The sequence below is a fragment of the Rhodamnia argentea genome, chromosome 8, assembly GCF_020921035.1.
Source record: "Rhodamnia argentea isolate NSW1041297 chromosome 8, ASM2092103v1, whole genome shotgun sequence".
Lineage (NCBI taxonomy): Eukaryota > Viridiplantae > Streptophyta > Magnoliopsida > Myrtales > Myrtaceae > Rhodamnia > Rhodamnia argentea.
In genome coordinates, this window is record NC_063157.1 from 12,537,638 (window position 1) to 12,609,274 (window position 71,637).

A 71,637-nucleotide genomic window follows, 5' to 3' on the forward strand; every position below is an offset into this window, starting at 1 on the left:
GCCCTAGAAGTAATTTTGGAGCCACTTGAAGAGTAAAAGAAAAATTTTAGCGCTCTTCAGAAATAGAAAAATCAACTTTTGTCCAAAAGTTGATTTATAGAGCATAAATGCTGCTATGCGCGCCCACATAAAAAACCAGTGATCTCCCACGACAATCAAATCTTTCTTGCTATCTTTGTTACACTCTTGACCAAGTAATATCTACGTTGTATTCTCAAATTGTTTAGTGCCTCCAAACCCCTATATACGAAAAAAGAAATCAAGTGATGTTAGTGTTTTTCCCTTACCTCCATTCTAATTTCAACATCGTTAATCTTTGACAGGACAAAAGAGAGTGCATTTGCAGATGGTCCGCTTAGGCAAGAAAAAATGGTCACATGTGGTCACACAATTCAAAAGTACATGACCTCCTCGTCTTGGCATCAAAAGTCCAACTAATTAGCTGACTCCGTCAACCTTGGCTCTAGGTTGATCCTGCCAAAATTGACGTCGAGTAGACTTCACGGTAAGAAATTATCAATCAGACAAAGAGAATAATCAAAATAAAAAGAGTGGAAGATGAACCTATCCGACGCATGTCCTATGGTTTGTTGAAACTATGATCTCCATGCCCGAGCAACAAGGAAAATTGTTGGCTGAACACCCAGGTTTTGGTCTTGAAAGATGTATTATCCACCAATTTGGATGAGGAAGAACGTCAAGTGGTGGGGTATGCACTAATAGCCCAAAAGCAGCAATTGAGTGGTGGGGGTCCTTTGAGATTAGAAAGTAGATGCAATTTGATTTTGTGTAACCGGGCCTCCCAGCACTAATTCATGCACACACCTTTATGAACCAATTTCACATTTTGAGATCTTCATGATTCAAAAGAAAAAAAGAATCAATGTGTTCTGTAGCATCTAGGTTCCAAAGTTCAAGTGCTCCAAACTGTTAGGATCATCGTACAATCAAAGTGAAAAAAATGAGCAAGAAAGAAAAAAATTGAGACGGGAGATTTTATCATGGTTTACCTTTAAACTAGGGTTATGTCCAGTAGAGTATTCCACTATAATTAACACATTGCATCTCTCATTACATCATTCAATTACAAATGAAAAAAAGTAAATATACCAATAGTTATTCATGAATTCAAGCCCAAACTACTAATAAAAAAATTATATGCTTAAATTGTAAAAGCCTTCAGGCGTCCAGGGGGTGCTGTCCCATTAGCCCTCTCAACGTGAAGCGGAACCCGGGTGCTTTCCTATCATAGAGAAGTATGAACCACACCCCAACATTAACAAACTACCCTATTTTCGATGCATTAGCATGAAAAAAAAAATTGTCTTTAAAAGCTATCTCAACTAACTTTAAGGTAGTGCAGTTTAAGCGCGTATACCACTAAATACACATATTAAGTAATTTTTTTATACAAATGTACACCATACAATCGTGCCGGACAGACGCTCTATTGAATTACATATCTTAGATATCCTTATGCCACTTGCACTGCATGTTATCAACAACTGCACCATCTTCTTAGTTGTTTCGGGAGTCAGAATGAAATCATGAGTGCCAGAAAACGACGATCAACCTCAACTTTTACCTTCATATACACACTTTGCATATTCTACTTTTGAAACCCTACCCTTTGTACCCTAAGTTTCTCTCCTATACATTGCGCATCTTAAAGTTTGGGATTTGAGAAGCAGATATTGTAATAGTATAATAGTACAACATCAACCGCGAATAATATGAAAGGCAAAAAACATTTAGCAATAATGGTAAGACCAAATCTGATCTTATGCCTAACATTTTACACCGTCATGCCAGCAAGACCCTTAGGCTGCGTTTGGTCGTAGGGATTTCTGGTCGGGATAGGATTGGATAGGATAGGATAAGAAATCTAAGAATTTGGCCATATCCTATCCATCATTTGGTGAACAACGGATTTAAAGTTAGATATTCTCATATCCTATCTTATCTTGTATTTGGTAGAAAGCGTATATCAATATAAATGACATATATGCCCTATGTGATGCTATGAAATATTCCGATCTTATTACTATAAAAATAATGTTCTCATACACACACAAAAAAACTTGAAAATGTACACATTTTATTAGATTTTCAAACCTCTTTGCAAAAAAAAATAAATAAAATGAAAATAGAAACAAATGAGACAAGAAAGTTAGCTTTTATATGACGGATAAGAGAAATCCTATCCGACCTTATCTTACCCCCTACCCTAGGATTTTTTTATCCGGGTTATATCTCCCTATATCCGACATTATATTATCCGGGACACCTACCAAACACGGGATAGGATAAAACATATCCTATCCCGAGTTTTATACGGACGACCAAACGCACCCTTAAAGTTTTGTAAACTTAACACTGCACATCGTTTCTCTTACCTTTTATAGCAGGATGCAAAATGTAGGTTTTGCCGACAATAGGATATGCAAAATAATTTTTGTTCAAATTTAAAGATTGCGGAGAAAGTTTATGACAATTTTGTCAATTGACATCAGAATTTTCATATTTTCATAATGATATTCCTCATTACACTTGGGGAAACCGTAAGTCCATTAGATAACAATGAGAGATCAATATAATTAGCCCAAATACGAACCACTAGCATGTACTTAGTTGGGCATATTTCACTCAAAAAATTTAATCCAACGAATTATGAGCTCCTATGATGCGATAGCTACTTCAATTAATTAACCCTAATATGGTGCGCGGAATTTGGTGGACATCCATATCTCAAGTTGGTATGTCAATATGTCTATTTGAATTGACACTTATCCACTTTTGTATCTCATAGTAAAAGGCAACATATGACCCTTCCGAGATTTGAATGGCCACATGAAGATACCAAATCCAGGTGAGCCCTAGCAGTTGACCTTAAGTCGTTTTGAATCATACCTTTTTTTTTTCCTTTTGTGGGGCCAAATGGTTATGGATAAAATCTGTTGGCTGTATATGAGTTTTGTTTACAAAATAATTGAGACTTATTTTGGTTTGGTTTACTTATGTTTTCATCCATCTATTTAAGTCCAAAAATGATTTTGTCTCACTTCTACATCTCCAGTTTAGTCTTAAAGAGAGAAAAGAAAAATTAGCCAAGAAAATGGATAAGAAGGTTAATACCCACTTGGTGAAATTCTCTTCAGCGTTCGCACAGTGAAATTCCTTAATTACCCAAATGTTGCAACAATAACTTCATCGTTTCTCTCACTTTCTTTCTCGAAATCTTGAGTAAATGGTGGATTTTACTTAGTGAAATTGTACCGAAATGTTTCCATATTTGTTTTAGATCTAGCATGTAATAAGTTGGTCTGTCACATGTTTGAGGTTAAACTAAACTCAAAATACCAATGTTAGCAGAAAAAGAAAGAAAAAAGAATTGGCAAAATAATGGGAAATGCAAATCATTTTAGGCAATCTTAGTGTTCTTGAAAATTAAGAGAGTATACTTATCACATGTTTGTATTAAATCGACTCAGTTAATGCTTAAGCGCATTTGTTAACTCGAACGTTATAGGAAAATGGAACATGACGGATCGGGATTGTGCACATCAATAACGGCCCGCCCTTGACCACATGAATTTATTCGGAACCGGGAGACTTGTACAACCAGTGGCAATCTTTTTAAAATCTGTAACGGATTATCCTATACTGTGCAAGTGACAAGCCTTTACGACCACAAGATTTTAAAATGTATGGGGGAACATTTAGGCAAACGGTTCCAAAATTATTCATTTCAATTACACTTTTAATGTATTGGACAACAAAAAACAATTAAACTTATAATGTACGAAAATAATTCATGCACCGTCAAAATTAGGACTAACTTACTCTTTTTTTTATTGGGATGATAGTGTTTTTCCTTTTTTAAAGTAGGATTCTGTTTTAATTAAATAATATCTTATATCCTATTGGTTTAATCAATGAGTGTCTCAAAATACTTGCTAAATGTCTATTTGTTTTAGATCGAAAAGGTATTTGACACCATGAAGAAAAATATATTGAACTTTCAACATTATTCAATACATTCCACTTTACATATTCACATTTGCACTTTCTCGATGGTTCATACGTTTATGGTTGGATTAAACTCAAAACACAAATGCTAAAAGTAAAGAATTGGCAAAAGAATGGGCAATACAAAACATTTTAGTCACGCCGTTCATGTTTTCGAAAAAATAATTCTACTTATCACATGTTTGCACTAAACCGACCCAGTTAATGCTTAAGCGCATTTGTTAACTCGAGCCTCGTTAGTTAGCTAAATCCATGTTCGGCAGGTTTTTTTTTTTTGGTCAGATGCTGATGATAATTTATTTTTTCTTTCCTTTTTCTTTAATAAATCATAAAGGTTTGAAGTAATTTTTGGTGAATTATAATGCGGGCCGGGTCCAGTTACAAGACTCGATTTTATTGACTCTCAACATTGAGCCTTGACGTGGGACGCCCAATTTGGGCTGGGCCCGGCCCATAATTTCGAGCTATGTTGTCCTTTACCATCAGGTCCTCTTCCACTTTCCCAACCCTGTTTATTCTCTCTTTTCTCCACTTGAACAAGCGAAGGATTATAATTCAAAAATGTTCAAAAAGACAGGCGACGAATCCTCTGACGGTACTTTGAAGGCTTTTCTGTTTCTATAGTCAATTTGATGTGAATCGCGCCACAGGCGGTCAAATGATTTTTGAAAACCAACGTGTCGATATGACTTGTTGCTGTGACAAGCGCAATTGTCTGAATTTCGAGTTCCTCGTTATTCTTTGTACCGTGTTGCCAATTGTCTGTAAGTCAGTGGGCTAACCCACTAAGCACCTAAATAACATCTAATCTCCACTCCAAAGCTATCCACCGAAGGATCAATCATCACTAGTCAATATTTAGAGCAATCTATGATCAATTCGATTGCAAACAAAGTCAATTAAGCATGCATTTAGGCTAATTAGCCTTACAAACCACGAGATCAATTAGTTGACTAAAAGGTCAACTTCTCTGTTTTACCCCAGATTCCGAGCTTCTAGGTTTTGATCCAATTGAAAGCCATGACGAGTTCCAAATCAAGTAATTCCATTTGCCAACTAAATCTTAGGATGTCCACTTAAAATTTCATTTAGATCACTTTTCCTAATTGTGGCCCAATTAATATAGAAAAATCAATTAAACCCGACTACTCCTGATCATGCCCTATTCCGACCAGACTCTTTCAAAATTAGAAGAACGAATTGCACGAAAATAAAAGTTAGATCGCACAATTTCTGAAATTTAGAGAACTGAAGTTGCACTTTAACCCTTCAAAAATTTCATTCTTCCTCTGAACTCTGCTCCTCCTTTCATCTACATAGCATTCTGTTAAGATGTATATGGGCTCAATACCATGACCATCACAATAAGATACAAAATTATGGTTTTCAAATTCTCCCCATGACCTACCTTTTATGCAAGAAATTAAAAGCTCTTTTTCTTTTTGAATCCCTTTTGCAAGCTTTGTGAAAGCATGAAATACATCATTCTTATTAGCTATATAGAATAGTCATTTACAACAGGTCAATATTTCTTGCCATCAACACTCTGTATCCTTGAGATAATTATCTAATTAGTTCAAAACATTTGCACAAAAATTTCAATATAATCCTTCCGGCCAATTGCCACTGGATATAGCTGAGGCGGCATTCGGTCATCTTTCAAAGCAAGCTAATGTGGACAATTTGTGGAACGTCAGCAATTTTTTGCGACAATTGGCCGAAAAGACTATATTGGAATTTTACGCATAGGTTTAGAATTACATTGTCAAAAGTTTAGGACTAAAATAGCATCCGCTCAACAAGTTATGAGTAAGTTGTTAATTCCCCTGTATTTAGGCCCGTCAAACGAGTGGGTTGAATCGGGTCGAAAACGGACCGTCTCAAATTAATCATTTAATCCGTTTTTACCCAATTCTAGACAATCTAACTTGGTTGGGCTTTTTTCTCTTTCCCTCTTCCCCTGCCCCTCCCCCCCCCCCACGTAGGGTTTCCGCCACCACTGCTGTAAAGTCCGAGGGAGAGAGAGGAACCTTTTTTTCTCTCCCTTCCCCTTCTCTCTCTCCCTCTTCCCCTCTCCCATCGTTTCTATCTTTCTGCTGTTGATCTTTCCCTTTTCTCTCCCACTATGTTTTGAAAGTTTGCGTGTGAATAACTTTTTGCGGCTAATCTTGGATGAACGTGGAGATCAATTCGGCCATTCGTCCGGTCGATAGCCACCAACGAGAATGTTCATGACGTGGCAACATAAACTCTCCAAGATTATGCAGCTCTGCTCTTCCGGTTTATATTTAGATCTAGATCCAGGAATTTTACTCTCCCGAACTAGATCAAAATATAGGTCTGGAAGTTCCTTATAGTTATACTTGATCTGTGCTTTTTCACATACTAAAATTGGTGTTAATGCTCGGTGATGGTAATGAAGACATCGAACCTAAACGCATGCCGCAAGCTATTGCATTTGATGTAAGAGTTCTTGATGTCTGCTAGTGATTGGCCGTTGAAATTTTATGGTGACAAATCTATTCTTGGAAGATGAAAGTGTATTTCTAGTTGTAGAACATGCTTTGTAATTTGCTTTCTGTTATTTGATTTTTCTGCGATTATTTGGGAGCTTGAACGTATTATATGAGTCTCTCAAATATTATCTTGATTAATGAATAGAATCTTTCTTCGACTAAAAAGAAATCCGTTTTCACCCATTTACATTCAAGGCAAATGTAATGACCAATACCTAATTTGCAATCCATTTTTAGCAAATTTTTATGCCTTAAATTATTGCCTTTGAAAGATAGATAGCTATGTGGACCGACTCCTCGAGTTAGTGATGGAGTTCAAGGGTCGGGTTATGGATGGGGGCGCGATGGTGGTGGCAAAAGTATGGCTGGGCCATCCATAAATCATGGGACGAGTTCCGGCTTTAGTTTTGGATTAAATATAGACAGGTTACAGGCCATTTATAAATCATGAAACAGGTTCTGACTTTGAGTTGGGTCTTCATCAATCGCATTCGAATTCGAGACATTAATTTCAATAGTTTGTTCGGTGGGCGTACGTCTTTGACACTAAATCCAAACGAATTGCACGCTGAGATAGTGAAGACAGACTATCTGCATCTATTCCTCGGTCACATGAGATTGTACAGAATTAGCATGGAAGCAAAGGGCCATAGACAAACATGGAGTAAAAGGGTATGCCAAAAGCAAATCTCACGCACACCAGCTTGCATTTCGAAAGCCCAGACCCCTGAACTTCCTGCGCTTCGATCCTATCATCATCCCATCGGTAAAACAAGAGATTTTTTTCAAAGAGACCGGGAAATGCCACTACAGAACAGCAGTCACAATCATTCGGGCATGAACGGGAACTTTTGACAACTTTCAATTGAATAATTTTCAGCTCAAACCATGCTATTGAAAACTGTTACTGCCAAAAACCACAAGAAATAGTCTCAGGCACAATCACAAGTCGCAGGGCTAAACAGAGTCCGAGAACTCCAGAAATGTAAAATTACGCATCTCGGATGAGAACCACCGTCAAATGGAGAGTGAATTAGAATTGATTCGCAATGTCGAAACAGAAGGGCGCGTAAAAGGAAAAGATTTTGACCTAGAAGCGAGGACTAGAGTCGGCGAGGGTGGTGTCGCGAGAGAGTGGCAGAGAGCACCAGAGTGGCCGAGACACCAAGCGTAGCCCTACTTAATAAATGGGTTGGAAATAGGTTCATAACATTATTCCTTTAACCCATTTGTATTGGACTTTTCAAATTTAAGGTGACCCATCTATGATCCATTTCAACGAATTTTGGGTTAATAAATGGTTTGAGACACATTTCGACGGGTCTAGCCTATACCCTTGTATGACCAAAAAAGTTTACATGCAGCATCTGCAAAAAACACTTAGTCTCTGTTTGTTTCGGGGAGAATGAGCCATTTCTGGAAAATATTTACCAAAAAGTCATTTTTTGGTATTTGACTAATAACCTAAAAATGAATAGAAAAATATATTACTCCGTTTGGTATAAAAAAATTACCAAAAAATTATACATTTTAACATGTTTAAAATTTTTATTTTATTTTTTACTTTTCTCTCTTTTTCATTTTCCCTTCTTCCTATGCCAATTGCTAGCCACGCCAATGACCGACGACCAACCACATGTGAGGGACGAGCTCACCCAAGGCCGCCGAGCTTGAGCCTCACTAGATCCGGTGAAGTGGAGCCTCACTTGAGGCTCTCGAGGCTCGAACTTGTAGGCCATGAGTGAGGCCTATGGCTGGCTGCTAGTGGCCAATCAAGGAAAAAGGAAGAAATAAAAAAAGAAATAATAATTGAAAAAGAAAAGGAAAATGAAGGATTGCACGAAGAAGAAGGAGGAAAAATGATTTCCTCTTTTTCCCTCACTTTTTCAAGGTGTTTTTCATTTAAAATGTCTTTTTTTACTAGTTTATTTGCCGTGAACCAAACGCTAAAAAATTCCTAATTTTGTTTTTAAATTTATTTTCCGTGAAATAAATGGAGCCTTGTGTTAGCGGTATAGCGGTCCGCCCTAGGAACCAATCAAGGTTGACACTCTAACATTAGTTGTGGATTAGGTTGTGTCAAAAAATGACATTCGCTATACTTAGGTAGTCATAATGTGTTGTTAGAGACCGCTTATGACTTGTGGGTCAAAAAGAGTTTTGAGCACCTTGCTAATGTTTAGTGAACCAAAGGGGCGCATACAATAGCGAACCGAGTTTATATTTTCTTCGTGCCTTGATCTACTTAAGAAGTAGATTTTAATTTATTCTCATATTATAAATATCTACGCGTTCGTGTATGTTATGAGATAACGATTGAACGCACAATTGGAGATAGACGGTTTAGCGGGCCCGAATCATCCGGCCTCACTTCTTTTATTACGCGTAAATATTGAGGTTATAGATAGACGTAGAAAACCCTAGAGATGTCTATGAGAATAAAAAGAAAATGCAGAGAGAGTCGTTCTCTGGTTTTTAAGATCTTTAAAAGAGTCTCGAAGATCAAAAAGGCAATCAAAGAGGAGGAGCTCCAAGATCAGCACGCTAGCACTTGGATCGTTGGAGACTTCAATTCGTGTGTGTGGATACCGGTAGAGGCGCAACACTTGGGACGCTAATCCAGACACAACCAATCGTCAATTTAACTTCAATCTGCAAAAGGTACGCCTTGAACTTCGATTGATTTCAATATACGCATGGATACCGTTTAGGGTTTCGGTTTAGATTTATATTCTGCTGCGTTGTGACAATCCCGAAACCCCAACAATGGTATCAAAGCAACTTGTGATATATTGAAGTTGAATCGCAAACCCTAATTGTTGATACATATGATGTATGCATGAAGTGATTTTTGATTCGGGTTAGATGAATTGAAAATACGAATTGATATGATCAATTTGAGTAATTTTACATTGAAACAAATTTGAATTTATGCACCGATGTGGATTAATGTGATTGATCCAAAGGCGTTTCTTTAAGAAAGCGGAATTACGAATTCTGTTTAGGGAATTGAGAAGAAATGAAATAGGGATGGCCTTAGGGACGGTTTAATTGAAATTGCCCGCCCTAGCGAGGATAGTTCAAGGGGCTGGTCGGTTTCCTGTGAAAACTGAATTGAGAATTCTGTCTAGGTTTCGAGGGCGCTCGCCCCGAGCCCCCGCAAGGGGCGCTACCCCTTCGAACCCCGCTTGCTAACCGATCGGTGAGACCACCGCAAGGGACTCTGACCCTTGACTCCGCGAGGGGCGCCACCCTCGACCCCCGCAAGGGGGTGCTGCCCCCTTGACCTCTGCATGGAATTGTTTGTTCAATTGTAATTAAACTCATTGATTGATGTATCTTGTTGTGATTAATGATGTTTTGTTTATGTCCATAAGATGCATATATTCATCACTAAATAAATACAAAAGTCCTAAATAAAATTAAGTAATAAAATGATGCATTTCCAATTATACACATGTCAAGACTTGAATCGTCAAAAGATGGGCCTGCTAAAGTAGGGTGTCTTTAATTATTTGAGTAAGATATGATGGATAATGGTTATCCATATGTCAAGATTGGTTTACTTAACGAGGCTATCAAAATAGTTTTGAGCCTTGAGGCATAGAGTTTTGGGATAATACATGAGATGTTAACCCCAAGAACCAAGAGTTGTATTCGATACAATTGACAAAGAGTTGTCTACCAATATAACCGAGTCTTGAGCGGTAAGCCAAAGTTTACTCAAATCTTGGTGAAATATGGATCTTGGTCCACTATACTTATAGGGACACATATTATAAAAGCATAGTGAGGGTTTATTATTAATAATATTAATGAACAATTCACTTTGCATATTTGTTGTAGATAATGGCAAATAACTCTGCATCAAGCTTTTCATCGCGATCCGTCCTTGAGAAGGACAAATTGACTGGTTCAAACTTCTTGGATTGGTATAGAAGCTTGAGAATTGTTCTCAAGCGGGAGAAAAAGGATTATGTTCTGGAGAAACCACTTCCTCAGAAGGCAACTCCTTCCAATGCTTCCCATCTTGAAAGGAATGCTTACCAGAAACATAAAGATGATGCATTGGATGCATCATGTCTAATGTTAGCTACCATGAACTCGGACATTCAGAAGCAATTTGAGAACGTGGATGCCTATGATATGATCATGAACCTGAAAAATTTGTTTCGGGAGCGGGCATGCACCGAAAGGTACCAGACGATAAAGGCTTTAATTGAGTGTAAGCTAGCAAATGGGAGCTCGGTTAGCCCACATGTCATAAAGATGATAGGTTATATTGAAAACCTAGAGCGGCTAGGCTCTCCCATTAGTCAAGAGTTGGCTACCGACATTATTCTTCAATCATTGTCTCATGATTATGACACGTTTGTTATGAACTATAACATGCATAATCTTAATAAGTCTTTGATCGAATCGCATGGGATGCTCAAAACAGCTGAGCAAAACATCAAGAAGGACCCTACCCCTAATGTTCTCATGATTCAAAAGGGGAAAGGCTTTAAGAAGCTAGCTAAGGTCAAGAGTAAGGGCAAGGGCATTAAGCCCAAGCCTAAATCCAAGATCAAATCGAGCCCAACTGCTAATGCCGTTTGCTTCCATTGTGGTGACAATGGACATTGGAAGAGGAACCGTAAGAAATATTTAGAGGATATGAAGAAGAAGAAGAAGAAGGGAAGTGAGACTTCCGCTTCGGGTATTTATGTTATAGAAGTAAATGTTACTACTAGTTCTACTTCATGGGTATTAGATACCGGTTGTGGTACTCACATTTGTTTGAATGTGTAGAAACTAAAACGAAGTAGAACACTCGCAAAAGGTGAAGTGGAACTACGCGTTGGAAATGGAGCAAGAGTTGCTGCATTAGCCGTAGGAACATATGATATAACTTTACCTTCTGGCATGATTTTAGAACTGAATAATTGCTACTATGTACCTGCTATACACAGAAATATTATTTCTGTTTCTTGTTTGGACAAGGAAGGTTTCTGTTTTGATAAAAGAACAATAGTTATTCATTTTATCTTAATGGATTGTTTTATGGTAGCGTCCATATTGTGGATGGGATATATGTTCTAAATCTTGATGTGCCAATCTATAATATATATATATACAAAAAGGTTTAAATCTAATGATTTGAATCCAACCTACCTATGACATTGTCGATTATGCCACATAAACGAGAAACGAATTCACAAGCTCCATAGTGATGGCCTATTAAATTCATTTGATACATGTGAATCTTGTTTAGTTAGAAAAACGACAAAAGCTCCTTTTACTAATCAAAGTGAAAGGGCAAAAGAATTATTGGCCCTTATACATACCGATGTGTGTGGACCACTAAGTTCTACAGCCGGAGGAGGTTATCGTTACTTTATTACATTTATCGATGATTTCAGTAGATATAGATATATTTATTTGATGAAACATAAATCCGAGTCCTTTGAAAAGTTCAAGGAATTTCAGAATGAAGTACAAAATCAACTTGGCAAGAATACCAAGGCTCTTCAATCTGATCGAGGAGGAGAATATCTAAGCCAAGAATTCAATGACCATCTCAAGGAGTGTGGAATTGTTTCACAACTCACTCTCCCTAGAACACCACAGTGGAATGGTGTCTCTGAGAGGAAAAATTGAACTTTGTTAAACATGGTTCGATCAATGATGAGTCATTCGGAACTTCCATTATCTTTCCGGGGATATGCACTCGAGACAATTGCTTTCACATTAAATAGAAGTCCATCAAAAGCAGTAGAGAAAACACCATTTGAGATGTCGACAGGAAAAGTTCCTAGTATGTCTTTTCTAAAGATTTGGGGTTACGAAGCTTATGTAAAACGTTTACTCTCCGATAAACTTGGGCCCAAATTTGATAAATGCTTCTTTGTAAGATATCCTAAGGAAACGAAAGGATATTACTTTTACATCCCATCGGAGAACAAAGTGTTTGTTGCTCGCAATGGTATCTTTTTAGAGAAAGAGTTTCTTACTAAAGGAACCGGTGGGAGTAAGGTAAACCTCAAAGAAGTTATTGTGCCGCAAGATAATGTTCCAGTTCGTGAGGAACCTCAATTAGATCTACAAAGAGTTGTAGAGACTACTTCGGTGACACCTATAGTTCGTAGGTCTAAAAGAACACATCGTGAGCCTATGAGATATGGTTTTCATGTGACAGAACATCGTCATATATTGTTAATAGAAAATGACGAACCTATGACCTATACAGAAGCTATGATGGGCCTTGACTCCGATAAATGGCTTCAAGCCATGAAATCCGAAATGGACTCAATGCATCAAAATAAAGTCTGGACTTTGGTTGATCCATCCGAAGGTGTTAAACCTATAGGGTGCAAGTGGGTTTTCAAGAAGAAAACTGATATGGATGGAAAGGTTCACATCCATAAAGCACGACTGGTAGCTAAAGGTTTCGAACAAATTCATGGTATTGACTATGATGAAACCTATTCACCAGTAGCTATGTTTAAGTCTATTCGGATTGTCCTAGCGTTTGTTACATATTATGACTATGAGATATGGCAAATGGATGTAAAGACATCTTTCCTTAATGGAAACCTAGATGAGGATGTGTATATGACACAACCCGAAGGCTTTACATCACTAGATAACGCTGGAAGATTTGTAAGCTTCAACGTTCTATTTATGGATTGAAGCAGGCATCACGGAGCTGGAATATTCGTTTTGATGAAACTGTCAAAGAGTTTGGCTTCATTAGAAACAAAGAAGAAGCTTGTGTATACAAGAAGTCTAGTGGGAGCGCAATTATATTTCTAGTGTTGTATGTGGATGACATACTACTCATTGGAAATGATATTCCTATGCTTCGATCGGTTAAGACATGGCTAGGAAAATGTTTCCCCATAAAAGACATGGGAGAGGCAAACTATATATTGGGGATCGGGATCTATAGACATAGATCAAAGAAACTTATTGGACTGAGTCAAAGTACATATGTTGACAAAGTCATCAATAGGTTTAATATGCAAGATTCCAAGAAAGGTTTTCTCCCGATGACACATGGCAAAAGTCTTAGCAAGACTCATTGTCCTTCAACACAAGATGAGCGAGACCGCATGAGTAGGATTCCTTATGCATCTGTTGTAGGATCCATCATGTATGTTATATTGTGTACTCGTCCCGATGTTGCTTGTACATTGAGCATGACAAGTAGATACCAGTCGGATCTAGGAGAACCTCACTGGATAGCTGTTAAAAATATCCTTAAGTACTTGAGAAGAACTAAGGATTTATTCTTAGTTTATGGAGGTGAGGAACATATCACTGTAAGTGGTTACACCGACGCTAGTTTCCAAACCGACAAAGATGACTTTCAATCGCAATCGGGATTTGTCTTTTGCGTGAATCGTGGAGCGGTGTGCTGGAAGAGTTCCAAACGTAACATTGTTGCAGATTCTACGACAGAAGTTGAGTATATTGCTGCTCTAGAAGCATCAAAGGAAACTGTTTGGATTCGAAAGTTCATAGAAGAACCGGGAATCAGTCCCACTAGTTCGAATCTAGTAGACCTTTATTGTGACAACAATGGGGCCATAGCTTTGGCTAAAGAGCCTAGGTCTCACCGGAAGACCAAACACATACTCGGAAAGTATCACCTCATTCGAGAATTCATTGATAGAGGCGATGTTAAGATGTGCAAAGTTGCAACGGAGTTGAATGTAGTTGATCCGTTGATGAAGGCTCTTCCACAACCTAAGCATGAGCATCATTGTAACGCTTTAGGCCTTAGACATATTAGTGATTGGTCTTGATGTGAGTGGGAGTATATGTAATATACATTTTCATTGTTCATTAATAAAATATATGTTATATTTGATTTCGATTTAATTTGAGTATATGATTAAATGCGAAATCTTAGTCCCTTGACTATTGAATATCATTAATAGATAATCAAATGTGTGATTTGATCATGAAACTCTATTAATAGAATGGATATTAATATTCTAAATGTCTCTAATCAATTGTCATTGAGCATTGGGACACCAATGGTGTTTGAGACTAGCATGTGAGTCAACCGATGACCAAGTTTCATGGGTCATGAATATAGAGATATAAAGTTGATCACATGAAATACATGTTGGAGAACCCCGTATTGGACAGACCCGCCATGAGAATACTATAAGATTGTTATATAATGTCATCGGTATTTCTCATCACAGCTATAAAGTATAATCCTTTGACCCGAGTCCGCCGTTGTTTCTCGGACGTGGAATTGCATGCTTTAACATTACTAAACGTCGGTTGTAATAGGTGATTATAAAAGTAATGGCTAGGCATGTCATGAATCGTGCTGGGGGATATGAGTAGACAAGATGGGATTTATCCCTCTCATATAACGAGAGTATGATATCTTGGCCTCCCGTAGAGTTGAGATCGTGAAATGCATGGTCATGCTCAAGTGAGTTGAAGAGTCAATTACTTGGTTTGACAGTCTAGCTGCAGTATCGGGAAAATGAGTTTGAGCTATATAAGGATGACACTTGTCCCGCCTTATGCTTAACTCGGACATCAAGTGACAAAGGGACTTAATTTGTAAAGATTGGCTCTAGTGCAAGTGGGAGATTGTTAGCGGTATAGCGGTCTACCCTATGAACCAATCAAGGTTGATACTCTAACATTAGTTGTGGATTAGGTTGTGTCAAAAAATGACATTCGCTATACTTAGGTAGTCATAATGTGTTACTAGAGACCGCTTATGACTTGTGGGTCAAAAAGAGTTTTGAGCACACTGCTAATGTTTAGTGAACCAAAGGGGCGCATACAATAGCGAACCGAGTTTATATTTTCTTTGTGCCTTGATCTACTTAAGAAGTAGATTTTAATTTATTCTCATATTATAAATATCTACGCGATTGTGTATGTTATGAGATAACGATTGAACGCACAATTGGAGATAGACGGTTTAGCGGGCCCAAATCGCCCGGCCCCACTTCTTTTATTACGCGTAAATATTGAGATTATAGATAGACGTAGAAAACCCTAGAGATGTCTATGAGAATAAAAAGAAAACGCAGAGAGAGTCGTTCTACGATATTTGAGACCTTTGAGAGAGTCTCGAAGATCAAAAAGGCAATCAAAGAGAAGGAGCTTCAAGATCCGTAAGCTAGCACTTGGATCGTTGGAAACTTCGGTTCATGTGTGTGGATACCGGTAGAGGCGCAACACTTGGGGCGCTAATCCGGACACAACCGATCGTCAATTTAACTTTGATATGCAAAAGGTACGCCTTGAACTTCGATTGATTTCAATATACGCATGGATCTTGTTACCTTTCGCTTGCTTGCTCAATGAACATGCATCGCAGCAACTTCCCTTGCCGAACTTGATTTTGTCAAGACCACGTTCAAAGGTCATTCTGACCAAGAAAAGAGAGGCTCGATGTGTCATGATCTTCATTTTTAAAACTTTTGTCCCACATGAGCTGATAATCCACACTCACGTCAGAATTTTGTTTTATAAGACGTCATACTCTTGTCTGAGTTTGACGAACACTTGAGCTCTCATTAATTGGAATCAAGAAAAGGTCTCATCCTTCGGTATCATGATTAGATCAACCAGGCCGGATCACGAGTTGATAGGGAGAGGTGAAAGATTTCAAAGACATACTCCGGGTCCGGGCATGAAATTTTGGACTTGCATGTTCCTAGTCAACTTGTGCACGGGCAGGCAACGGAGGTAAGATCGACACTATCAGAAATAAAATTTCCCGCCTCCTTAATAATGAATGACCACGGTAGAAGCCAAACGAGGGGGCTAAGAATCTGCATATCGATCCGAGATGACTTGTAAATATTCTTCAGCCAAATCATGTGCCTTATGAAGTTAGAAAAACTTAATTACACAAATTAAAAGTTCAAAAGCCTTGTTAGAGAAAAAAATACGCAACTTCGTAGACAAAAAATGTCACGCCCCGATTCCCAAGCATGTCACAACCCTATCAAACACCTCGGGTCATTTAAAGAGCGACGTCCCAAGCACGTCGTCGACCCATTCATTTTATCTTTTAATTAAGCGCATGCGGAAACGATTCACATCCCTAGACAAACATGACAGCGGGGATAGTCAAAAAGGAAACCAACAATCATCGGACAGCAAAAGCTCATTTTATTTATTTACCGTTAACCTTGGGAAGTACGTATGCATACAAGCCCTACCTCAAGGCCACTTCCTACAACCATCAAAAAGATACCGGGTCGGGGTTAGGGTTAACACTACTCCAAACTACTCCAAAAAGGGATCGACTCCAACGTCCTCCTCGGGACCGGTAGTCTGCCGGGGTCTCGGGGTCCTCGTGCTGGATCGGACTCGGATCCTCCACTTCCCCATTTGGGGTGTCAATGTCCATCGAGTCCCGGATCTGGATCTTCGAGGTCGTGGTCAGAGGTCCGTCAAAATCGCGAATGGGCCCGAAGAGGACCTCACCGTAACCAACTAACCAAACCTTAAAGCGCCGAGGTACCGTGTACCCCCGCCCCTCCCCGACCCAAAGCGTCGTCATGTGGTGCTCCTAAACGGGTTTGACCCTAGGATTGGATGTGACATGACATCGTGGGTCCGATCAAGTGGCACCACATGACGTAACAATTAGCTCGAAGAGGACCTCGCCGTTACAAACGAACCAAACCTTGAAGCGGTGAGGTACCACGAACCTCATCCCTCCTCGACCCAAAGCGTCGTCATGTGGTGCTCCCAAACACGGTTTGACCCTAGGATCGGATGCGACGTAACATCGTAGGTATGATCAAGTGGCACCCCGAACCGAATTGGTCTGGTCTCCATAGCTAAGGTCCCGTAAATAGTTAACAATAACGGGTAAGATATAAAATCTCCGTGAGTCAATGCCCTAAGCTTAAATAGGGTATTGATTCCCTCATGGTGGCCTAAACATGCGGGTTAAAGTCGATAACGGATCAATAGCGTGCGACTTCTGCAACACTCTAGTTACTACGTGATCGGACACTTGACTCAACCAGTCAACCATCAAGCATAAGCACATTTACCTCCTCTTGGCACACACTCTATACGGTGTCCATCGTGGCATTACATATACAACACACAAGTCAAGAAACACAACCAGAACACCAATCACAGTATCGCATGCATAATACATCACACGTGTTTCGGTTATCAACGATTACTCGATCACGGTACAACCCGAAGATTGGCGGTCTTCCGGCATAACCGGGCATTATCCCGCCTCATCGGAACCAATAAGCCATGTGATTCCGAACTCCCCTCGACATAGACATATCGGGCATTCCTGTAATGAGCATTGGCTCGACACAAGTCACGATCACCATCCGTCAAGCCCGGCGACACGGACCGTCGGGTGTCCGATAAGCCGTGTGATTCCGAACTGTCGCCGACACGAATATATCGGGCATCGTCCCTTGGACACCCCGAGATGATGGTATCCATCATGTGACCACACGAGCACACTAGACAATCATGCCAGTTCATATCTTCACAATTAGCCAAATGCAAACATGGTCGTGATCACAATTCAACTTATTACAATTTTTCACACATAAAAATGCAATAAAAAATTCACACGTGATCACAGGAACATACGTTTTTTGTCAAACTTGGTATTCCTTAATTTTGCACCATACTGGATTTTTTGGATACAAAAACATGACAGTTTGACATCACCGCATAGTACGTCATTAATCATGTGTCCAAAAATTAATTTTTCAGTATAGCAAATTTCATCTCAAAATAGGTGATTGTTTTCATGTCAATATTTACATTCAAGGACACAAAATAATCACCAAATCATCACCAAATAATAATAATAATATTTAATCCAACCTTGGTTAATTAACCCAATCGTGATTAATTAGAGTAACTACGGCTAATTAACACAACCATGATTAATTAAAGTAACTACGGTTAATTAACCTAATCAATGTTAATTTAAACCAACCACGATTAACATATTCTAACCACAGTTAACAATAACTAAACTAATCTCTAAACGCAATTAACAACCTAATCAAGGATTAGGAGGTTAACTCACAAACTAACGATTACGGCGATGATGGTGGGCAACACGAGCGGCGCGGCTATGACACGGGCGGTATATGGGCGGCTCGGTTCGGTGGCGCGTGGCTACGGCGACAACGACACGGCTCGATTGCATGGCGTAAGGCATGGCTTGGTTGGGCAACACGGGCTGCGGTTAGGCTCGGGTGGTGCGACGGTGGCTACGGCGGCGGCAGTGACGGTGGACGATGGTAACATTAGTGGGGTGGCTCGGCTCAAGGTGGCACAGCGACAACAACCCTTGGTAGCCGGCGATTTGTGGCAGCACGATGAGGAACGACGGTGAATGGTGGAGCTTGGAGGGGGCGGTAAAAAATAGAGGTGGGAGAAGGAGAGGGTCGCCCGGAGAGAGAGAGAGAGAGAGAGAGAGAGGAAGAAGAAGAAGAAGAAGTGGTGGGACCCAAATTCATAAATTCTCATATTGACTTTTCGTCTTATTGTCATAAATGCTAGAGGCAAAAGGGTAAGTTTACAAGTGAGGGTAAGTTAGTCATTTTACAACAATAATTGAGGGCAAAGTGGTAATTTAACACCAAGGGTAAAATTGTAATTTTACAAATGGGTAGAATTGTAATTTTAAGGAAAGGGCAAATTTGTAAATTTAAATTTAGGGGCAACATGGTAAATTTACTACTCAAATTTGGCTAGGGTTAGGCTCGGGCACGAATGTCTCGATGCTTCGATTCGACCGCTCGATTATTCCGGCTTGATTTTCCTTGTCCTTTTCAATTCGATAAATCAACGTCCAACGATTGTCCCTTAATTATCGAAAATCCAATATTAGTTACCAGACCGGAATTCGTGATTAACATCCATCGAATTCTGTCGTCTTACAAACGTCGAAAATTTCGGAACGTCACAACTCTCCCCTCTTTAAGGGAATTTCATCCCCGAAATTACACCATTACGTATCCTCAAACGGATAAGTGTACTAACGTTTCATAACATCCTCACTTTCCCACATCGCTCCCCTTGTTCCATGGCGTTGCCAAATCACCTTAACCAAGGGAATCATCTTATCGCGAAGCACTTGCTCTTTCCCGTCCTCAATCCTCATTAGTCGTTCCACGTACGATACTCGCTCATCCAATTCAATCTCCTTGAAGTTCAACACGTGAGCCGGATCATGCTCATACTTCCTCAGCATCAATACATGGAAGACGTTATGCACTTGAGCAAGTCTCGGCGGCAACGCGAGACAATAAGCCAAATTTCTTATTCGTTCTAGAATCTCAAACGGTCCAACATACCTCGGACTTAGCTTTCCTTTCTTACTAAATCGAGATGTCCCTCGCATAAGTGACACTTTAAGAAAAACGTGATCACCCACTTGGAACTCCAAAGGCCTGCGCCTCTTATCAACATAACTTTTTTGATGGCTCGGGGCTGTCTTAAGTCTTTTTCTAATGACCTTGACAGCATCCAATGATTGTTGCACCAATTCAAGGCCCGTGATCTTCCTTTCGCCAACTTCGTTCCAACAAACCGGAGTTTTACAAGCCCTACCATAGAATTGTGCCATTTTAATACTTTGCTGATAACTATTGTTGTAGGAAACTCAACCAAAAAAAGTTGTTCCTCCCAACTTCCTTTGAAATCCAACACACATGCCCGCAACATATCCTTGAGCGTTTGAACAGTCCTTTCCAACTAGCCATTAGTCTATGGATGATAGGCCATGCTAAACTGCAGCTTCATCCCCAACGCAATCTGCAAGCTTTTTCAAAAGGTAGCGGTGAACTTGGGATCATGATCCGATGTGATCGTCACCGACACTCCATGAAGACGCACTATCTATCGCACGTATAATTCAGTATACCTAGCCAATGTGAAGTCCTTTCGTACGGCGATGAAATGCGTAGATTTCGTCGATCTATCAATCACGACCCAAATTGAATAATTGTCTCGCCGACTCCTTGGCAACCCGATCGGAAAATCCATTGTGATATGCTCCCATTTCCACTCTAGAATCTCGAGTGGTTGCAGTAATCCACCAGGCTTACGATACTGCGATTTCACTTATTGGCATGTTAAGCACTTCGCCACGTGCTTAGCTATATCAGCTTTTATGCCATTCCACCAGTAGTATTGCCTTAAGTTCTAGTATATCTTGGTGCTGCTAGGATGAATATTATAGTTGTTGCGATGGGCTTCAAATAAGATTACCACCTTAAGATTTTTATCGGATGGTAGCATAATCGTCCTCAAAATCTTAGTATCCCGTCATCGGTTACTTGGAAGTCGGCTTTCCTTTTTGCCAAATCCTCTTGCGGAATCTTCTGAATCACAGGATCCGTTGATTATAAAGCTTTAACCCTTGCCTACACTTCCAGTTTAATCCTCAACGTAGCCATGAGAGTCGACAGACGGCTTCCCTCAAACTTAAAACTTGAATCTCGCACTTCCTCAAGAAGAAGCCATTCTCGGACCATTAGTTGCGCAATCGCTGACTTCCGACTCGGTGCATCCGCGACCTTGTTTGCCTTACCCGGATGATACAAAATCTCGCAATCATAATCCTTGAGAAGTTCCATTCAACGACGCTACCTCATGTTCAACTCCTTCCGAGAGAACAGATACTTGAGACTTTGATGGTCAGTATAGACTTGAAATATTTCTCCAACTAGATAATGCCTCCGGATCTTGAGAGCAAAGACGATTGCTGCTAGCTCTAGATCATGCGTTGAATAATTCAATTCATGAGGCCTCAATCGATGGGACGCATATGCAACCATCCTTCCATGTTGCATTACGATACAACTTAAGCCTTTATATGACGTATCACTATAGATCTCACAACCTCCGGAACCAAACGATGTTGTCAAAACTAGAGCCGTAGTTAGCTTGTGTTTAACCTCTTGAAAACTAAGCTCGCACTTATCCGTCCACTCGAACTTCTCGTCTTTCTTCAGCAATGTCGTCAAAGGCATAGCTATCGCAGAGAATCTTTCTACGAAACGCCCGTAATAACTTGCCAATCCCAAGAAACTCTAGACTTCTATCACTATTGTTGGTCTTGGCCAATCCATGACCGCTTCAATCTTGGCCGAATCACAGAAATCCCTTCACCAAAAATCACATGACCTAGGAAAGCTATACAAGCTAGCTAAAACTCGCATTTATTGAACTTGACATACAGCTTATGCTCCCTACGGGTTCACAAAATCGTCCTCAGATGCTGCTCATGTTCCTCAAAACTCTTCGAATTTACCAAGATGTCATCAATGAATACAATGACAAATCGATCCAAATACTCCTTGAATACCTAGTTCATCAAATCCATGAAAGCAGCAGGGGCGTTTGTTAGACCAAACGGCATTACGGTGAACTCGTAGTGACCACGATGCATTCAAAATGCCGGCTTCGGTATATCCTCCTTCTTAATCCTCAGCTGATGATATCCCGTCCATACGTTGATCTTGGAAAATACCGAAGCTCCTTGAAATTGGTTAAGCAAATCGTTGATCCTTGACAACGGGTACTTATTCTTGATTGTCACTTGATTGAGTTACCGATAATCAATGCAAAGTCGTGGCGATCCATCTTTCTTCCTTACAAACAACACCGGTGCTCCCCACTAGGCCGAATGAATCCCTTGTCGAGCAACTCTCGCATTTGTACCTTCAATTCTTTAAGTTTTGACGATGCTATACAATACGGTGCCTTGAAAATCGGCTCTATTCTAGAGACTAACTCAATCACAAACTCTATCTCCTTTTCCGGTGGTAATCCCGACATTTCTTGCAAAAAAACATCGGAAAATTCACATACCACAGCAATGTCCTCCATCCTTAGTTCCTCAATCAACGTGTTAACTATGGTCATCAAATAGCCTTGACAACCATTATCTAATAAACAAGTCACCTCAAGCGATGAAATCAAGGGATTCGTGGTACCCCCTCGGTTTCCAACAAACTCGAAGCTAATCCCTTCCAACGGGTTAAACCGAATCATCTTGCGATAACAATCCATGATAACTCGTTGCTCGGTGAGCCAATCCATACCAATAATGACATCAAAGTCATACATCGTTAGCACAATCAAATCTATCGTTTCCTCGCGACCGCCTATAACCGACTTGCAACCGGGACATCCTACCGCAGACACTACACTAGCCTTTAACGGGGTAGAAATCGTAAAGACCGTTCTTAACGATTTCGGACTTAACCCTACCAACCCGACAAACTGCTCAACAACAAACGAATGCGTGGATCCCGGATCCCGGATCAAACAACACATAAGCTATATGATCGTGCAAGAAGACCATACCCGTAACGGTCGGCGAGTCTATCTCCTCCTCTCGGATGACAGCATACACCTATCCTTGCACTGGGGGTTGATTCGGGTTGTCTTGCGAAGTGTTCCCTCACGGTTATCCTCCTTGAGGTGACACTTGACTCCCATTGGTCTTCACGGGCAATCTCTCACTTGGTAGCCATGCCGACCACACCCAAAGCAAGCTCCCCTCTAAAAGGGCACCGGGCTGTTCCATGCCTCCGCTTACAGAGTCGGCACTCACCATTGGGGTTGTACGCCGACTTCCCCATAGCGTTCCTTCGGTTGGGCGAAATGGGATGTTTTCCTCCTATCATCGGCTTTTTCCCGAACCGATGACCATCCCCGATAGGAGGAGCAAATTGCGATCCGGATGCAACTTCCGGTCAAATTATTGAATGTAACCATCTTCCTTTGAAGAAAATAAAAATAACTCATCGTGACAAAGAAATTCCAACTTCACCTTTTAAAACTTCTTCAGAGTTAGAAGGTAGTGGAATCCACAAAGTCATTGAGCAAAATAATTACACCAATCGACATATCCATACCATAGGAGTTCAATTAGACAGGATAGAATATTAAATATGTGTTCCTTCTTCTTCATAATCAATAACCACAATCTAGCATAATCCACCCATTTCGCATAATTGAAAACTCCTCTGTTTAAACCTTTTGAACTTCCAAAGAATTTTAGCAAAGAATTTACTAAAGCTTTGGAAGAAAAAAGGAAAATTATTAAACAAGATAAAAGACCTTGGATATTAGATACTCCCAAAGTAGATAGACCATCTACCCAAGATAGCCAACTTCATGTTTTGGATAAAGAAATTATTCCTGAATTAAACAGGAATGGGTAGATTAGGTTGGATTGTGGGTATTGATTGTGAAGAAGAAGGAATGCATATTGAAGATTCTATCTTGTCTAATTGAACTCCTATTGTATGGATATGTTGATTGGTGTGTGTGTGTGTGTGTGTGTGTGTGTGTGTGTGTGTGTAATCATATTATTGTGGGAAAATCGCCAAAAATGTTCTAAACCTTTTTCCTTTGTGCCAATTCAATCTAAACCTTTAAACCTTTTGTATTTGTACTAATGCGGTTCATCTCGCCAATCGTGATCAGAAATCGCTAACATGGACATTGGCCGTCTTACGTGGCGCAATCGTCCATGGTCAGAGGAAAAAGTGAAAAAAAAAATAAAGAAAAAGAAAAAAAAATAAAATAATGTATTAAACTTTGTCCAACGTCGGTGCCAATCACACCACGTAAGACGGCCGGCGTCCATGTTAGCGATTTCCGGCCAAAAATGACCGCGATTAAATTGGCACAAATGCAAAAGATTTATGACTCAATTGAAAAAAAAAATTGGTATTGAATTGACACAGTTCAATAGGTTTAGACTTTTTTGATAATTTTCCCATATTATTGCATATTAGCGTTTGATTCATAGTCCACAGTAGCTCCTATCTCAATGATCATCATCGAAATTTCGGGACATCACAAAAAATTAGAATTTAACCTTTGACTTGTTTTTACCATATGTACATCTGCACTCCTTGTGGGGAAAATTACCAAAAAAAGTCTTAAATCTTTTGCAATTATGTCAATTCAATCCTTTTTTTTTTTTTGCCAATTCAGTCCTAAATTTTTGCATTCGTGCTAATTCAATCATAAACCTTTTGTATTTGTGCAAATTCAGTCCTTCCGACCAATGTTGGCCTAAATTGTTGAAGTGGCATGGCCGACGCTAACTTGGCCAATTTCGAATAATTTTTTTTTTTTTTTTCTTTCTTTTTTAACTCCTCTTCTTCTTCCTCCTCCGGCTAGGGCGGCCAACTAGGCAAAGGGCAATGAAGCTCGTCCCCGCCGACCATGGCGAGGTCGCCGCTTGCCCTAGCCTCTGGCCGGTCCCCGAGCTCGACTCCCCGCCAAAGAAGGAAGAAGAAGAGGGAAAAAAATAAAGAAAAAGAAAATTAATTAAAAATATAAAATAATAAAATACTATTAAAAATTGGCCACGTCGGCATAGGGTCGTGCTATGTAAATGCTGACCACACCAAGTCAGCAATTTTCAGTTAAAATTGGTCGGAATGACTAATCGACACAATACAAAAGATTTAGTACTGAATTAGCCACACACAAAAAAAAATAGTTTAGAACCGATTTGGTATTATTACAAGAAGTTTTAGATTTTTTTAGTAATTTTGCCCTCTTTGTGACAGTAACCTTTTATTTCTTTTGTTCTTCCTCCAATGTATTGTTTTAATACTCACCTTTAGTCATATTATTCGCTTCCCCTTTCCTATATCATGCAATAAATTTATGTGAAAATTTCAAATAACCCGAAATATCTTTATTTCCTCAAACAAGGGCCTGAAGTAACCTTATTTCAAATAAAAGTTTAAAGTGCCTTCACTATTTTAAAAAAAGCTTGATCAAGAATATTTTCATCATTTCTATTTTTTCATTTTTTTTCATTTTTTCTATTTTCATTTTTTTTCCTTTTTTCCTAATTGGTCTCCGGTGAGAGCCGGACGAGGCCACCCCTCTCCGTCGAGGGCCAACCTCGCCTCTCACGAGCGAGGCAAGCCCTCACCCAATCTGGCAAGGGCTGCCCTCACCAACCACGGGCGCTACCCGGGCGAAGCCACCCTTGATGATCACATGCGAGGGCAGCCCTTGCTCGCCACTAAGTGAGGACTCACCACAACAAAAGAAAAAAATTAGAAAATTAAAAAAATAATACATGAAAAAATATTTTTATCATGCCTTTCTTTGAAACAACAATAACACTTCAAGCTTTTCTTTGAAACAACGATAACACTTCAGGCTTTTCTTTGAAACAGTATCCTAAAAACTTAGAAAACTTCATATCCTTATTTGGAATTTTTTCTAAATTTCTCAAAGATCAACTTCATATCCGGGACTTCTCTCCCTTTGCATATCTCAACTCTAGTTTCATCTTTACAAGTCAACACAGAATTAGAAAGAGAAAATACCTACCTAAATTTCCTCGATGAGGAACAATTTACTCGAACAAACAGTCACTATCTTCACTCAAAAATTCATGCTAAGTAGATGCTAAGTAGCATATTCAACTAAAAAGTTTGGATACAGAAGATGGAAATACAGCACATCAAGAAACTGAAAATGAGATCCATTCTCGGTGAACATACTCAAGAGAAGATAAACAACTCAAAAACCTAAAAGTTTCAAGGGGTACAAAATTTCATTGAGCTCAGTAGGGAACAACTCAAGGCAATAGTTTGGGGAAGTACAAAGCCATGGCTAAAGTGACCTTAACCTGTTGATTTACATGCCCGAATAACTCAAGGAAACTGATCTTCCGACTTATTTATAGACTGAGCACCCTGTATCTGGTTCAGCTTTGAGTACTTGGTACTTCACCTACAGACCACCTTCGGGATATGATCCTTCAGCACCAGCATGTTCAGACGAATCCTACCAGATGCTTCTGCCATGAGATAGGCCGCAATACATAATCAAGATATTGGTATTCCTCGCCTTCAGTGTTCGGTCATGGCTTAGAGAAGGGCAAAAATTGATCAAAACTTATCAGGGTAACATACTTGGAAGATGGTGGTTACTTGCATCAAAAAGCCAGCCTAAAAATGATGCACTTGCAAGCGCTCTCCAGGGCTGAAAAAAGCTCGTTCAAGGAATGTTATGAAGGACAATTCTGTAGTAAGAACACATAAGCTGCTGATGCAATTAGCGCTACCAGCCCAGCAAAAAGAACATGCTTGTAGTTGAGTGATCCTGCATCTACCCTCCTCATGGTTTCGAGCTGAGATGTTAGTTCTCCAGGCTCTGCTTGTGTTCCAACTGCTGATGGATCTAGGGATTTATCATCTACCTACATTAGATGAGAACAAATGTCACACAACAGATATTCCTTGTGGAACATCCCCATCAAGAATTCAGGACCGTAGGATACAATTAGTCTATATACATATTAATATTATCAGAAGACAGAAATTATGCTGTGTAGAGCACAAAGACCTGTACTGTGGATGAAATTGCTGAAGAGGTCAAGATACATGATAATAGTACAAAGGAAAAGAGAACTACAGAAAATATGAGTTGTTCCATCCAAATATCTGAAGATGTAAGTTTATGCATGTAAAAGGACAGTAAACTACCAAAGTTGAGGTGGCCAAGGATTCGTTTTCTATTTCTTTGCATTCTCTCAAAGATGCAGCCCCAGGAAACTCAAAAGCAGAATCTTCTTGTCCACCATCGTGGTTTCTAGGTACAGTCGAACCCTTGCTCGATTGCTGCAACTTCACCACTAAAATTTTGTTCTCAATTGCTAGCGACGTCAACTGCACATAAAGAGCGGATTTCATTACTCAATGTCAATTTGAATGGGGACCAGATCATTCAAACAGATAAGGGAGGAACTACAATGAAAATATTAACACCATGAAAAACTCCAAACTGGTACAGTTGTGACAAATTTATCACAAACAATTTTTTTTACCACCAAAAACCCTAAACTGGTATATCTGTGACAAATTTACCCTAAACTAATTTTTTGACCACGAAAAGCACCAAATTGGTATACCTATAACAAGTTTACCATCCGTTAAATTAGGTTAATAGCACAAAAAATTCCAAACTAATACACATGTGACAAACATAGGGTAAAAATCACAAGCCGATACACCCGTCAATTGCCACGTGTCATACAACTTAACATTTTAAAGGTTAGATTTAACAAAAAATAACGAAGAGTAAATTCGTCATAGGTGTACCAATTTGGGGTAAAATTTTCACAAGTGTATCGGTCTGGGATTTTTTGTGGTTAAAAAAATAGTTTGGGGTAAATTTGTCATAAGTGTACCAGTTTGGGATTTTCTGTGGTATTAACCCAAATATTAATCAGTTTCAGCTGCATGAGGAAGGACCGTCTTGAACAGATGTATGCACACGACAAACAGATTTACCTGCTTGTGGAGGCGTTCTCTCTCAATTGCCAGCCGCATGACAAGATTAGCAATAACTTTGGTCCGAATTCCAATGTCCTTGGCATTTGCAAGTTTCGACTCTTCAGCATGACGCAAGGACCGCTTCAAGCCTTCCATTCTCCCCCTCAAGAAACTCACTTCATCATTGAGCTCTGCATTGGATTCAGATAGTATGATGCACTTCTCCTCTGCACTATCAGCGCGACTTTCAGCTTTTGCAACTTTAAGCTTCAGATCCTCAATTATATTCTCCATATCTTTAATAGCAGAATACAACATGGCTTGCTTCTCCTCACTAGCTTCGGCTGATGCAACAGCACGTTGTAGTAGAATATCCGACTCCTTCAGCTGCCTCTCCAGTGCTTCAGCCTTCTCGGCCGTCAAGCAACTGCTTTTTAGAAAAACCAACTCTTCATTAAGGTCCTTATTCGTAACTCCCAATGATTTGTAATTGGTTTCTGCATTCTCAACTCTACTTTCTGCTTCTGATAACTTTCCTTTAAGATCTTCAATAAGATTTTCAATTTCTGAGATTCTACACGCTGCAACATTAGTTTCTTCCTGACCTCCATCTTTGGACCCCTTAGTAGTTTCAGATTCTTCCACCTGCCTCTCAAGTGAAATCACCTTGTCCCGAAGGATTGAATTCTCCGAATTGGCAAGATTTAGTTTGTCTTGAACTTCCTTCAGACAGCCTCTTAAGCCGTCCACCTGAGCAGAAAGAGAGTCACTAAGTTCCTCTCTGCTGACTTTAAGCTCCAGCAAAGCACTTTCCTTCACTTTCAACTGTCCAGTGGTGTCCTCCAACTTAGACCTTAGCTCAGCTTCTCGCTGAATCAAGCCATTTGTATTAAACTGGGTGACTTGGAGTCGACCTAGTAGATCTCTTGAGATGCCCAGAAGAACCTCAGCAGAATTATCTGCCTCAAACAATCTCTCCCATGCATCAAATACTTCTTCTTCTAAACAAAAAACTTCTCGCTCTGCAGACTGCAGCCTCAGTTTCATGTCTTCATCACTTTGCTTTGTCTCGCTTAACTTCTTCTCGAGATCTAATTCTCTAGCCAAAGATTTCTCCAGCATCCTCAAGAAATGTTTATGCTGTTCAGGTGTTTGAATTTTGGTTTTTGTCTTGACATTCAACGACCCACCATTTGCCAAGGAGCCCACACCCGTCTCCCTTTCCCCTGTCAAATAGAATCACAGATCACCCATGACTCTCTTTTTTACGCATGTAACAATATTCATCTTCATATGCAGCATGAAGAAGCAAATCAAAATGACACAGCAACTATTTACACGATTCCTGATGATAGAGCCCCTATACATAAACTGCCTCAGTTGAAATGGAGAAAATGGAAACAATACCATGACTATGACACAACCTCATATCATGATAAGGTATTTTATGTGATGGTACGTGGCAGTGACACTCGGTATAAAAAGTCAACCAAAGTCAGATGCATAACACACAAGGCGTCAAGTAGAATAAGACTCATAGCACTTGAGCAATGGCAATTGGTCAGTTAAATCATGTTTTCACTGCCACATGGTGTAAAAGCCGCATAAAATACTTTCTCCTTTCTCACTAAGTAGGCATCTGAGCAAATGGAAGGAGAGGGGGTAACCAGCAACCCCTACAACACTCAAACAAGGGAGGCCTGTTTCAATTTGAATACTTCTCTTCTACTGCAGTTATACAAAACACAACAAACAAATGACTGAAAAACAGAAGAAAGAAATTCTGCCAGAAATTGTTTCTATAACTTACTACTCTCTTCTCCAATAAAGCGTGATAATGTCTTCTGGAACATGGAAGATTGCGCTTGCAACTCAAAGACCTGTTCACGCAGCTGCTCCAATGTTTTCTTGGAATCACTTAACTTCTCTTCCAACTCTGGGAACGACGTTCCTAGGTTTTGGGATGAAGGTATCCACTTTTGAGACTTCTCAATCTCTTTTTGAAGAGTGGTAATGAAATCATCCAATTCTTTCACCTCTGAATCCAAAAGCCCAGACAAGATATCGCATTCCAAGCCCTTTTCCATGGAACTCGCCATTTTCTGACCTCTCTCCGAATCAACTACTTCAAATTCACTCTCTTCCATCGCCACATGCATCATGAGTATATTAAGATTGTAAAACTTCTCGGAAGCACATGCCAAATCAAGTTCTATCCTTGTCAGAACCTCCCCAACCCTTCCCAACTCGTCATTTATTTCTCCACTAAACGAGACACCAGCAAGCGAACCAGCTTTACATGACCCTAGCTCCGAGCGGTTAGTGTCGATATCATCAACAGAAACGCTCACATCCAAAACACGATCCGCAGCCATCTTCTGAGCTTGCTATTCCAGATGCCCTTAAGACCTGAAAACCAAATCCAAGGACAAGAAGGCCAACAATCAAGTCAAGACAACACAATGGAGAGAGGAAAAGGAAAATGACACGAGCACGAACTGCAAAAACTCTGCCCAAAACGAAAATGACATAACCCAAAAACAAAAAAGACTCATAAGGGCATCTGGAATATCAAGCTGCAAATTGAACAGTTAACACAAAGACTCACCACTTTCAAAACAAAACAAAAAGAAGGCCCTCCAACGATCCAACATATCCATGAGAACGAAACACAATCATTATAAACCATCCTCAGAAGAATCAAAGAGGCAATAAGAACATCTTCCCAATTACCGGATCGACCAGAGTCCCGCAAGCAACCATCAAGTGGTCCCCACAACTCAAAAAACAGAAAGAGAGCAAAAAAAAAAATTCAATCCAAAGAATTCATTCCACCCAATTACCCCACAAACGATCTCACAACATCCCTCCAATTCAACCAGAACGAAAAAAATTGTTTAAAACAATACCTACAAAGCGAATAACGTTACAGCAAGAAAAGATCCTCTGCGAAAGATTTCGTTCGTTGATCGGATGATGAAGAGAGACAGAACCCAAGAAACTTCCGGGAAGAATAAATCAAAAAGGCAAAAGATGGGCAAGCATACTCAGAGGAGAGGATCACTCGCGACGCACCTCGACCTCGACCCCGCGAGAAGCATCGTCGGGGTTTTTTCTCTCTCCCCCTCCAGCTCGAGGAGCACAGAAACAGGAACGAAGCGGTGAGACAGGTTTTCCTCAAATGAGAAAGAAGAGAACACTCACGAAAAGACAAAAAAAAATAAAGGTGGCGAGTGTCGAAATTTTAATAATCTTAAAAGGGTGAATAAAGAATTAAGGTTCAGAAGAACACCTCGGGCTCGGATGAAGCGGTTTCAGGTTCGTGTGCTGTTTCGCTACTCGATGCGTGGTGATCGATCCGTGGCCAAGCCCAAGCCCAATCCAGCCCACAATGAGCGGCCCCTCTCTCTTTGGCCGGGCCGGGCCGGTCACTCTGTAGCTGTTCGTGCCAGCCGAATCCGTCGAGACAACGGTGTCGGGTCTTTGTTTCGCACCATTACGGACACGAACCAGATATGTGCTTTTATATGTGGTTTTTTTTTTTTTTATAATCCAGGATCCGTCAATCGTAATCGGGTCAACTCACCACCACCCGAAGGGCGGCGAAGACCCTTTCCGACGGCCACTATACCCGGAGGGAGGCTAGCCCCGCAGCCCACCAGCAAGAGCCCCCACTTAAGTCCGAGAAACGCGTTGGGAGGGTTTTGAACCTTTGACCAGCTTACGCCTTAAGGCCAAAGAGCTCAAAGCTCACCAAACGCGCCATGCCCATGGTGGGTTACTTTTATATGTGGTTGGACTGCATTATACTCAACTAAATTAAGTTATTGCACACTTTATTCACAGAGCTAAAGGCTTCGTTCGTTTCGCGAAAATATGAATAAAATATATTTCCCAAAAAGTAATTGCTTGAATCACTTACAAAATGAATGAAAAAAAAAAAAAAACTCATCTTCATGAAATTATTTAAGCATAAATTGTTGCTGGTGACGAAATTATTCATCTTCTAATTTTACTTTATGCATAATGATTAACTTAATTGCTTGTATTTATTGGTGCTCTAATTTATCGCATGAATAATTTGTTTTTGACGATTTATTTTTTCCCAATATGCTATTTACCCCATTTAAATGTAAAATTGCTAAAATTCATAGCCACATTTGGATTGAATATAAGTTGGGTATGGATCCAGCCGAGTATGGAGTGTTTAAATTGTGTGTCACATAAAAATATATCTATTTGGGTTTTAATGGGTTGATTTGGAACCCAACCAAACCCGGCCCCAACTCACTCATTTAACGAGTCTACAAGGATCCAGGTGTATTCACCTATGTTCAGTTAAGACTCAACCACGAGAAGTACTTTGGTTGTCTTTCTTTTGGCAGTAATCCAATGTTTTCTACACACAAACATTTGAAGATGCCATTTTCTTTTATTAGCAGAAGGGTGGGAGGGGCTATCAGCTCAGACCATTACCATAAGAGTTACACCTATCATGGCATATTCGACTTGAGTCATTTCTACCACGCGGTACCTGAAACTTGAAGATTGAATATAAGCAAGCATGTCATTAAACCTCCACCTAGATACCAACAACCATGTAATCTCCCCATTAGTATTTGCACGTGAGATATGCTGCATTGATTTGAAGGTACTAGGTGCCAACTCATTTCGACAAAATGACATTACAAGTACCTGAATATTTATCCTTGGGTACCTAAACTCCTTTTTTTGTTCGACCAAGTACCTCAACTTTTCAAATGCGAGTCAATGGGACATCTCGATTAAAAAATCACCGCTGGAAAATGACAATTTGGACACTAACGCCGTTAAATAGCTGTTAACTATCCACATTAGCATCCAAGGTCCCCTCATGAGTTGATGTCACAATTGTAGACATATTGGACGGCCAAGTCGGCACGCGCACGCACGAACTTTCTCTCTGCCCCCTTATTACCCAACACTTTAATGGAGATAGACGTATCTTTACTTAGTAAGCAAGCCATATCACCTGTTTGGCTTAAATTTGATCGAGTAAGCGAGCCACGTGAGCAAAATCATATGACATAGCACTTTTTGTAATGGAGACCTCAAATTGAGTTAAATTTAAAAAAAGCATGGAGACTTGATCGAATAAAAGACGAGTGTAGATACATGATCGTAAAACGGGGCAAAATCTTGCGGCGTCGTTTTCCCGCGCACTGCCCTTTGCGGACCGCATTCTCCCGGCTACACTAAAGGCGAACTCTGATGTCAAACCCCAGGTTTTAATAAGAACAATGAAGTTCAAGCGTTATAGAAGGACTGAATTTTCTTCTTCTATGGAAAAAAAAACATGACGTCTACGAGCCAAAAACCTGTCCAGAACCTGAAACTTACTCCTTGGCTGGAAGCAGAATTGGGCTGGTAAAAGAAGATGATTCAACCGCCAGAGAGATATCTGCAGAAACAAAAACAAGCCCAGCCCCTTAAATATTGTCGGAACCATGTTCCCTGATTGCAATCAGCAGAAGGACACAAAACCAAATCCCACGTTTTGAAGTTATCCGCAGGATCCAGAGCTTCATTCCAGATTTCGAAAGCTGAAGTCTTCAAGTTCCGAACCGCAAAGACCTCATTCAATAATCCCATTCCCATTCCTCCCTGGACTTCTCTAATCTACATATATAGACAATGCTTACTCATTCCGCAGATGCTCGTTCCCCTTGCGGTATGTCCCCTGAATTAATTCTAATTCAGTGTCCCCATCACCAAAATTTCATACTAATCTTGTCAGAATTACTTTGCCACTTGCTTACAACATCAGAATGGATTGAAAAATAAAACAATCAAGAAAAGAATCTTATCTGCACTTAATAACATTCCATCAGGCAATGTTCATCAGCATGAGGCCACCTCATACTCTAACTCGGTTTGCAGAGTAATCACACAATGAAACACTAACAACCTTCCTGATGTACGCAAGCTTCAATAGTTCCAGAAAGGATGAGAGCAGTAATTGGAACTTGAACCATAGGAAAATGAAGCATTGTCACTGAATTACTGTAGATTCGCCACATGTTTAGTGATGCAAGTGAAGCCTAGAAAGACACAACCAACTTCTGTACACATCTTGTAGGAAAAGTTTCTTTTTAGCATAACCCCGACAAACCTTTCAACATGAGTTGAAAAGCAACAATGCCTTCTCATCTGAGCAAATTGAAAAACTTTTTCCCAGCTATCAAAGAATAAAAGCTCAGAAAGTCCAACCTATACACTAAGGCAACAACAACAACAAAATCAGGATCAACATCATAGCTACAGAAGAAAACTGTGTAACAGAGCTAAGCATATCAGTCCTTCTAGAATGATGCCCTTTGAATATGTTCAGAGGATGGTAACACTTTGCAAGTGAAGCCTTTAATCTTCTGTAGCCCACATGCTATAATATACACACAGCTATGCATTGATCTGTAAAGTTACAAAGTAGGAGAAAGAAATGCTGTTGGAAAACAACAGAATGGAATCAGCATATAAACTATAAAATATGCTTGATGAACACGAATCTATTGTGATATACTGATCTCTTCTTGAACAGGTTTCAAATCATCAGTATGCATAACCACTTTTAATTTCCAACTTTCTCCAAGCGCAATTGCTTATAAAAATCATCTCTCCCACAAGATGTTAGCTATACTCTCGGTGTTGGTTCTTTCTGAGCTCTCAAGTCATAATGGAAGCTCTTTTTTTTTTTGGGGGGGGGGTCTAAATAATGGAAGCTCTTGTCTAGCTAACTTTTTTGCAAGTTTTGAAGCATTAAAGCCCGTGTCTTTCCATCAGGCTTAAGCCCTTTCTCATGCATTCTCGTGTACATCTTCTTTGCAGAATCAATCTTGCCCCTCAAACACATCCCTTGAATGACAGCATTATATAGAGACGCATTGGGTGAAACCTGCTGCAAACAAGAAAAGTGTCACTATATAATAGGTTTTTTACATTCTTCATGAAGCAACACCAGATTAATGGCAGAGACCAGCAATATAAGATACAAAAACCAAGAATGAAAACAACTTCATGTTTTTGGGACTGTGAACAAGCTGAGGATGTAAAGGAAAAATGAAGCTTCTGACAATTTTCCAAAGGACTAGACTGTCTCATCAAAACCACTAGATAGTAAGATAGACTTTTATATTTCCAGAAAAAAATGGCCCCTATCATTCGTTTTGCAATAAATAGAACCGATATTGGCATGACGGCTAAGCATGCAAAGAAGCTCACTTCACCTTGAGAATTTCCTCTATTTCAGTCCAGAGAGATCCCCAAATGCAACTTCTTACAAGAGATAGATGGGTAAACATGTCAGGAGGGCAGTTCTTGTAGATCATGTGTTCATACACTTGCAAAGCTATTTCTGGTTTTCTTGCAACCTCACAAGCACTAATGACAAGATTACAAGATGCCGTTGAAAGTGATAGCCCAGAAGTTTCCATCTTCCAAAGAAGCTGCAGAGCTCTATTCCATAACCCAAGTTTAGAACAAGACATCAAAGCATTGTTGTACAGATGAATGTTGAGCTGAGAGGGCTGCTCTCTCATTATGTTGTCAAAGAGCAGAAGAGCATCACCTGGCCGGCTTGCCCGATACAAAGCGCTAACAAGTGCATTCATTGTGTAAGCATCGGGAGTGTGGCCTAAAGATTTTGTAATGTTATAGACCTTGAACGCTAACTCGACCTTTCCAACTTTGCCAAGTGAATTAATCAATGCATTGCATGTGATCAGATTTGGCTCTATTCCATTGTTCAACATATTATGGTAGATGCTGAGTGCTAAATCTGATTTACCTTCTTTCGTGCATGCTTTAATTATAGCTTGCGATATATCAGCGTTTGGTTTGTATCCATTTTGGACCATCTCCTTGTAAGCATCAATGGCAAGCTCGTACTGACCACAACGGATGAACACACTGATTAATAGGGAATAAGTGACTTTGGTTGCTGTAAGGCCATCTTCCTTCATCTTCATCCAAAGCCTCTCACACTTGTGCCAATAGTTTTTCCTTCCACAAATGGATATAATGGTGTTGTAGACAACAACATCAAAATCCTTATTCCCAAGTCCTTCCTCTTCTAATTCCATAAACATTCTGAGCGATGAATCGCAACCTTGAGCATGTGCAACCGCTTTAAGCATTAAGCTATAAGTATGCTGCGTGGTGATTGTTTTGTCCTTCATAAACCTAAAAACTCTCATTGCGTTGTCATTAAGACCATTCCTCAGAAGGGACGATAATAGAGAATTACAGGCATGCGCATTTGGATGCAGACCTGCCAATTCCATTGACCTAAACAACTCCAATGCACTTCTAACCTTGTTTCTTCTACTGAGCACCAAAACCCGCTTCGATAACACCTCTGCATCCATTTCCTCTAGAAATTGCACGCCCTGTTGGCTCACAACAACCGATTCTGATGTCGCCGGACCCTCATTTACACCTCCAAGAGCTGACCCAAAGTCATCGAAATCTGAACCTCCCCATGGAACCAACCCATTCTCGTGGAAACTCGACTCTATTTCTTCATTTTCAATTGGAACCACGTCTTCCTCTTTTTCTTCCTCACAAATTAACCCTGGTATCGCTGTACTAAGCACAACCCTAACGGCACTAGACTCATTCAACCTCACCGAATTAGAACATGAAGTTTCGCCCTTCACATCAGAAACCAAGCTGAGTTTATGCATCATCACCGAACCGAGCCATTGCAAATGCCTGGAGCGGATTGCACATAAACAACCGGCGAACTGAGTCGATAAAGTTGCTCCAGCGACAAAATTGTTCGACAGTATTGCCATGACCCAACTGGAATATGTCTCGATTGCAACTGAACATCAAACTTTTTGGTTCCTAAAGGCAGGGGATTGACGAAGAACTCACCTTCAAAAGCATGGCCAACTCGAAGAACAGCTCAAGCACCAAGTAATTTGCACCGAAAACTTTGACCACCGATCGAAATCGAGGGAAAAAAAAAGTGGGGTCGACGAAATTCAGAAGAAGGAACGTCAGGCAATGAGTCGGAGAGATTGGGCAGCGAACACTGATGGGTGCTTCGTAGTTTGTATAGAACCCCCCACAAGAATATCATGGAGACATCGGATGGAGGGAGAGACATGAGGGGTGAGTCGCCGATTGGATGGTCAACGCCACTGGCACTGGCGTGCTCACGGTAGTAAGTTATTTACGCACGTGAATAATTGTTTTCCTTTTAATACCATAAAAAACCACAAACTAATATACCTCTTATAAATTTCTTCCATATTATTTTTTCTACTACCAAAAATCTCAAACCGATATATTTATGATGAATTTATCCTAAACTAATTATTTTGATCACTAAAAATCTCAAACTAGTATATATGTGACAAATTTAACCTCCGTTAATTTTTATTTAATTTGATTAATATCACGAAAAATCTCAAATTAATATATCTGTGACAAATAAAAGGTAAAAATCTCAAACGTGTACATCCCATAATTGCCACGTAGCATCCAACTCAGCAATTTGACAACAAAATTTAACAAAAATAACAAAAGGTAAATTTGTCATAAGTATACCAATTTATAGTATATTTGTCAAAGGTGTATCAATTTAATATTTTTCGTGATAAAAAAATAGTTTGAGGTAAAGTTGTCATAGGTGTATCAATTTGGAGTTTTTTGTAGCATTAACTCTTTTTCTTTAACGTGAATAATTGTTATCTTATGTTAATTGACCCTTTGAACCTACCTAATAATATTTAGACCCGATAATAAAAAGGATTTTCATAAAATGATTTTCTTGAACTTTCATGCGTTTGATTTGCTGAAAGTGGATAATCAACAGTGAAAAGGTCTTTCCGACAAAAAAAATATCGGTTTCACACGCTCTTTTTTTTTCACATGCAAGCTCAAATGGATCTTCAATTTAGGTGCGCTATCTTGACTATTGTAAAGTATCTTATGGTCCCTTTTCTTAGGGATGAGTATGGTTCTAGAGCAAAATCATGAGTCGGAGAACCGAACCGTCAGGTTTCGATCCGATTCCAAGTTCTAATGAGTCAAGATCCGGTTTTCGATTCTATTTTTTTAGGAATTGTCGATTCTAGTTCCGATTCGATTCCGGTTACTGATTCCTTGTGGAATCAAATTGGAACCGAAATAGGAAAAAATAAATACATTTTTTAACATGCAAATTAAACAAAGAAAAAAATTAAGAAGCTGGTGCAACCGAACTGTTACGGCAAACTTCTCGAGAAGTCGCCAATCCTTGGGCATAAGAATTTGATCAAGAAACTCGGGGATGATTGAGGTTTATGTCTTAGTAAAATGCCAGTTGCCATTCCCCCACATGCACGACAATTCATGGTCACTGTTCATGTCCATGCAACAGTAGAAACCCTAGCACAACACCCATGTTGGTTGGCGAACTGTGCATGGTACGAAACCATCATGTAGAATTGGAAGAAAGGAAGAGCAAAGAGAATTTCTTAATCAAATTCTTGTGACCAAGGATTGGCGACTTCCCAAGAAGTGTGCTGTACGAGTTCGATGCACCAGCTTCTTAATTAATTTTTTTTTAATTTTTGTTTTAAGTCAAGAAGTTCCATGATATGAAAGCTTTTTGCCAACACTGTTCATTTTATGGATTTTTTATTTTATTTAACGTATTCATCTCTTATGGATTGTTGCTATTGAAAGATGAGATACTTTCAGTTTTGTTGTTGTGCTCACTTTCATTTTGACTTAATTAAATTTAAAAAAAGAAGAAGAACAAATTGAAATTGGCGGGTTTCCGAGTACTTTGGAATCAGAACCCGGAACTTGTGATAGGGTAGGTTCCAGGTTTCAAAGCATGCATGTAGGTTCTAAGTTCTAAAAAATGATGAATCTATTTTAATGGATAGGTTTCAGATTCCAAGTGAAACCTATAAATAACTTTGAAACCGCTCCCCCCCCCCCTTTTCTTCTTTTCGTTGTAAACTTTAAAGCTGCTTCATCTTCCCTTCAAATTGATTCCTAAAATTAGCTTCATTTATATATAGGTGCTCGGTTTGTCGTAAGTCCGCTAGACTAAATACGATTTTTTGCTAGCTTAATATTACGAAAAATCTCGAACAAGTAAATTCATGATAAATTTATTATAAACTAATTTTTGGATCACTAAAAACCTCAAATTGATATATATATGAAACATTTTCCTTCTGTTTGCTTCTGGCAAAATTTTACAATGAATTTGCCGAGCTTGATGACAAATGGCAATAACTCAACCGATGCGACAAGTCCACATGAAAATCCATAAGTCTCTCTTTGTTTTTTCAATTAGCCATAATTCGGAAACAAATATGGCTCTCTCTGTATCTCAATGACCATTCAATTTTGAAACTTTTTCTTCGCTGCTGCACCCACAAAAGTTGCAAAATGTAGTATGTTGTTGTTGGATACTCGATAAAAAGATAACTCTCGTTTGGAATATATTTATTGGATTAAAATTATCGTTCAAAAAAATAATTGGTAAAATAGACAAGTCAGGAACATGTCGTCGAGCCAAAAGAGAAAACAAAATAATGTTATTTTTGCCTGATTTAGGTGTGATAAAGTGGAGAAAATTGCAAGTAGATCGATCTATATATTGAACATTTTATTAAACGATGCGGGAGCATTGAGCTCAATCACTCAGCCCTCAAACTCAACTCATGTGTCACCGAATGAACGAATCCCTGCGTTGTTCATGAAAGCAAAAGTCAATTTCTGTTGCAATTTAATTATGTGGGTGCAAGGATGAAACTTACCGATTATGCAACATAGTTGCCTATTTACAAGTTTATTGTCGATTTCAAGACTCCACATCGACAACCTAATAATTGGAGGTTGTTCTTGTCGATTCCTATCGTTATTTGATGACATTATGCAATGACTTTTTGGCTTCCAAGATCGGTGCACAAATTTAGATAGTCTCATATGTTAGGGGAAATCCCTTATGATATTTTAAAGATGACAAAATAATCAAAAGCTACTAATATGTTTATTGGTTGAGTAAAACCAAGTGAAAGATGCATAACCTGTTATGTAGATATTATCTTAGCGGAATGCTTGAAGTTTATGAGTTCTCTATCAATAGTGAACAAGACATTGAGCATAGAGGTGCCTACAAACTGGAGATACCCGAGTAAAAGGTGAACAAGCCTCGAACGAGAAGTACGGTAAAGCTTAGAAAGACCTTGGATAGGTGAATAGCGAGGTAGTGCTGTGATTGCCAATACGCTTGGAGGGACTAGAAGATGGAAACTCAAGTGAAGTTCTGAATATTTCATTTGAAGTTTATAGGTGCTTAGAGTTGATGAGCTAAGACATTGACGTGCCGGGACTTTGAGGAGAGTCTCACAAGCAACATTCAGATTCATACATAAAACATTTTCAGAACGGCTAGTGATCCGGCTTGGATTTCCTTTTTATGATAGATAAGTTGTCTTCCGTAAATGAAGAACTCTACTTATGGAAACCTACATTCAGATTGTATGGGTGAGCGAATTCATGGGAACTTCGATTTCATCTCTCAACGGCTACTAAATCTTCTTTGTACAATCTTGTCCAAGGGGTTGATTTGAAAGTAATCCTTTGAAGATTGTCCAACGGCTAATTTGGAAGTTGAGGAGTATAAAAGGAGACCATGATGCTATAGAGAAAAGATAGATTAAGAGTTGAAAATTTCAAAGTTCAAAGAGAGCTTCAATTCTTACACACTTGTCTTCATAAGCTTCAAAGTTGTAATTTTTTTAGAGGCATTGAAAGAGAGCGTTGTGTGAGATAGTGTGATCTGTCCCGCTGAGAAATATCTCTCGTTGTAACCTCTTGACGATTTACTAGTGAAATGCAACCAAGAGGCTTTCCGACCAAAGAGTGGATGTAGACTTAATCTAAGTCGAACCACTATAACTCTCGTGTTCAATTTTCTCTATACTTATCTCTCATTTATTATCTTTGATAGTATGTTGTACACAGATTCAGCTGAGGTTGAATCTAATTATTGCGGAGGTCAAACGTTAATTTGATTCCCGAATCTAGTTCGAACTTGTTTGTTGAAATTCCACATTGATTTATAAATTTTTTAGAAATTACATATTCACCCTCCTCTAGGTGATAACGCTAGTCACGACATCATCAAGTTTCAATGCATATTTTGTTAATCAAATGCATTTAGTTCGAGTTATTGATTCTTTTAAATTGGCAAATTTTTAAGGATCTTTATCGTAATGCCGGTTTTAAGAGTTGTAATTAGGTGAATTGCCCAAGAGTGTGTTCAATTCTCAGGAATTCAAAGAGTTGCTTCTTTTTGTATTTATATCTCTATAGATAGGGGTTTGATCTCATTGTAAAAGAAAGACAAATATTTGGGTAGATGAATATATGAGATTTTCCTTTATGTGAGCGAATGTCTTTGGAGAATAGATTACGCTCATTCCGATTTTTTTTATTCTTGGAGAGTGGATTATTTCTTGATGGTAAGCTTTCCTATCCCGAAGTCTTTTGTGATGTGGCTAGTGTTATCACCTAGAGGGGGTGAATATGTGATTTTGAAACTTATTTTAAAAATAATGCGAAATTAAAACAAACAAACTCATAATTTAGTTTAAGAACAATATCTAATATGACCTCAAAGTATGTCTGTGCACAATTCAATTATCAAGTGCAATAACAAAGAGTTTAAGGGATAAACAATTTGCACAAAGAGTTTATAGTGGTTCGGCTTTGTTTAAACTTACGTCTACTTCTTCGCGCTAATAGCCAATCGGTTGGATGTTACAATTCGGTGATAATTCTCGAGTCAATAGACTTCCTTTATAACACTCTCTCACTTTGAATAAAAACCTCTAAATAGTACAGTGTTTGGATTAAGGAGGTAAAAAGGACGTTAAAGTTTTCTTGAACTTTGAAATTTTGGATTCTCGACTCCCTTTACTCTTCGACTTTGAAGTTTCCTTTTATACCCCTTCACCTTCAAACTAGTTGTTGCAAGGTTTCCAGAGGATTACTCTCCAAACTTCTCGCTCTGACGAGATTGTATACAAATGATTTCGTAGCCGTTAAGATTAGAAATTGGAATCTCCCACTAGATCATATCGCCCATATAATCAAGATATGAGCTTCTAAAGATAGATTCTTCGTCTGGTAAATAATACTTCTCTTTCTTAATCTACGTCCTTGATAGTTTTCAATGATCTTCTTGATTGATAATCTTCAAGAACGAATCCAACCTGATTTGCTAGCCATTGTGATACTGTAATATCTCATATATAATGACTTGAATATATCTCATAATAGTTTGATCGTTGCATCTGAAATACTTCCTCGGAGCTTGAGCTTATGCGACAGCGTTCGAGCTCTCATATAGCATATGAGTTTCACTTTCAATATTAATTCTTATGTAACCATTCCTTAACTTCTGAATGTATTAAGGACAAACTGTGTAACAATGTTTTTCATTGCATTAACTCAAATATTAGAGAGTATGGATTATTTTGTTAACTTCAAAATCTATGGGAAGGCCACAGTGGGATCCCGTGGGAATTGCAATGGAGCCCATCCTATCAATCTAAAAACCATAATACCACAAGTGTAAGTTATCTTAGCAAGTAAATTCAGTCACTCTAACGCTCGTTCGATTCATCATACGTTTCGAATTCACAACAAGCATAGCAACGGGTTCATATATGCAAACTATCACATGAGTATGCAAAATGCATATGAATGAATGCAAATCTCCCATATACACCACTTATCACCACCGTTCCCGAGTCAATTCCTGACTCGTAAGAATTTAGTCGCCCGTGATATTTGAGTATACCGTCTTTCGATACTTGAAAATCGAGTTTGGTTCCTACCAATATCCCTTCTTTAATCTTCGTAACTTCAGGGTCATTCTATTGCAAGATTCTAACCCTCCGTAGAATTTCGGGCTCAATTCTCGGTGTTGCCATTATGCCTGTCAATTCATTAACTTCTAATTTGTACTTCGAATTTGCTATTTCTTCTATTAAATTCCATTCTCTCACCATCAAATTAGTGACAATCCCACTTGCATTTTTCCTATTAAGCGCACCCACCAGTTTATTCGCTTTTCTAGGGTGATACATAATTTCGCAATCATAATCATTTAACAGGTCCATCCATCGTCTTTGTCTTAGATTCAATTCGTGTTGTGAAAATACATATTTCAAGCTCTTGTGATAGATGTAAATCTCAATTTTCTCCATGTATAGGTAATGCCGCCATATCTTCGGGGCAAATATCACATTTGCTAATTCCAAATCATGTGCTGGATAATTCTTTTCATAAGGCCTTAGTTGTCGTGAAACATAGGCAACTACCCTTCCGTCTTGTATAAGAACACATCCAAGTCCTTAGTGAGAAACGTCACTATATACTATGTATCCCCTAGGTCCCGATAGTATCATTAACACTAGCGCCATTGTTAGTCCGTCTTTCAATTCCCGAAAGCCTTTCTCACATTCTCCAATCCATTCGAACTTCGTATCCTTTCTGGTCAATTGTGTCAATGGACTGACAATCTTGGAGAATCCTTCCACAAATCTTCTATAATATCCCGTAAGTCCTAGGAAACTTCAAATTTCAGTCATTGTGGTCGGTCTAGGCTAATTCACTACGGCTTCCATTTTGGTTGGGTCTAATGATATTCATTTACCACTAACCATGTGTCCTAAGAAAACCGCTTGATCCAACCGTAATTCACATTTACTAAACTTAGCATACAGTTGATGTTCACGAAGTCTTCGCAACGTCATCCTTAAATGTTCCTTCTACTCCTCTTTCCCTTTTGAGTACACGGGAATATCGTCAATGAAAACAATGACAAATTGATCCAAGTATGGCTTAAACACTCGATTCATTAGATCCATGAATGTTGCAAGTGTATTGGTCAATCCAAACGGCATTACCAGGAATTCATAGTGTCCATATTGGATCCTAAAGGCAATCTTAGGAATATCCTCCTCTTTGATTTTCGGATGATAGTATCCCGATCGTAAATCAATCTTTGAAAATACGGAAGCATCCCATAATTGATCAACAAGTCATCGATCCTTGGCAATGGGTACTTATTCTTAATAATTACTTTATTTAATTGTCTATAATTTATACAAAGCCTTATGGATCCATCTTTCTTCTTTACAAACAAAATGGGCACCCCCCCACGACGATGTGCTTGGCCGAATGAATCCTCTATATATTAACTCATGTAGTTACACTTTCAGTTCCTTTAGTTCTATTAGAGCCATTCGATATGGGGCTTTCGAGATAGGCTCCATTCCAGGAATTAATTCATCACAAACTCTCTCTCTCTCTCTCTCTCTCTCCGGAGGTAATCTTGGAAGTTCTTCAGGAAAAATTAGGAAACTCTTGGACTACGGGATCTCTTTAAAATTTACTTCCTTCTTAGATTTGGCTTGCACTACCGTCAAATATCCCTGGCATCTCTTGTCAAGTAATCGCCAAGCTTCTACGGCCGATATTAGGATTTCGGACATACTTGCCCCGTTTCCTATGAATTCAAAACTAGGACTATCTGGTGGATTAATCTGAACTACTTTCCTATAGCAATCCACCTTGGCTTGTTGTTGGTGAAGTCAGTCCATTCCAATTATCACATCAAAATCATGCATTACTAAGACTATCAAGTCTATTAGCACACTCTGATTGCCACTAGTAATTTCACAATTTCTACATCATATGGTTAGCACATACTATCTCTAAGCGGAGTGGTTACTACCAGAGGTTCATCAAGCAGTACAGTGCTCAAATCGTGCAACTTCACATATTGTGCCAAGACAAATGAATGAGTGGCTCCAATATCAAATAATGTGTACGCTTTATGACCATAAAGAGAGAGCACACCTGAGATATCGATTTTGGAATCGGAAGCCTCCTCTTGGGTTATCGCATATACTCGTTCTTGAACAGAAGGTCTTTGGGCATTCCTAACTTGATTCGCTCCATTCGTCCCTCTAGTTCCACCAAACCTATTAGCACCTCCAGTAAGAGCATATTGAGATTGTTGTGGCATCCTTGCTTGACAATGTTGGCCAAGTCGTGGTGGCGTTGCCTATTGGTTAGCGGAAACAAGCATAGTTGTCCTTCATCAAAAATTTTTTTTTTTTTTTGCCTCTATTTAAGGCTTTGGGGGGTAGGGTGGGAGAGAGAGGGGAGCAATGAGGACGATGATATTAACCAATAAACCACAACAGCAAAACCAAGCGTAGTTAACTCCACATTGGTAAAGTTTGTCCTCGAATTCCTCCATTAAACTTTTATAACAAGTGAAGGGACCTTTTGAATGAAGGCTAAGGAGAATATTTTGGATTTTGAATAAGTGTAGAGGGACTACTGTTGGCTTCATCCTCATCATAGAAATATCGGACGACTCTCATGTTTTGAAGTTGGAAGTTTGAACTATCTATTTGGTCTTTAACTTACGTCACATCCAATGGATAGGTTTACACAGGAGAAGTATACCGGACGTGCCAAAAGTTATATACAACATTTACTTTAGTACCAAAAGTTTCGAAAAGATCACTTAAGCGTCAATATTTTTTAAAAAGGATCACTATAGTGACAACTCCGATATGTTTGGCCTAAAATCCGACATGACATTTTTCTTTTAATATGTCAAGTTGAGGTGGCTCGTCGGAAGTCCAGTTAGCAACAAAAAAACCAACTGTTCAAATTAAATATTAAAAATAAAAATGCAAACTTAATTAGATTAAAACAACTAAAAGTTCAAAAAAAAAAAAAACTCAGGCTTGCTGTGGCCAAGCCATCGTCACGGCCTTCGAGAAGGGCCGGCGAATGTCGTACGAGCATTTTTGAAGCCCGTTGACCCTCGCCAGGCCCAGGCAAGGCCTTGGCAGCCCCTGGGAAGGGCATGCACTCCCATATTTGGGGTTGAGCGTAACCCTCGCCCCAAGATCTAAGCGAGGGTCACTGACCTCACCTGGATGGAACGAGGCTCGCTAGCCCCTCTTGGCGCGTTTACCAAGCTTATTCGTGCTGTGTTCTTTTGATTTTAGGTGTTAATCGTTACTTGTTGTGAGTCTGGACGAGACCTCAAACCTTCAATATTCACATTCTCCCTCATTGTGCACGCACCACCTGTTTGTCCTAATGCCTGAACCAGATCCGCATTAGTTTCCTTTGATTTTCTGGCGTGTTCTATGTACGTTTTGGTCATTAAATGTGGTTTGCGAAGTTCTCATTGTCATTCGTTGCTGGGTGTGTCGTTTCCTGTGATGTATTGTGTGCGTGTTGGTTGCTCGATAGTAGAGGCTGTGTTGGCCGCTCACTAGTGTTACGGCCACAGAGGCGGATGGGGTCCTTGTCTCATCGGTTCGGTGATGTCGACCGTCGACAAGGGTTGAGTGTTGCCACAGCGTTGTTCCCTCTCGGTTGGCATCGTCCCTAGCTTGATTGGCTCGGGCAGCTTGATTTTTTTTTTTTTTTAAAGTCTAGAAGTCCACATGGACTAAATATTTTAAATAATTTGCCACTTCAGACTAAAATTTTACTATGAATGCCACGTAATCAGTTTGGTCAAAATTTTTTATCGAAAGCACTTGAGTGATCGCTTTTTTTTCCGATTTGGCACTTAAATAATCCCGCCAAAATTTTTGACATTAAAGTGAACGCCGTACATAGCTTTTGACACTTCTGATATACTTCTCCCGGTTTATACGAGATACAAAGTAAGGAGCAATATTAGACGTGTTAAGAAACTTTACTAACTCTGTTATCCAGTGGCATTTCTCCATTCCGAAACAAATGGGACCTGTGCATTGAAGGATTAGCAAGCCGAGAAGAAATCGCGGCATCACTTCATAAGAGTTTTAGTAAGATTTTTTAGTATACGCAACATTTTTTTTTATATTTTTATTAGGCTTCATTTGTTTCATGAAAAACATTTTTTGGGAATCTTTTTTTTTTATTTTCCGGCATTTTGATCGCCTAGGAAAATGCATCGGCGGAAAATGTTTTCCTACCAAAACTTAAATTTAGGAAATTCCTCTTTGAAATTCTAAAATCAATTCTCAAAATATAACTAGGTATTGTCATTTGGACAAAAAATTTAGCACTTGAGCATGGAAACTTTTAACTTTTTTTTCCCGAGCCCTTGGCAAAGAGGTTGGGTCCCGGGCACCCTGGCCCATGTACATCGAGATCGGGCCTAAGACCCTAGCACTTTGGCTCGGGTCCACCAAGGCAATGTCCAACCATAATCATTGCGCCTAAGACCCTAGCCGCTACACTTGAGACCCTAGCCTCCGCACCTGGGTCCATCGAGGTCGGGCTCAAAACACTAGTGCCCAAGCCCAATACCCCGGATCCATAATATCGAGGTCGGGCTTGGGATTCCCCGTGCCCATGCTCATGCCCGTGCTCATGCATGTGCCCGTGCTTAGAACCCTTGTGCCCGCACCTCGGTGCATCGATGTCGAGCCGGGGCCCCGTTGCCAAGGATCGAGGCTTGGCCTCGAAGGACTCGGCCATGGGAGCCAAGGTCCCGAGCCCTCACTCAACAGACCCAGCTTCACGGATGGGCGTCGATATTAGAGTCTCTAGCCTAACCTTGATTGACCCGGGCTCAGGCGCCGAGCCCGAGTCTCGGGCACTAGGGTCCAAGGCCTCGTACCTATCGAGGACCTAAAACCGACCTCTATAGATCGAGGTCGGGGTGATAGGAAGTCGGGCACGGGCGTCAAGTTCTCGAGCTCGGTTTCAATGGATTTAAAGATCAGTGCTTGCGCTCGGGATTTGGGCTTGATACTTCGAAGTTCGTGTTAGGTTCTTTAGCTATCCATACACAAGATGCTAGCACCCAAATAATATATGTCTATTTAGGAAATGGCTTTTCGAGAGAAAAAAAATTCAGAAAATTTCACATTTTCCACGAAAACAAATGGATCCCTAGTCTCGTTTGCCATAGAGTTAGTCGATTAATAATTTCACTAGACGAGAGCCCGGAAAGGATTTTCAGAAAGCACAAAGCTAGGGGTCCATGGCTTTGGAAGTACGAATACTCATCTCCCCATCCCCATGTCCAAATCGGGCTGTTCGTCTCAAATTCCTCATCCACCACCAACCGCCCAATCACCAAATTTGAGCCAATTCAGTGAATCTTTCTGCTCAAATTATCATATTGATTAGCTGGGTTTGTGTTTACATGACGAACGTCAGCGATCGATCCACACAAATTATCATATCGATTAGCTGGGTTTGTATCGCCAAACATCAACGTCACCAAACGACCGACAAATCCTTCGATTGATTCCTGGCCGTTGGATTTACCGACGCTTAGTGGGTGGTGGCAGGATACAGTTTTAAATTACAATTAAACCTTAGTCAAATCGATCCACCCGCTCGTTTTGTTTCGACTCTTTTCTGGTCAAACTTGCTCTAATTCATCTGCGGAACCAATGTTTTCCGTTCTTCTGACTTGGTAAGCCATCATTTCTAGATTTCTGTAATAATCTTGGAGCGCACGTCCTCACTTTTTTTTTTTTTTTTTTCTTTCCTTTTTTTTTTTTCTTGATATGAATGTCTGGTCAGAAGAAAAAAAAAAAAGCAAATCCTATCTTTTTATTAGTCAAAATGGAAGTTATTATTTCAAAAATTTTGAGAAAAAACTATATATGGTTTAGGGTTTCAAATGCTAATAGGTTTTGAAAGGTTTTAATTTTTAGCATCGAATAAAAGTTAAACAATGGGAGACATAGAATTTGAAAGAAAAAGTACTAGCACGAATCTTTTAATAAGCCCTGAGCAATAAATCTATAAAATTCCTTCAAATTGTATCGGAGCAAAATCGAGTATTGCAGATATTCCCTCATTTCCATCCCGAGCATTTTGGATTGAAAAATTCTATTATGGACTCCTTATTTATCAAATCATACGAATTTATTTAGCGACAATGGAATTTCCGTTTTGTTTCTTGAACTACATGAAATTTTACCCACCCCGTAATATGCATACAAAAATCCAACAAAAAAAAAAATAGGCAGATAATTCCGACAAAAAAAAGAGCAGATAATGAACTTTATTTTAAATTTTTAAAACAGACGTAGGAAATTAAAGGCATTTGAGATCGTTGGAAATTCTTTTCATAAATATTAAATATTTTGTTCCTTTAAAGATCTCTCCAACGTTCGAACATGTCTTGTTGCAACGAAATTAGACGGAAAATAAACGGGGGGAAGGGGAAGAGGGAGACTGTAGGTTATATAGTTTCTGGTCTCTTTTTATTTCTACCCCAGAAATTATCTTCACTGATCTCGGAGTCGAGAGTTTTTCTCCGGACAAACCCAAAGCGAAATCTGGATGGTTTTCTTCTCGAGTGCGAAGCATAATCCATCCAAGAGCCCCTCGAGCTCCAAGTGCATCTCTGACGCAGTAAGTGATTCGTCCACATTGATTAATATCCCTTTCTTGATCCGAGGTTCGGTGCTTGGTCCCTTTGAAGATACTATGCGGCGGAAATGTTTGGAACCTCTTGGGTTTTCTTTTTTTTTTTTTTTTTCCATGCGACGCTCTAAATCGACGTCTCGCGGTTGCAAATTCCTGATCTTTGTTTGTGTCTGAACCGTGAGATAGAGCTGAAACTTGTCTTGGCAGAGCTAGGTTGATGGAATCAGCACGCGCGGACGAAGTTGGGTCATCTTCTCCATCTGGGTCTGGTGTTTCTAGCTCCCAATTGACCGAAGATGCGGCTTTTCGCATCGATGACAGGTGCCCTAAACAAGTATCGCCCATGAGGGGTGGTGGGTCGAGGAATACTAGCCCCTTAAGCCGGGCAGGATCAAGAAACACAAGTCCTTCTAGGCAAAAGGTTATTAAGACGAAGCCCCGTGGTTTAGATGAGGAAACAGCGGCTACATTCAGCAAAATAGTGCACCCTGATGTTCAAATGGAGGATAATATATGGGCAATGTTGCCCGAGGACTTGCTGAATGAGATTTTAGCTAGAGTCCCACCATTTATGATTTTCCGGCTTCGTTCAGTTTGTAGGCGCTGGAATTCTATCCTCCAGGATAGTAGCTTTCTCAAGTTCCATTCGCAGGTGCCGTCTCATGGGCCATGTCTTCTTACATTTTGGAAAAATTCACAAACCCCACAATGCTCGGTCTTTAGTTTGCCTCTGAAAACATGGTACAGGATTCCTTTTAACTTTTTGCCGCCTTGGGCATTTTGGTTGATCGGCTCATCCGGAGGTCTCGTTTGCTTTTCTGGGCTTGATGGGTTGGCTTTTAAAACTTTAGTCTGTAACCCTCTTACTCAGACATGGAGGACACTGCCAAGTATGCATTATAATCAGCAAAGACAGTTGATCATGGTTGTTGATCGGACAGATCGGTCTTTTAAAGTAATTGCAACGAGTGATATATATGGCGACAAGTCGTTGCCGACTGAAGTGTATGATTCGAAGCTTGACATTTGGTCTCTCCACCAGATTATGCCTGCAGTTAATCTTTGCTCCTCAAAAATGGCGTTTTGTGATTCTACATTGTATTTGGAAACTCTCTCACCTCTTGGACTGATGTTATTTCGATTGGACAGAGGGCTATGGGAACATATCCCCGCTAAGTTTCCAAGGTCCTTGTTGGATGGTTATTTGGTTGCCGGTACTCAAAAACGTTTGTTTCTAGTTGGGAGGATAGGTCTTTACAGTACACTTCAGAGTATGAGGATTTGGGAGTTGGATCATGGAAAGAATACCTGGGTGGAGATCAGTAGAATGCCACCGAAATACTTTCGGGCTCTTTTTAGGTTGTCTGCTGAGAGATTTGAGTGCTTTGGACAGGATAACTTGATCTGCTTTACATCTTGGAATCAAGGGAAGGGTCTCATATATGATGTAGATAAGAAGGTTTGGTCTTGGATTGCTGGCTGTGCTCTTCAGTCATACAACAGCCAGATTTGCTTCTATGAGCCAAGATTTGATGCTTCCATTAATTGAACGGAGAAACATGGTATCGTGCTTCTATTTGACAAGAATTATGTCAGGTTATTGGCTTCATCGGCATATGCATATATCAGCTACCTCTCACTTCCCATTTCCAATTTTTGACTGACCTCATGAATTAGCGGCATTTCTGTTGTTTGAGCTCTTCTTTGTGGATCATCCTCTGACATGACTGCGATTGAAAGAAGTACTTTTGTCTCAATTCAAGAGCAAAACTAGTAATGGCACTATTCATCAAGCTTTTCGTGCTGATTATTTGAGGATCATTGTGTTTACACACTTGTATGGAAGTGGCTCTTGAGAGTCGTTGATTCATGGACAATGGCCTCTGGGAAAATATGTAATTATACCTCCTTTTGTATTCTTGGAGACTATTATATATGTAAGTTGTATCATTTGATCACTGGCTCGTTATTTGGTCTTATTTTTCATCACAATTGGCTCGTGATTGTGTCTCCACGTCAGAAGTTTTCAGTGTTTTCAATGCCTCCATTCTCCAGCCATTTCTTACTTGTGTCATTGAAATACCATGTCTTCCTTTCTGTTTTACAGACTTCGATATAGCTGGTTCAGTTGAATTTTACTTTCTATTAATATGTTTATGTGTTCCTTTCCTTGTGCTGTGGTGATATCTGCTCGTTAACTTGCCACTTACTTTGTCCTGCATCTGTGTGAGGAGTTTTGCATGCCAATTTTTCAAAGCTCTTTTTCCCTTGTAGCGGTGCCTTTTCCTGGGTTTATAATGTTCCAGTGGAGAGCTTCCTTTATGGCAGTGTTTAATCTGCCGATGGCATTTTTACCTGTTGACAAAAGCGTATGCTGGAATTCCATGTCAATAATAATCCAGGAGGAGTTCCTTTTAGTCTTCTTCACTTTCATGTCACGGAGTTTCAGCAAATTGTGATTTAGATAATTAAAAGTAATAGGCACATCGATGCCTTCTGAAGCACAGCTCTTAGAAGCTGATTTGACTTTGGACACTTAAGTGGCTTATCGTGCAAGGCATTGTCACAAACTCCTCTTCCTTGAATACGAAGGGTATGGGTGTTATCTTAGTGCTTATATTGGTTCTGACAGTATTCGTCCAACAGAATCTGGCTTCTTTATTTGTTCTCTAGCTGTATGCAACGCCTTTCCCTTCTTGTTTAATTGGGCATGTGGTAAATGGACTATCAGCTTTTCGTTAAGTTCGGTATCATAAAATGGAAGTAGGTGATTACCAGATTTTAGTTAAGTTTGGTATGATGAAATGGAATCAAATGGGTTGAGATGTCGAGTAGAATGAAACCAGAACTGAAAACCACTAATGGGGTGGTCCTTCTTTTCCTTATGTGGGTCACTCTCAAATAAGTAGAAAGTAAGGGTCTGTAAGGTTTCCCCTTAATGATAGAAGCTTGTTCAGGGCCATTTCCTCACTTAGCAGGAGTTCCCTTTCCATCAGAATGGGCATTCCTGCTTCCAAATATCTGACCAAACAAAGGAGAAGAAATCTTACTCAGAATGCAATTCTAATTTTGTTGATTCTTTTAAACAAAAGATGTTTTGAGTTGGCTTGGAATTGCGTGCGCAAAAGGGTACCCATAATGCAAAGCTTCATTCAGGTCAAACATTTTTTTCTAACTGCGCTGCATAATTCAGTCGAATTATGCAATCTGAGCTTTTTGCTGTAAAGTTTGCTTTGCTGGGAAGTTATGAGTAAGACTGCTGGATATGGACGGTGGAGATTGTTTCATGTGCTATCTCTGCTAAAAACTACTAATCCATCGCTCATCATTGCTGGTAACATTTGGATTTACCGTACCATGGTAAGTATGTTGCAGGAATTGTTTGACATATGAAGTGTAGTGGAAATGTTTATATGTGCTAGTTAATTCTCTGAAATATGCTGAATATTGTTTATCTGCTATTATGTTCCGAATAACAATGTTACTTTGCTGAAGCTCTCAGCTAATCCGAACTAGAAGAGTGTGCTCTTTGAGTTCCTGACGATGGGGTTCTCCCTTTTTGGTTTGGTTTAGGAAAGCTATAAAATGTGCCATGTATTTGCAAGTTTCTTCAATTCCTGCATAACTTCCCTGTTTGGGCTGTATAATTTACTGGTGAGGGAGAACATATTTACGCATCCTTGTAAGTTTTTAGTTTGTAGCTACCAAATGAGCCTTGTATTGCCTACTGAATGCTTTTGAATCTTTTGCTTTGGTTGGTTTTGACCTCAAACGCATGTGACATAGCCATCTCGTTTTCTCGGTGCTAGTCCAAAGTTGTGTCTTTGAGGTAACAGGGATAGCCACAATTTTATGTCAGTCCGGGAAGTTCATTCTCAACCAAATGTGCATGAGGGTTCCATATACAGGAGGTTTCGACCGAGCTCTTAAGGATCTAAAGTATTCTTTTCTGCACATGAGTCGAAGATGCAACTAGTGTGAAGCTAAAACAGTGGAGTTGATTAGTCTTTTAGATTTTGAATTGTGTTCTGTGTGATCATACTTGCTTGCCTGTGTTTTTTTTTTTTTTTTAATGTTTAATTAAACAACCAAGCGAAGCTTGAGAAGTTCTTGATTACGGAGATTAATAAAAGAAGACTAAACCAAGAAGATAGCAAAACCCTTGCTTGCCAAAAGGCATAAAATATGTGAAGGATCACAGTAAGACCTATCGTTTGTTAATGTAGCAGAGCCTTTCAGAATGTGAACTTGCATCTTACAAGTCTAGTTACCAGTTGTCAGGTTGGACAAGATAGGTAAAAGTTGGCCTACAACATCGAAACGGATGACCTTGTACCAGCTATGCCAGTGATTAGAAAATTTCTGTCGTCCATCATTCTCTCAATTAACCACTTTGTAGTTTACTTCTGATAATCTGCAGAAGAGGGAAATACATCAGGTGTAGGCTATTTCTGTGTGCACCTCTCCTGAACTGAAGGTTTTGTAAAAATATGATGTCACCTTTGTGGTTATTGAAAGGGTAACGTCAACTGAGTCGAGGAGCTGAAGGCATAGGCAGGCCTGGGATTGGGCAAAAACAAAACAAAAGCTTCTGACATTTGGCCCGTGTGGGGGATAGGAATAGGAGAATGGCTGAAATTGCAAAGAGTGAGTTTATGGATAACCACTGAAAGTGGAAGGAGACTGGAAGTGCTTGATATCATAGATATAGTTGGAATGGTCCATCATGCCATGAGTCTTAACTAAGGGTAAAGGCGCTGCGTAATGCCATTTCAATAATCTTTTTTTTCCGTACCGACAAAGAGAAGGTTCTCCTTTTTCTTCACTGCTGCAAAATTTACAATGAGATGGATCTATTTTATCTTTGACATATGATCTTTTAGGTTATCTGCTTACATTTCATATTTTGCCGAGTCTTCTCGTGCTTTTATGTGCTGTAGGAATTTGAACTTTGGATCGGGGACTGTTGTTCAAAGAAGTAATCCAGGCACAAGAGGTTATAAGAATTCACGAATCATGTGCTCTGTATTGGTGGAAAAAGGTGTACATTCTCTCGCATAAACGACTTCTCTCTCTCTCTCTCTCTCTCTCTCTCTCTAATTTTGCATGCCTTGCGTATGCTAAGTCAAGTTGGGACCGGATTGAGGCTGCACACAGGTTGATACGTTCTTTGCATGCATTCTGAACGCAGAACTGTGAACACAATGGATCAAGGACACCTTGGATCAAGATTCAGTTCTATGCCCGAGGCGCGAGACAGGGACCTGAAGAAGGGAAAAACATATAAGATGCGAAAATTCACGAGTACTTTCTGTTTAGTATGGGGTTCCGAGAGTGAGGATTCAGTTCCTCTGTCCTCTTTTTTGAAGTAGGATCGCCATGAAACTTCTGGCGCTTGACTTGCTACCAACCCCCCCAACCGTTGCAATGCCACTTTGTGGCTTTCAACCTCAGAATCTTTTCCAGGGAGTAGTTGCTGTTGGGGGGTTTTCTCTTCTGTCTGATAGTGGGTAGGTTAGCAAAACTGACCCAGAAAAGGAACGAAAGGTAACAGATAAGCGCCATTGATGAGAGCTTAAATGATTACAGAATGAAGGTAGCATGTCAGAGGTTGACTTTGGACTATAGTTTGGTCTTTAACCATTGATTGCATCTCCCCACCACCATCATTGAGGAATTGCACCAGATGGAGCTCTTTATAATGTTCTAGGAATTGGTTTTGGGCCAGCCGGCACCCTATTTTGTCAGCATCCTACCAAATCCACTGCCAGTCCGCAAATTCTTCCGCATATAAATAAATAAATAAATAAAGTAAAAAGATTTAGAATTATGATTCGGACAGGACAACCATTACATTCCTCTTCCCCCGTATGTACTGCTTTGCATGTGTGTGGGGGCATGTGAGTTCCAGAAAATTCCCTTATCCAACCAGCTTAGCTCCCCTAAACTGATCTATTTTTCATTTATTTATTTATTTTTCTTTTCATAGAAATGTTTCATGAATGGATAAAAATATCAAAGATGAAGAGCAGAACGCCGCTGGAATTTCCCCCTTTTGCTGTCATAGATTCGATCAAACTGTGTCCAAACGTTTCGATTTGTAAGGTATTTTCGTGTGGTTTATAGGACAACTAAGATAAAGTCGCTTATGTTGCTGCAGCATCAAGAAGAAGATAGAAAAAGATTGTACGTGACTTTGAACATCAATATATGTGGAATTCTGCTAGAGATAATCATGATTTTAAAGTCCGGGGGGCGTCCAATATCAATATATTCAAAATGTCATATTTTTTACCAGGAAAAAAAAATGTCACATTCGTCGAAACAACGGTTATTAATATATATCTCCAAGTACATACGCGCGTGAAGAAAGGAACTATTGAAAAAGGTCCTAGGTTTTTTTTTTTTTTTTTTGAGAAAAGTGCACTGAAAGTCCCAAAATTTGTCACGAAAGTGCAATTAAATCCTAAAACTTACAAAAAAATGAAATCAAATCCTAAGATTGATCAAAATGGTACAATTGAGTCCTCCTGTAAACTTAATCTAACTCGACTAGCGGAAAATGCCGACGTAACTTATTTTAATAATTTCTCTCTCCTCCATCTTAAATCATTGAAATTTACTCGGATCAAAATGGGTCGCTAGTGCTATTTTGCTTGTTAATGAAAGTAAAATTACCCGCATTGAGAAAGTTAAAATTTCAGAATCTTTTTTGGTCAAATAATTTTCGGATTTTATCCTGCAAGATTTTTCTGTATGGAACTACAGACGGTCATTTAACGAACAATGCCATTTAGACGAATCAAAAGCATCGAAGGAAATCGATTGAGTACAAGGATGAGCCACCAAGATTGCGAAGGAGAGAAAGGAAAACGAAAAAAACATGGGAGGAGGCGGAAACGCCCAAGTCCCTTTGTTCTTCGCACCACCCTATAGCAGATAACTCCAAACGATGCCAATTCTTGTTTACCGGCTGCTACACAACGATGAGCAACATCGTTGTGCGTACGTCCCACTGCTCATTCCCGTTTTCTATGGCTTCTAGATTGCTATTCGCCCATACCCACTTCGACTTTCCCTTTTACCAATAACCGTGTCTCTTTATTCTCTCTCTCTCTCTCTCTATCTTTCGCTCTCATCTCTGCGCAGTTTCTTTCTTGTACTGGGTCGTCCCCCCTCGAGCCTTGACTCTTGACCCAGAAGCCACCCTAAAGATGGAAGCTTGCGAAGGGCGCTGCGGGACTGATCGTGCCGAGTCTCCCGACCCAAGAAGCTCCTCTTCTTTTCGCAGAAGCTGATCGAAGGAATTTTGCTGACTTGGCTGCTGAGCAGGTACAGCTCACGGTGTTGTTTTTGGCTGCTGAAAGAAAAGGAAAGGAGGTGATTCCTGCGCGTTTCTTGATTTTGGAAAAAAGGGTGTCGTCCTTTGTTGATTCTGAGGGTGATACTTCCTTTAGCTTTTCTGGGATCGGTCGAAATTGGGTTCTGCTTGCTCTTTATGGTTGTCATGTTTGGATGTTCAAGTTTTGAAGATGATGGAGTGTATGTAGTGTGTTTTTCTTGTGCTTCCGAATTCGGAAGGTGTGTGCCCCTGGGGCTAATGATATTTATGCGAATTCATGTTAGCTTAGGCTATGCCTAGTTGGTGTTCCCTCCACTGCTTAGCAGAGTCTCTCTCTTCGAAACGGATAGTCCGAGCTGATTGTTGGGAGGCTTCGGAAGGCAATTTGTCTCCTCTCTTGTTGCAGTTTCGCATGTCAGGCTTTTGTTGTGAAATGAACTTCCGTGATCTATTGGTCATTTGTCGTATGTCCTTTGCTAATATTTGAATGAGTGAGAGCAAGTGGCCAAGGTTGTGGAATTCGCGCAATTGTGATAGGACTCTCCTTCAACCCTGAATCTTTGTCAGTCTAGTGAACAATACATATTTTAGATGAAAGCACCATATCCATCTTTTTTCTCCCTCTTTCCTTCTACTAACATGAATAGTATAAACTTATTATCTGCTAATTTGTATTGTTTTGATGATATATGCAGCTTCAAATGATTTATTTCCACTTTGTTATTCATTGTTGATCACTTTGTACAGTTGTACCAGACACTACCTGTTTAGACTATGCATGCACGTCTTTCAATGATAATTATTTGACTCCAGATGATGTCCGATATGTGAGAGGGATTCTGCAGCATATCTTCCCTTCAAGATGTGTGATCTGTTTCAAGTCCAAAAGCTGTTGCAGGATGAATCAACCTGATTTAATTATCATTGGCGTCTCTGTTGGTCTTGCTCTTGGCATTTTGATAGCTTTGCTCGTATTCTTCAGCGTGAGATGGTACAAGAAACATGCTCATCTTCGACGATGTGCGAATGAGCGTAGTTTAACCACCCTTCCCATACGCATGAATGGATTAGGCACGAGCACCGACTTCAGTGCGTCATTGTCAACCTCAATAGCTAATGGGGCATCTGATAACCACCGGAAGAATTCTCCTTTTAACTGGCGGAGCCACCAGAACAAAGAATGGCTTGCATCTGCATCAGGCATACCCAGATATTCTTACAAGTATGCAAAATGATTATCCTCAATTGCTCTAATATCCTCAAGATTGCCCTTCAACTACATATTATTTGAAATTTGATTCCTGGATATTTTCCTCTTTTGAAGTTCATTTACTGTGGTGAAAATATATGGACGGTTTCTGTTGTGTCAAATGGGATAATGAACGTCCCGTAATGCTCTCTTTTCTTATTGTATGCATGTATGGCTACTATTTAGTCTTTGTCAATGAATAAAAATTACTGCTTCATAACAACTCCCGCTTTGGGAAACAGGGGAACATATCTCTTCCATGCTATATTTCAAGCCATGGGTTCAAATAATTGCAGGGTGATCGGATCTTTTCCACATGTATTGTGTTCCCAAAAGCTCTCATGAAATTTTATTATTTTCATTGGTAAAGTTGTGTGAGCCTTTGCACATCTGCAGGGACATACAAAAAGCTACACAAATCTTCACTACTGTCCTAGGACAAGGTTCCTTTGGTCCTGTATATAAAGCTGCGATGGCAGCTGGGGAAATCGTAGCTGTCAAAGTGCTTGCCTCTGATTCAAAACAGGGTGAAAAGGAGTTTCAAACAGAGGTATGGGCTGAAGTAACATTAGGGTAAAGGAGCATGTCATTGTTATGAATACAATAGACTACTTGTCTTTAGCCATTTTTTTTCAGATTGTTGCCCTGAAGTTCCTCAATGTTTACACAAAAGGATAACGATATTGCAAAATGTTTCTGTAAATGAATATGTCGACAAATAGGTACCAGGATAATAGTCACAGGAGAATGTATGGAAAGGTTTGGAATGGTGGATCTTGTCGTATGGGATTATTTTTGTGCTTCTATAAAATTGACTCAATTCCCTCAGGCAACTTTTTCCCAGTGTCTTCTAAGAACATATGCACTAAAGCATGCTGAGTAGTTTTTGACTTTGTTCATGCTATTAGAACTTACTCAACTAATGCAGCATGAATACGAGGTGGGCATGTGTCCACTGTGCTGAAATTGAGTTCTTAAATGAGGGAACCTTCTTAGATAATCCAGGACCAAGAGTAGTGAAAGATAACTTCATATACCAATCCTTACCGTTGAATATATTTTGCCTAACATCTTTGATATTTCAAAGTATTTAGCACAAGTAACATTTTCTTGAGGATGGATTTAGAGGTTAATTAAATATGCTTTCTCAAATTGTCAGGTATCATAAATAGCATTTTAACCAAAACGTGTGCCAATGACACGGTCTCTTTTGCAGGTGTCTCTGCTTGGTAGATTACATCATAGAAATCTTGTAAATTTGGTGGGCTATTGCATAGATAAGGGGCAGCACATGTTGATTTATGAGTTCATGAGTAATGGAAGTCTGGCAAATCTTCTTTACAGTAAGTTCAAGGAAACCAACTGATCTGGAACATGTTACACCTTTGCTATGCACACGTAAATTTCAGCCTTACAGGCGACGCATGTAAAGTTTCGTCGAATACTTCCATTTTTGTGATAACTACAGGAGCTGGCTTCACTGTTTCATCATTGACTGTTTCTTTTTACTTTATTTTGGACTCCCTGGTGATAATTCTCTTGTTGAATATTCTGAAATTTTGGGTATTGAAAGAAACTTCAACAATTTTTTATGACCATTGAACTGTTAGACTTATCTTTAAAAAAAAAAAAAAGGGACTGTTAGACTTAAAATTAGGAAATGGGATTTCATTGATGGTTTCCCTCAATTATCCTCTTATTCTTATTTGTTGTGTCAAATTTTCTGGCTTTTGTGGCTGCCTACTTTTTATATCTGTAGCACACATCGTGCAGTAAAATATGAGATATTTGTAATGATGGCTAAGCAGAAAAGGTTGTAAATTCTCATTATCGTTGTCACAAAAATTTGGTTCACTCTATTTGGATCAAGTGCCAAATGGCAACCACTTGCTTGGTTGTATGCACTGGTCATCTTAGTTTGAGGGGTTATGACTTCTCATAATTGCTTGTTTCCTCAGTTATGCAAGTGTACATCCATATATTATTGTAGATGCTCAGCCTAATATTTTTCCCCTTGTTAAATGTTCAATGCTCCCTTTCCTACATGTAATAGTGGATTTGCTAATAAGATTTTGCTGCTGTACAATGATCCAGATGAAAAGGAAAGGGTTTTGAATTGGGAAGAAAGGCTTCAAATTGCTCTTGACATATCGCATGGAATTGAATACCTTCATGAAGGGGTATGTTTGCTGATTAGCTCTTGCTTTTTTTTTTATGAATGGAAACTTCAGTCCTCTGATAAAAATGTTTTGAGCAGGCAGTCCCACCTGTCATACATCGTGACCTAAAATCTGCAAACATATTGCTAGACCGAACCATGAGAGCGAAGGTAAGACACTCGTGTTCTTTTACATTCAGTATTTTCAAATTTTTATGTCCTTTTTATAGTACATGGTGTTGGGCCTGTAAGCTGCCCTGCCCATTTTGTAGGTGGCTGATTTTGGTCTATCTAAGGAAGAGGTATTTGATGGACGAAATTCTGGCCTGAAAGGTACATACGGCTACATTGACCCAACATACATATCCACGAACCAATTCACTATGAAGAGTGACATATACAGCTTTGGTGTTATCATCTTCGAACTCATTACAGCAATTCACCCCCACCAAAACTTGATGGAATATGTCAATCTCGTGAGTGTTCTTTTAAACCTTCACAGCAGACCCCTATTTGTTTTGTCATCTCCACATCGGTATAAACTCATTGGTCACACATTCTGTTTACAGGCTTCGATGAGTGCAGATGGTGTTGATGAAATACTCGATAAGCGACTAGTTGGGGAATGCAATCCCGACGAAGTGCGACAACTAGCTAACATTGGTCACAGATGTCTGCACAAATTACCGAGGAAACGGCCTTCAATAGGGGAAGTTTCGCAGGCTATATTGAAGATAAAGCAGAGGCGCCTTATTAAAAATGATGAAGCGTCTTTTGCAAGATCTGATATTTCGAGAGCTGTAAGCTTAATAGAGGACCAGCAGGTGGAGCTGAGTAATATGGCCAGCATGAAGGAGAGAGAGTGAACTATAGCTTGTTTTTCTCCCCTCCTGGTTCATCACTTCTTTTCTTCCTTCCTTCCTTTGTTTTTCCTTTTCTTCTCTGTTTTTTTTGCCCCTTCAATTTTGGGGTTTCTCCTAGCATCCTCATCTGGTCTTATTTTCAGCGAGCTTCGCCATAGTGTAGAGAACGAAGGATGTCGGTAGGTAGATGCGGATGAGCCTTTTTACTAGATGCAGTTATCAAAACGAGCGGTGTAGATGAAAACCCGTGATGTTCAAGTGAGCTCAACAGTCTAGTTCTTGCAAGGGATACTACTTTTGCTGAGTCCCGTGGTGGCAGGGCTCAAGAAACGGTTCCTCTTCTCCTTCTGTGCACGTCTAGTTCCTTGTCTGAGATCAAAGTTTTGCCCCGCACCCGAGACGCAACTGATGGATCGGGATTCATTTCTCGAAGTTGCCTTGGTGGTCTTCGTTGTTTGTTATGGCTGGCTGACATGAGTAAAGACCCGCATTGAGCACGGATGCGACGAATTATTACTCTGGTTCCGCGGTTTTTTCAGATCAACCCTTTTGAAACTGGCGTGCTGGATTCTGCAAACGCTTTGTTTGTGAACAAACAGAGCTGCCTTAACCCCATCTAAGGAGTCATACAGGAGCGAATACTTGAATAAACCTGTGGTTAAGCGTTGTCATCTTTGCTCGGCTTCTAGAGAAGTTACAAGCATCCCGCGTGGTAACTCCAAGAGATGGTTTTGCCTTCATCGATTATGCTTCGGAAGACTGCTCGGGTCCAAATTTGTGCAGAGAAAAGGAAGAAAGCATAATCTATGGTTGCCTCGCACTCAAGTCATCCCGGTCAGCCATTCTATAATGTGAACTCAAATGCAAGTACCTTTCTATTCCCGCTACGACAAAAGTTCAATGCAGTGGATTTAAAATCGCATTTCTTCTATCAGTTTCGTTTTATCATATTATTGTTGACGTCTAAAATTTGGTTATTTCATTTATCATTCATCATTTAAGAAAATTAGAGATCGGACCCGACTCATAAACAAAAATTTCGTTAGCATGGTTCTCATTTGCAATACGTTTAGGTTCCATTTTGCATTTCTTTGCATTTTAGGACTAACACATTAAAGAGATGAATTCGGAATTTGTATTTCCAACGGTCTTGGATTTCAGACGCAAACCCGCAAGATAAGGCAGGCCCAGAATCAAATTTCTAGCATCCTGGGAGCTCGAAAATAGCTCAAGCGACAATTCGATGTGGGACTCGTATGAGGTTTGGACATAATGGATGAGGGGTCATCCCATGATGCCAAATGGCGTGATCTTCAGCGTCCCCATGCCACCCCGATTGACGGCCACAATGTTCTGTTCCACCACGGTCCCGTGGACCCTCACGCACTGGAATAGGCAGAGAGAGAGAGAGAGAGAGAGAGAGAGTCATGTGCCATGCACATGCATTGATCATATGCTGATCACGTGGCACCGTTGAGATGCTATCGTGGACTCTCACACGCAAAATCGCTCTCTAATCGGCGCCAGCTCCAAGGACTGGCTGCAGGCCAAATTTTCTCCCCTAGGTGGTGCCTACACACTAGAGAGCTCAAATAGGTAGGTCGGGTCGAATTTGGGTCGGGTCGAATATGATCCTACCCATATTGACCAGTATAATCTATTTTGACCCATATTCAATAACTCATACCCGACCCGACTCATAACCGATCCATACCCAACCCGACCCATTTTGACCCATATTACTAAATCGTACTAATATTCTAATAAAATCTATATATCATATTCAACCTATTTTAAGCTCTTCACACGTATATGTTACTAGATAAAAACTTCATATCAAATAAAAAAGAAAATTAAATAATAAATAATTTGTAAATAAAATAAAAATAATATTACTAAAATACTTTTATGCAATAAAAAATCAAGTGAAATTTTTTCCTATTTTTAATTTGTAAATATTTTGTAATCAATTGAAATTTTTTCCTTTTTTAAATTTTTTATATTTTTTCGAATTGTTTTATTTTTTAAAACATTTTGTAATCAATTGAAATTTTTTCCTTTTTTAAAATTTTTATATTTTTTCGAATTGTTTTATTTTTTAAAATATTTTGTAATCAATTGAAATTTTTTCCTTTTTTAAATTTTTTCTATTTTTTCGAATTGTTTTATTTTTTAAAATATTTTCAATCAAGTGAAATTTTTTACCTTTTTAATTTTTTCTGATTTCTCTTCTTCTCCACCTTCCATCCCACACGTTATCATCATCGTTGTTGGGAAAGAAAAAGCGAGATTCGGTCTTAGATCTCCTCCAGCCTTCCTTTTTTATTCTCCCTTCGGATCATCGGACTACGAACGATCTTCGCGGCTTTCACCACCGGATTCTCCCTCGCAATCGCCTCACGGCTGGCCGCCTTGTAGTTGTAGTTGCGGTCGTGTCGATCGAAGTACCGATGCTCCGAGCGGAAGAGCTCTCCGCACCAGCATCGGAATCCGATGAGGCCTACCTTCCTCCGGCATCCGGAGCACCGATTCACTTCTTGCCGAGAGTTTGACTCGATCGAGGGAGGCGAAGCGGCCGTCTCTTCTCTGCTCGTCCCTGTCGCAACTTGTGAATCTTCTCGGCGGAGAACTTGAGATCCAAGGTGCCGGCGGCAGAGGAGGAGGAGGAGGGGGAGGAGGATGACGAGGAAGTGGTGGGGGCGGAGGAGGTATCGGCGGTGGAGTACGACAGTGATCGGCAGCGGCGGGCGATGGGGTACGGTGACACACGACGGCTAGCAGCAGGAGCACGGCGGCGACCGGCGAAGGGACGGAGGAGTATAGCGGCGACCGAGTGGCACCAGCAGATGGTCCGCCGCACCGACGGAGGGTCACCTTATAAAAATATAAAAATAATAACTAAGCCTTTTAAGTACTCTGGCCCATTTGCAACTTGTGGGTAGAGCTGTCGATAATGGGTCCAAAATGGGTCCGAAATGGGTTAGAAATGGGTTTCATATGTGACCCATTTTTGACCCATTTAATTTCACTGCGACCTTTTCAACCTAGTTTTAGTGGGTCTCTACAAGTTAATGACCCATATAAGACCCATTTTATATAAAATATGGGTCAAATATGGGTTTATGACCCATATTGACAGCTCTACTACACACATAAGAGATGGGCTCGATTTCAATTTTTGATCATTATCTGTAGTGGTTATTATTAGGGCTGTCAAAAAAGCCCAAACCGACTTGAGAAATTAGTGTATTTTAAGGTCGGGCCTTGATCTTCTTCGGGTAAGGGCTAACTGTCGGGTATTCTGATCATTCAAGTTGAGTCAGATTTTGTTAAAAAAAAAAAATTCTCCCAAATTGAAAAGCACGAGCCTCAGCCCTAACCTCCACTGCTCACACCCCTCTCTCCAATTTGAGAAGTACGAGCCCTAAACCCTAACCTCCACGATCGACGCCCCAAGCTCTCTTGTTTGATGTTTTCAACAAGCGGTGGTCTACGACATGGACGCACTTTGTTTTCAGAGATTGTTGGGACAGAGGATGTGAAGGCGAAAAAAATAACCCATCGAATCCCGAAACCGAGACCAGCCCGTCCCGAAGTTTGAGACACATGCCCTTGTGTATCGGGTTGGGTTGGGCACGGTTTCATTTAGATTTGGGTTGGGTATCATGATACCCGGCCCGGCCCGACCCCTTGACACTCATAGCTATTTATCAAATTTCCATCAATTGATATTTCACACATTATTAACCACTGTTATCTCTTTTTCCAACTGATGGGCGTACGGTTAATTGATCAATCCATTTTCGCCGTTCACTTTACATCCGATTCAATTTAGATCGTTCATTCCAATCAGTTAATCACTCTCAGTAAATGAACTTCTCGCTCAACAAGAGTATAAGTGTATAAGTAAAGCTTTTCTCAGTTTGTAGTTGCACTTGCAATTCTTGTATTCTTCAGCATGTGTTGATCTCTCATATAGTCTCAAGATCCACACCAATGATTGTATAATTTTCAAGAGGATCAATTCATTCATTGAAGATAAACGACGCGATCACGGCGAGATTTGGTCGTCCATATATTCGAATCTTCCTAGCAACAGTGTGGTTACAAATAGAGTTGCTTATATTAGTAAATAATCCTTTTCACCAACTTGACTGACAGCAAATTGGAGTTTCCTTCGTGTGTCAATTTCGGAAGTTTCACGTCTGCGACTTGCGGTTAATATTCCTTGAGACTTAAATTGATAGTCAACAAAATATATGGGTCTTCAAATCTAATGTGCAACTGCACGTTCTTCTCGGTGATATAGAGATCCGCTTCTATCAGCAATGCGTGAGTTCATCAAGGCTGCGCTCTAGTAGTTGACTTACATACTACCTTTCACTTCGTCTTCCTGAGTATGACCATGACTATGGAAGCTATCCACCTTGTCACGGTACCTCCAAGTCCTCATGAACTTCTCGATCTCTGACTTGTTCACATCCATTAAGGTACGTCCAAACATCATCGGTCTTTTCCTTCGTACTCTAATAACTATTAGTGGCGATAGAGCTTTCGTTGTATTTATTCAGCCTAGAATAGGACATCATCTTCATTGATCTAATACCAGTATAGATGGATGATTTTATCAATTTCGAAATATCATAGGAGGTTTTCTCGACAACTTCAATACCGGTGAAGCTCTCACAGTCTCCATGTAACTCCGACGACCAGTAGGTCCTCTGGCGATCAAACCCTTGTTTGTGTACAACAACTCCAGCCAGGCATCTCCAGCAGCTCCCTCGCCATTGTCTAGCCACCCATCGTCGCCATTCACGCCCAAAGTGGCAACGACCCTCAACACCTCCACCGATAGTATTCCCTTGCACCGGCGGTCCTCAAGCTCCACACCGGTTGTCTCCCTTATGCCATGATCTTCATTGAAGTTCTTAGTTAGTCTTAATCAAGGTACGAATTGGTAGGTCCTATCAAAAGAAGGGGTTATTTTAACTAATGTCATGGTCTGATGCATAACATATAGTTGTCAAAACTTAGGGGAAAAATACACTTTTAGTGCCAAAAGTTGTGTACGAAAATTACTTTAGTGCCAAATTTTTTTAAAAACGATCATCTTAGTGCCAAGTCCAATTTTCTCTGACGGAAATCGGACGTGGCATTATTTTATTATTATTTGAAGGCGACGTGGCACCGGCGAGGTCCAATCAACAATTAAAAAAAGGTAAAAATTTTAAAAAACACTAAAAATAAAAATTTAATTAGGTTACAAAAATAAAAAAAAAATACAAATTGTTTTTTCAAAATAATTTGAAAAATTAAGTTAAAAATTAACAAAAGAAAAAGTAAAAACTCATAAAAAAAGGGTAAACCCGCATGTGGTGTGGCGAGGGCTTACACGCCCCCCGCCGGCCATAGGCGAGGCGAGGGTCGCGGCCCTCACCCGGATCGGGCAAGGGTCGCCGGCCCTCACCTAAGTCCGGCCGAGGGTTGCCACTAGTAACCGACCCCGGCCGGTGGCGGCCCTCGGCCAAACCCGGGCGAGGGCCGGTGACCCTCGTCGGATCTAGGCGAGGGCTTGCGTGCCCTCGCCCGCGACCCGTTGGGGTTGCCAAGCCCTCGATATGGGCAAGGGCCTACAGGCCCTCGCCTACGACCGGTGGGGGTCGCCGGCCCTTGGCCAATGCTTAACGATCCTTGTGGGCCATGCCCCACCACCTCTGGCCATTGCAAGCAATGGAGGGGGCGGCGGCAGCAAGGGTTTAAGCCCTCGCCACTTAGTTCTCCACCTAGATTTTTTTTAAAATTTTTTTAGCTTATTTTAAATGAATTTAATTTTTAGCTAATTTTTAAATTTGAATTTGTTTTATTTTAATTTATTTTAAAGTGCATAAGTCCACGTGGCAGCCCACGTGGATTTATTTATTTTTTAAATTTTATTTTTATTTAAAAAAATTATCAATAACACGTGGCCATTTTGGCTGAAAATTCTCGCCGGAGGCACCAAAATGATCCTTTTGTCTCCTACTTTGCACTAAAGTGATCAAATTGAAACTTTTGACACCAAAGTGATCTCCATACACAACTTTTGGCACTAAAAGTGTATTTTTTTTTTCCCCAAAACTTAGGGTTCCCTTGCATTATACATCGGGCAATGGACTTTTGAGGCAAAGGTTTGACCTCAATCATGGTATTCATGCATCGCACAATGTATAGTGCATAGGTTTAGATGCATGTTCCTCTTCATATAGAATTCAAACTTCTTCATCATGTAGCAACTTATTAATTTAGGTTGCGTTTGTTGCTTTAATTAATGCAAGTTTCCTAGTCAATTACCGGCATCATGTAGGTTTGGAGTTAGTAAAAATCTAAAAAATATCTCATGTAGATCATATGATTTGATTTGGATGACAAACTAATTCATCAATACCTTTTGGATTAATTTCGGTTAAAAAAGAAAAATACAAAAAGGGTTGGTTAATACTTGATGTATGTAGATTGCATTTAGGGTTAACCCATGTTTAAATTTGATGCATGTTTGATTGAGGATAATAAAATAACACTACTAAAGGGTTATCTTCTTGTTGGAAAGTTAATTTCCATTAGAGAGTTATCTCTTTTCTTAAGGGGTTATCTCTTTACTTTTGAATTATCTCCTCACTTAAAGGTTATTTTTTGCTGTAGAGTTATCCTTTTGCTAGAATATCTTTGCTTGAAACTCAATTTAGCATCGAGTTCGATAATTTTAATTAGGAGATTTGTTTTATTTAACTCGAGGATCAAATTGCTTACATTCATCATGCATATAATTTATTAATTTAGTATATGCATGTTATTTAGGGATTTGACTCATGCATATTAGTTAGTCACTCAATTAATGCATTTCAATTTTACATGCATGAAATTTTGGTCAAGTAAAGTCCTTAGGTGTGATTTTTGAATTATCATCCTAATTAAACAAGAAAACACGAAAAAAAAAAGTATAAATTGCTTACTAATGAATTCTGCGTTATAGTGATAAACAATTTGTTAGTTCATGCATCACATCTAGGCATTTCATAGAGCTTTGCACCTATGTATATAATTCAGGTCTGCACCCATATAAAAAAGAAGAGTAGTATTTAAAACAAATATCTATTTGTATAGAAATATCAATTATCCATTTTCTAGTGGTTACCTCAGAAAGCATTAAAGAAAAGTAGAGGGATCTAAATTATCAATATCTTCTTTATCTTTGCCTTTTAAAACTTTCTTTTTTATATCTAACAATTCCTTTTGAAAATCAATCTGAGTTATTTTGATATTACGAATTTCTTTCTTAAGTTCGTTAATCTTATGGTGGATATCATTAGAATTTGTAGGGCGAGTTTGTAATTTCTTTCCCCTATTCAAAATTTAAGTGGGATTGCATGATGTATCAAACTGTGGTGACTTATGAAATAGAAAGTATGACTTGCCATCTGGAAAAAATCTTTTTTGATGCAATATTTAAAACATCTTTTTGTAAAATATCTTTAGCAGATTTGCAATCAATTCTTAGTAAGATTTTTTTATTCAACAGATCTCCTTGAAATTTGGTTATAGAAAGAACTATTGAAAGGATTTCCTTTTTGATAGTAGAGTAATTTTATTGTGTCTCATTCCAGTATTTGGAAATGAATTGAACAGCTTGCTCTCTATCATCTTTCCTTTGTTTAAGGATTCCTCTGTATCCTAGTTCTGAAGCATCTGTTTCAACAATTTTGAAAGCAGAAGGGTATGTAAACAGGGAATCTCTTTAATAAGGAATACTTACTGGATCTGGTTCCAAAAAGTAGGTATGAAAGATATTCAAGTTTCTAAGGAGGGTATTCAAGATCTGCGCCTAAAGACTTCTGTAGGTCTTTAAGAATATTTTTGGGGAGTATGGAAGCCAGTTGAGATATCGATATTGAAGGTGATTGTTGGTTTGGACCAAGATAAGGTTCCTCGGACATCACATACATTTGGGAACAATCATTCCAATTGAGAGATCTATTCAATTAGCGGATGGATTTTCAAATGAATTGAAAGATAAAACTCAATTGCTACGTTTCCTAGGAAGTTTCAATTATGCGATAGATTTCATACCAAATATTAATATCATTTTCAAACCTTTACACCGAAGGTTGAAGAAAAATCCGGTCTCATGGACTAATTTGCATATGGAGATATCGAACTATTGGAAGAGGAACTAGTTCTTCTTAAAAGATTCATTCTATATAAATTATTTTTATTCTTACAAAAGATTCCTCGAGTTCCTCGCGGTCCCGACCAACGGACTTACAACCCCTCTTGGGCTTTACTGCTGGGACCACACCGGGTAAAATGAGTTTTTTTTAAAAGAAAAAACAAAATTTATATAGGATGTTTCCAAAAAGAACAACTATTTCTTCTCCCTCCGGCTCTGATACCATAAGCATGCAATGGATCGGGAGGCTAGATGCAAGAGAATAACAACTATGATAGTAACTATGAACTGGCTTAGATCTATGCAAGTTATGATTATTGCTATATGTAAATAAATGATCGATATGAAAAGAAATAAAATTCTAAGCATAAAATTATGAAAAAGGTAAAAATGGTAAGAAGAAGTAAGGATATAATATAAAAGGAAAGTTATACAAATAAATTTATAGTAAATGAAATGCGTACCGGCCACAAGCGGTAGAACCTGCCAATTGTGGGGTATATGAATTAAATTATTGATAAATTAAATTGCAAATACGTAAATAGACAAACAAGGCCTTGAACACCATAGGCAATAAAACTTGCCGATTGTGGGTTATAAGCTATATTATGGAAATATGTACTTTATTGAAAGTAACTGAAAGATTATAATATGGTAAGTTGATGGAATATAGAAGGATCAAAAGATCCGATGCATACAAGTGCATATATTAAAACCTAGAATCCACGGACCATGAACAGATCTGGAACTCTTAGGGAAACAGGGAAGATGAGATGAGGATATTGAAGAATACTTACTGGATATGGTTCCAGGAAGTAGGTATGAAAGATATTCAAACGTTTATAATTTATGATAATTCGAGGAACTCCTCTTTCTAATTCAGCATTTTTATTGACATAGAAAGCTGAACAGCTCCAAGGAGACTAACTTTTCCTTATCAAGCATTTACTAAGAAGATCTTGGATTTCCTATTGACAGAAATTCGGGACCTCATGATTCATTTGGGTTAGTCAAGCTTTAGTCGGAATATTCTTTTCAGAAAAATCTAGTTCATAAAGTAGATCAACAATAAGTTTCTTCCCCCCGGCTGCCGGCCGTGCGGGGTTCCCCTGGGTCATAAAAAAAAAAAAAACAATAAGTTTCTTCCTAGACCATAAGGCGTTAGAAAGAGTGGAGCATATGTTATCTTTTATATGAGTTTCTAAAGAAGAGATATTCTACTGAATACTAGGAAGAGCAAGATTTTGTTCTATCTTTTTGTATTCAAGTTCTTCCTTTAGATATAAAAGATAAGATTCTTTATCTTTGATAAGATAATTAATCTCTGCTGTTGAATGTTCCTATAACATATTCAAATTCCAAGTTTGGGGTTTTGTTATGAAATTAAATATAATTTTGTTATTCAAGATCTCTATTTCAATTCCTTCTTGAGTGACCTTGAAGGGCTGAATTAAATTTATGAAAGTGGTTCCTACTATGACATTTTGTTTCAAATCTTTTACTAGGAGAAAAGATGTTTTTAATGAAACATTATCTTTTGTTACCAAAGCTTTTGCTAACTTGTATTTAATTTTTAACCTGTCACCAAATGCTGACTTTAAAGCTTCAGTGGTTTTATCAAAGTATTTGGTGGGTACTAGACCTTCTCGGATACAATTCAGGTCTGCACCCGTATCAAAAAGAGCAGCAGTATTTAAAACAAATTCCTTATATATTTCTATAGAAATATCAATTATCAATTTCTGGTGGTTATTTCGGAAAGCATTAAAAGAAAAGTAGAGGGATATGAATTATCAGTATCTTCTTTATCTTTGGCTTTTAAAACTTTCTTTTTGATATCTAACAATTCCATTTGAAAATCAATTTGACTTATTTTGAGAATACGAATTTCTTTCTTAAGTTCGTTAATCTCATCAGTGAGATTATATGATGTATCAAACTATGATGACTTATGAAATATTGAACCAGAATTTTGAAACTTGTTTATGACTTTCTCCTTTTCATCAGAGTTAGTCATTTTATCAATTTTATCCAAACTATCTTCTTCTTTTTTTGTGAGAACATTAATTTCTTTATTCTCATCTTTTGAAGAATTCTTTGGTTTTGACTCAGAGATTTCAATATCGTTGATCTGAAGACCGTCTTCTTCTAAAGAAAAATCTGAAGTTTCATCTTCAATATCAATCATGAGTTGATTTAATTGATTTAGAATTTCTTCATCAATATTCAGCTCATTGATTTTCTTATTTAATTTACAAAATTTTCTGGTATGACCCTTTTTTTCACAATTGTAGCATGTAAATTTATTGAAATCCTTCCTCGCTACCGTTTGCTTTGAATCAGGTTTTTTATGAAAATTAGTATTGGTTTTGCTTCTATTAAATTTTCTCTTTTTCCTATATGTTCTTTCAGGGGGCATTTGCTAGAACATTTAGGTTTAGAAGATTTGATATAAGTAGGATCATATTGTGCACAAAAATATC

General features: G+C 39.3%; 4 protein-coding genes and 1 pseudogene across 12 annotated transcripts; 2 read left to right on the top strand and 3 right to left on the bottom strand.

Annotated features, from left to right (window-relative positions):
- Positions 1-25,934: 25,934 nt before the first annotated feature.
- On the bottom strand, positions 25,935-31,033 carry LOC115755549 (WPP domain-interacting tail-anchored protein 1). Of its 4 annotated transcripts, none has more exons than XR_004017132.2 (6): positions 30,904-31,033; positions 29,667-30,265; positions 27,875-29,082; positions 27,068-27,250; positions 26,495-26,781; positions 25,935-26,366 (listed from the first exon to the last, which is right to left on the bottom strand). XR_004017132.2 is itself a non-coding variant. In XM_030694993.2 (5 exons), the coding sequence occupies exons 2-5, from the start codon at positions 30,229-30,231 to the stop codon at positions 26,590-26,592; spliced, it is 2,148 nt and encodes a 715-aa protein (XP_030550853.1). In that variant the 5' UTR covers positions 30,232-30,265; positions 30,904-31,033; the 3' UTR covers positions 25,935-26,589. The 4 variants fall into 4 exon arrangements, 2 of the variants coding, with proteins under 2 accessions (XP_030550853.1, XP_048139828.1); XR_004017131.2 differs by having other exon boundaries at positions 25,935-26,379; XM_030694993.2 differs by having other exon boundaries at positions 25,935-26,781.
- Positions 31,034-34,135: 3,102 nt separating this feature from the next.
- On the bottom strand, positions 34,136-37,008 carry LOC115755550 (pentatricopeptide repeat-containing protein At3g29290). 2 transcript variants are annotated; one of them, XM_048283879.1, is made up of 5 exons: positions 36,739-37,008; positions 35,119-36,701; positions 34,605-34,790; positions 34,555-34,565; positions 34,136-34,492 (listed from the first exon to the last, which is right to left on the bottom strand). In XM_048283879.1, the coding sequence occupies exons 2-3, from the start codon at positions 36,685-36,687 to the stop codon at positions 34,626-34,628; spliced, it is 1,734 nt and encodes a 577-aa protein (XP_048139836.1). In that variant the 5' UTR covers positions 36,688-36,701; positions 36,739-37,008; the 3' UTR covers positions 34,136-34,492; positions 34,555-34,565; positions 34,605-34,625. The 2 variants fall into 2 exon arrangements, with proteins under 2 accessions (XP_048139836.1, XP_048139835.1); XM_048283878.1 differs by having other exon boundaries at positions 34,136-34,578; positions 34,620-34,790.
- A 12,099-nt stretch (positions 37,009-49,107) lies between these two features.
- Positions 49,108-52,856, top strand: LOC115755552 (F-box/kelch-repeat protein At5g15710). 2 transcript variants are annotated; one of them, XM_048283887.1, is made up of 2 exons: positions 49,108-50,830; positions 52,257-52,856. In XM_048283887.1, exons 1-2 carry the CDS (start codon positions 49,557-49,559, stop codon positions 52,276-52,278), a joined length of 1,296 nt encoding a protein of 431 aa, XP_048139844.1. In that variant the 5' UTR covers positions 49,108-49,556; the 3' UTR covers positions 52,279-52,856. The 2 variants fall into 2 exon arrangements, with proteins under 2 accessions (XP_048139844.1, XP_030550860.1); XM_030695000.2 differs by lacking the exon at positions 52,257-52,856 and having other exon boundaries at positions 49,108-49,324; positions 49,547-51,295.
- A 3,382-nt stretch (positions 52,857-56,238) lies between these two features.
- LOC115755553 (calcium/calmodulin-regulated receptor-like kinase 2) lies at positions 56,239-61,341 on the top strand. Of its 4 annotated transcripts, none has more exons than XM_048283893.1 (8): positions 56,239-56,671; positions 57,580-57,903; positions 58,327-58,480; positions 59,147-59,273; positions 60,025-60,110; positions 60,188-60,259; positions 60,361-60,564; positions 60,658-61,341. In XM_048283893.1, the coding sequence occupies exons 2-8, from the start codon at positions 57,581-57,583 to the stop codon at positions 60,952-60,954; spliced, it is 1,263 nt and encodes a 420-aa protein (XP_048139850.1). In that variant the 5' UTR covers positions 56,239-56,671; position 57,580; the 3' UTR covers positions 60,955-61,341. The 4 variants fall into 4 exon arrangements, with proteins under 4 accessions (XP_048139850.1, XP_030550862.1, XP_048139849.1 ...); XM_030695002.2 differs by having other exon boundaries at positions 56,240-56,719; positions 57,516-57,903; XM_048283892.1 differs by having other exon boundaries at positions 56,240-56,671; positions 57,495-57,903.
- A 1,907-nt stretch (positions 61,342-63,248) lies between these two features.
- On the bottom strand, positions 63,249-65,437 carry LOC125316283 (annotated as a pseudogene).
- Between the last annotated feature and the right edge of the window lie 6,200 nt (positions 65,438-71,637).

Coding starts and splice junctions, on each gene's coding strand:
- LOC115755549 (XM_030694993.2), bottom strand. CDS start 30,231: ATGGCTGCGGATCGTGTTTTGGATGTGAGCGTTTCTGTTGATGATATC. Junction 29,083..29,666: donor CTTTATTGGAGAAGAGAGTA/GTAAGTTATAGA, acceptor TCTATTTGACAG/GGGAAAGGGAGACGGGTGTG. Junction 27,251..27,874: donor GAGAACGCCTCCACAAGCAG/GTAAATCTGTTT, acceptor CTTTATGTGCAG/TTGACGTCGCTAGCAATTGA.
- LOC115755550 (XM_048283878.1), bottom strand. CDS start 36,687: ATGGCAATACTGTCGAACAATTTTGTCGCTGGAGCAACTTTATCGACT. Junction 34,791..35,118: donor AAATAGAGGAAATTCTCAAG/GTGAAGTGAGCT, acceptor TCTTGTTTGCAG/CAGGTTTCACCCAATGCGTC.
- LOC115755552 (XM_030695000.2), top strand. CDS start 49,557: ATGGAATCAGCACGCGCGGACGAAGTTGGGTCATCTTCTCCATCTGGG.
- LOC115755553 (XM_048283893.1), top strand. CDS start 57,581: ATGAATCAACCTGATTTAATTATCATTGGCGTCTCTGTTGGTCTTGCT. Junction 58,481..59,146: donor AAAAGGAGTTTCAAACAGAG/GTATGGGCTGAA, acceptor TCTCTTTTGCAG/GTGTCTCTGCTTGGTAGATT. Junction 60,260..60,360: donor ACCGAACCATGAGAGCGAAG/GTAAGACACTCG, acceptor CCCATTTTGTAG/GTGGCTGATTTTGGTCTATC.